Source organism: Gorilla gorilla, chromosome 12 (genome assembly GCF_029281585.2).
Source record: "Gorilla gorilla gorilla isolate KB3781 chromosome 12, NHGRI_mGorGor1-v2.1_pri, whole genome shotgun sequence".
NCBI lineage: Eukaryota > Metazoa > Chordata > Mammalia > Primates > Hominidae > Gorilla > Gorilla gorilla.
The window spans coordinates 40,026,936-40,099,024 of record NC_073236.2 but is presented as its reverse complement, the minus strand read 5'-3'; the positions used below and the strand labels follow the sequence as shown (position 1 = coordinate 40,099,024).

At 42.4% G+C, this 72,089-nt stretch overlaps 1 protein-coding gene across 9 annotated transcripts; it reads right to left on the bottom strand.

Moving 5' to 3' along the window:
* Positions 1-14,121: 14,121 nt before the first annotated feature.
* Positions 14,122-67,142, bottom strand: IL1RL2 (interleukin 1 receptor like 2). Of its 9 annotated transcripts, none has more exons than XM_004031523.5 (12): positions 67,042-67,142; positions 66,203-66,272; positions 64,803-65,037; positions 62,007-62,202; positions 52,432-52,591; positions 42,070-42,144; positions 35,193-35,322; positions 34,258-34,394; positions 28,234-28,377; positions 21,010-21,171; positions 18,859-19,239; positions 14,122-14,933 (listed from the first exon to the last, which is right to left on the bottom strand). In XM_004031523.5, the coding sequence occupies exons 1-12, from the start codon at positions 67,111-67,113 to the stop codon at positions 14,884-14,886; spliced, it is 1,812 nt and encodes a 603-aa protein (XP_004031571.3). In that variant the 5' UTR covers positions 67,114-67,142; the 3' UTR covers positions 14,122-14,883. The 9 variants fall into 9 exon arrangements, with proteins under 9 accessions (XP_004031571.3, XP_004031572.3, XP_063551736.1 ...); XM_004031524.5 differs by having other exon boundaries at positions 66,786-67,117; XM_063695666.1 differs by having other exon boundaries at positions 42,070-42,141; positions 66,786-67,117.
* Between the last annotated feature and the right edge of the window lie 4,947 nt (positions 67,143-72,089).

Here is a 72,089-nt window from a genome sequence, read left to right as displayed (position 1 = left end):
CTTACTCATGTTTGAAACCTTAGACTTCAAACCAGTTTATTGATCTCAACTCAAAAATACTTTTTAAACACAATTTGGATATATTACTAGGGATGTTTACAAGCTTATTCTTCAGTCAGATTTCAATAATCTGTTTGAAAATTGGCATAAAGAAATTTAAAGCCCAGAGATTTTAAAAAGCGTTTATAAGTAGAGCCTCTATTGAGATATGCAGAGCAGAAAGGGTGCCCTCAAGTGGCTTACACTAAATTTTATTGTTCAAAATATTCTAGAATGTTACCCTTTGTGGCCCCTGTCTGTTTTACTTAAGTCTATTATAGCATCAGTGATCTAAATATTTTTCTGAGCTTTTAGACCTTCAACGGTTTCTTTTTGAACTTCCACAATGGGTTCTTATGATTCTTCTTTATCTCCTACGATATTTTCTCATTAGTTTTATTTTCCCCCCTTTTAAAAGGAAGTGTTTATTAGTGAACTCAGCAGTTACAAGCCAAGGGGGTGAAAAAGTCAACTCTCTATTCAAGAGCAACTAGGAGTAAACAAACTTGCCCTTTTACCTGTGAATTCACACCTGGTCATGGTGGTGAGGAGGTGAGCAAATCAGGGCTTCCTGACCATAGAAACAAGTGTGTGTATTATCAGCAGAATTTTTGTGTGTTTCTGCAGCCTGTACTGTATGTCTTATCTTAGGCAGCAATGTCAAACCAAGCAAAAAAGGAAAACTTCATCATACTCTGATAGTTCTAGCACATGGTTCCAGCTAAAAGAAAAGGCAAAATCTTAGAGCTGTCCCAGGTCATTGCCCTAAGCTCCCCTCCTTAGAACAACCAGAGCAAAACTCAGCCCACCAAGTCACACCATGTTCAGAAATTGAGTCATTATGGAAAAGGCATTGTTGCATAATGACTTATCTAATTCATCTATGTTGATTTAAGCAGTCTTTAAATCAGACCTTTTAAAAAGAGAAAAAGAGATCTCTCTTTATTTGGGCATGTCAGGTATGAAAAGGAAATTTTCTAAGCATCGCAAACTCCCCAAATGGAACCAGGGCGGGCTGTGCTCACAATCTGGGCAAACTTCTTCAGGACAGAGAAAGGTGGAGAGGTCTTTGATGACAATATGCCCGCTTAACCCAAAGCATGGCTGTGCTTAGCCCCCATTTGTGTGGTTGCTTGGCTTGTTCTTGTGTTTTGAAGCACCATCGGAACAACCCAAGTGTACCAGTGACAGCCCCAGTCCCTTCCTGGGTGTGCCCTTCCTCTCTAACACCAGCCAATCGCCTGAAGAGACCCACTGATAGCCCATCTGCTCCACACTGCCTCATTAGGGATCAGCCCTCACTCTTTCACTTATTCCTAAAGCTTGCATGTCTAGGAGTGGGGAGATGTGACGGAGGGGTACAGGATTATGACATTTATTGGTTCAAATTTAATTCTGCTTTCATAACTATAGAAAGCATTTGTCTGGCTAGGTTATGCCAAATAGCTACATTAAAAGTTGTTTCTCGGCCAACGAACACATGAAAAAATGCTCAACATCACTCATCATCAGAGATATGCCAATTAAAACCACAATGATATCGTCTTGCACCAGTCAGAATGGCTGTTAATAAAAAGTCAAAAAAACAACGCAAGCACACAGAGAAAAAGGAACGCTTATACACTGTTGGTGGGAATGTAAATTAGTTCAACCTCTATGGAGAACAGTGTGGAGATTTCTCAATTAACTAAAAATAGAACTACCATTTGACCCAGCAATCCTACTATTGGGAATCTACCCAAAGGAAATGAAATCATTACATTAAAAAAGACACTTGTACTCAGATGTTTATTGCAGCACTATTCACAATAGCAAAATCATGGAACCAACCTAAATGTCCAGCCACAGTTGATTGGATAAAGAAAATATGGTAAGGAATACTATATAGCCATAAAAAAGAATGAAATCATGTCCTTTGAAGCAACATCATGGAGCTGGAGGCCATCATACTAAGTAAAATAACTCAGAAACAGAAAGTACAATACTGCATGTTCTCACTTAAAAGTGAGCGCTAAACAATGAGTACATATGAACATAAAGATGGAAGTAACAGACATTGGGGACTCCAAAATGGAGGAGGGTGGGATGGTAGTGAGGGATAAAAAATACCTATTGGGTACAATGTTCATATTTTGGTGATGGGTACACTAGAAGCCAAATCCTCACCATTATGCAATATATCCATGTAACAAACATGCACATGTACCCAGGAATCTAAAATGAAATAAAATAAATAAAGATTTAAAAAAATTATTTTAAAGAGTAAAGCTTCAAACCAAGGAACACGGGGACCAAGGGTAAGCTAGGAAACGCCCAGGTCTGCTCTGACGCGCCCCCTGCAGGACCCCGTCCAGACATGCAGGAGAGGCAAGGCCGCTGGTGCGCGCTTGGGGCATTTTGCCTTCCCTCCTACCTGCCCTCTCCTGACCCAAGTTCTAGCCCCACCTGCTTTGTCACCCACCGCCAGCCTATGGAGGTTCCCTCTCTGGTCCTTCCTGTCCCATGGGTAAAATGGACCTAGCATGTCTAATTGCGCATGTTCCCGCAGTGATGTGAAGGACTGAAGGGCTTTGAACGCTGCGCTGTCTTAAGGGAAGGTGCCTGGGGCACTGACTTCGTCCCCTTTTCCCAGATCCTGCTCAGAGCCGCTCCCCCAGGCCCCCGGCCTCTAACTGTATCCTAGTCCTCTGATCAGCCTTTGCCTACTGAGGGCAAAACTACAGGGTACAAGAATAGGGGTTGCTATGTCCCCCCATTTCCTCTGTCTTCCATTTCCCCGTTCGCTCCTAAACCCTGAGACGGGGCCCTGTGCCAACTCGCGAGGGGCTCCCGGCTTCACGGGGCGCGCAGGTCACAAAGCGCGTTCCGCCCTGGAACGCCCTGAGGAGACAAAAGCCGCGCAGGCGCCGCGCTCGCCGCGCACTCCGACCGTTCCGACGAGGGAGCGCTGCACTCGCTGAAAATGACTCGAAAGCTGCCCCGCCTCTCCGCCTCCCAACCCCGGCGCCTGCTCGGCGCCACCCCGCAGCGCCCTGGCAGTCGGCTCTTCTTTCCTCCCATCCGTCCCCCGTTTCTGGACCCGCAGACTACGCTCCTGTTCCATCCCACCTACTCGTCCCTCTGCCCCATCTGCTACCCGTCTCTGAACCAATTCGTCCCCGTCCACTACCCCGTCGTGGGCATCGCCCTGCCGAGCTCTTCCTGCCTGAATCTTCATAAGCGCTGCATCTGCCGCCCGCATGTCCGTTGGGGCCCCAACTTCCACTACGTCCCTCCCTATCCCCCACGCCCCCGCCCAGCCCCTGCTTTTAGAGCCTGCCTGCAGCCCGCCCCCACCCAGCCACCCACGCGGCCCTGACGATCCACGACCCCACGGAGGGGCCCCTGCGGGTACCGTGCTCGGGCAACGAAGGAGCGGACCCTGGGGTCCCCGCGGCCTGGCTGTGGACACGCGGACGCAGGACCACGGACACCCACCCTCGGCCTCCGCTGCCTGCTCAGCCAGCCGCGCCAGCCTCTGCATTTGGCAATGGCTTCCCCGTGGGCCTTGGTCTGGAACCACCGAGCAAACTGCAGGCCCGAGACAGAGAAGGGAGAGAACGAGGAAGCAGCGCCTCTGCTCGCTGGGAGGGAAACGACTGGCCAAGGTGAGGCCTAACCACATGCCCATGACCTCCGGGTCTGTCCCGTGACAGGAAGCCCTTTCCTGGAGGTGTCCACGGGCAGTTGGGGTAAGGGCGGTTGGTCGCGAGAAGCTGGGGCTGTGGGAGTGCTGTAGCCTGGAGACCGCGTGGGACACCGTTGCCTGGAGAAGGCAGAAGCCCGGGGCCAGGGAGAGAGGCACGAGGGAGCAGAGAGCGCATCGAACCCGATGGAGCAACGCCAAGGCCATGGTGGGACACCCCAGGGAGAAGGTGATCCAGGATGAGGTCCATCAGAACCAGATCTTGCAGGAGCTGTATGTACCTCAAAGGGCTACCAGCCCAGAACGTCTATGCGCGGTATCACGTGAACCCCTCCACGAGGTCCACAGATCACCAGGAAGCCCATGTCTTCGCATGGTAACCTGGAGGAGCCTGGAGAGGCCAGGTTTCGGAATCTCATTCACCACACTGCCCAGGGACCAAGGAAGAGGGACCCAGACGGAAGACGCAGACGGAAAACCAGGAAACTGCATGGGACTCAGGGCCCCCCCTCAACCCAGAATGCCCAGATTGCAGGCTGAACCACTGCAGGGTCTGCAATGACATCGCTCTGTACAAGGCTGAGATGTGGAGCCTGGGAGGAGATGATGGCCACCAGTGGCATCCCAGCAGTGGACTGAGGCCCCGGATTTCATGCCCTAAGTGTGCACTGCCCCAAAAAATAAATTGTTTATGTTACTTTTGAGCCATTGTATAATTTATACCCAAACACACTTATGATAGGAACCCCAAACCTAGTATGGCTTTTTAATCTCTTTTCCAAGGAGAGAAACTTACATGATTTCATAGAAAAAATCATATTGCTACGGTGATATCAATCAGAAAGAAGTCTGTAGGAAAAGACTAACATATTGAGGCTGGTATTTGTTAGGATTATTTCCATTGTGAGAAACAGAAACCAAATTTAAGCAGAAATGAGAAATAGTTAACTCCTAAACTTCAGAGTTCCAAGGAATTCAGGCATGACAGGATCCAGGGACTCAAACAATGTCACAGATCTCTCTTGGTCTCTCTTTCCTTCTCTGATTCTGCTTATCTCTGACTCTTCACTTTTGACATGATTCATTCTTGACGCTAACAAAATCTATCCTTGTGGAAGGAAAGACTGCTACCAGCAAAGCTATAGCCACATTTCAGAGACAGAGTAGGAGAGGGAGCAAGAGAGAGACAATTTTTCCCACCTAATCCAGCTGAAAAGAATCTCCGAGGATTTAGGTTCATCTATCCTGTGTTGCAAAGCTGCCTGCAAACTGTGCAAGCTGTACCATGTTAGGGTTGACCAAGCCTGGGCATGGACTCACAGGAGCCAAATGCACACAAGAAGCTTCCTAGTGGAATCAAAGGACGGGTGAGAAAATGTACTGCTCATACCCAAAGTGTAGTCTATTACAAACTTACACATTCTCCAGGAATAAACTATAGAGTAGGAGGGAAACTGTCACTTAGGGGCACTATGGCTTATTGAATTTCGGAGTCAGCCAGCCCTGGGTTCAAATACTATGGAGTACTAGGGAAAGCGATCAAAACTCTCTGAAGCCTGATATAGGCATGTGCAAAATATACCTCAGAAGGTTCTTGTAAAGGCTTGTACAGCCACTGCCTGGCACATACTAAATGCTCAACAAAACATGAATCCCTACAGTGGTCAGCAGCACCATTTCATGATGCCGAGTGTAGTTTGCTGTGACTTGTTTATATGTTTAGACAAAACACCTGCATTCATTCAACGTTGTCCTTCCTTGTCCTTTTGTCCAAAGAACATTGTAACATCATCCCCAGAGTGGTGCCCACTTATGCCTTCTTCCCACAGCAGCCCACACTAAATGTCAATTCTGTACTCCTTTCCTATAACAAAGCTTCCATTTTGTCTCCTTTCTATCTCAGCCATCAAATTGAAATGCAATCAAATAAATGTACCCTTGCACGTGTGTGAATGAAGCTGTTGGAGACATTAATAAAATATTCTTGCTGATTGCATACATTAACTATTTTAAAATTTTAATTCTAGAAATGTATGTAGTAGTAGACTGGTCTCCCCCAGAGATGTTTTAGAGCAACACAGCTTTCCAGCATCTCTAAAATGTTACTGGGTAGGTAACTGCCTATATAGAAAGCCAGGTCTAACTGAGACACAGTATCAAGCAATAGGCATCAATTTTATTATTTTTGTCAATAATAAAAGTCTGTTATTGTCATTCAAGCCAATAGCAGGCTTTTATTTGGGACATCGAATCAATGGCCTTTGGTGTTTCAGATATAAGCTGTTCCCAAAAGCTTGAGCCCAGAATAAGGTAACAAAAGCATCCTACATTAAAGCTGGAAGTGAATAAGACTATGATAAACTCACAAGTAACCTTGTGCGACAATCTTAGATTCTGTTTTGTATGTTATATTTTGCTATATATAACTAATATAAATATTGTGCATATTATTCTGAAACTTTTTATCAACATGGCTTGAAGTTTACCCATGTTCATACATGTATCTGAAGTTCATTCTTTTTAAACTGCAGATAATAGTGGATTTGGGGGATGTACACAGCTTCTCTGTACTCCTATCCACGGACATATTTAGTCTGCTTCCAAAATTCATGCCCTTATTTGCATGAATAAGAGCTTCTTTAGGCTATGTGCCTAGAACAGCTATGAGCATTATGGCTAAATGCTCTCTCCACAGTGATTCTACCAGTGAGCAGTAAGTTCAACAGAGAAGCATCCCTACTGCCCCATGACCTCACCAACATTGCCAGGCCCTTTAAACTTTGCTAATCTGCAAGATATAAAGCAGTAACTATTGTATAATGACATGTCCCTTATCATTAGTGAGGTTGGGCTCACTAATGGGCTCTCCTATGGGTCTTGATTATTTGGTGTCCTGTGGCTTTGAATTTCCTGTTTATATTGTTTGTCCATTTTTCGATTGTCTTTTTTCTTTGGTTTTCAGAAGTTCGTTTAGAAAATATGGTGTCAGATGCCACACAGTATCTTTCCTCTTGTTCAAGATCTTCAGCAGAGGCTGAGGCTGAAGACAGAACATGCTGAGCACCAGCCACAAGCCCACTGAGAGGGACGTTCCCTAGGAACTGGCCCCACCCACACCCCCACCCCAATGAACAACCACTCCACATATGAGGAGAGCTCACGGGTCGTCTTTGGGCCTTTGTGTTTGGTTCATGAAAAGAGCTTATTTTTTCCTCACTCTACCAGGGTGAGGGGAGATCCCCAAGAGAATTATTCCAAAACTTTGAGTGCCATCAATAAAGTGGGACTGGATTTTGATTCCTGCTGTGCACCTGATTAGCTGGTAGATTCACTGTACTGTCTGTCCCTGAGTCCCTGAACTAGAGAAAAGCAGACTTGAGAAGAGGTGGTGTGGTGAGGCCCTGCCCAATGCAGTGGGCCATGAATGCATGCTCCCCTCAAAGTTGGGCACATGCCACGAGAGGTTCTGATTCCTAAGAAGTAGGGAAATGGAGCCCCAGCACACCTGCAGACCTGAAGGTAGACCGTGGTGGGAAACTGAGCTAGAAGCTCCAGGCACAAAGCAGCACAGGCCCCACAGGTGTGCGTGTGAGGCCACCCACTGCATGGCAGCCTGAAAGCACAGCTGGGTCCCTCCAAAACACACCTTTGCCAGGGTCTCTCCTCAGATGTGAGCCCCTTGTAGGACATGAAGGTGTCACCATCCATCCACTTGATGCCCTTGGGCAATGAGCAGGGATGGCAGTTGTGGTACCCCAGGCAGAGCCATCATATGTAGTCAAAGATGTAGACATGGTTTTTCCCTCATCTCTCACTGCTCCAAATGAGGTGGGAGAGATGGAGGAAGAGGACAGGTGTGTGACAGCAGCCCATCACCACCTTTATTCCACCCACTAGTCTCAGCTCCCATCTCCCATGAGCAGAGTAGAGGAAAAGAAAAGCTTGGAATCAAATGATTAAAGTTTTAACATGAACCAGAGCTGAATCTGATAAACCCCAAATGACTCTTCAAAGCACCAGAAGTGACTGCAAAACTATGAAACCTAGCAGAAATAACTGAAGGGAGCTTCTACCTAATGGAAAAAAAGGGCTTGACTTTGGGGAAAAAAATCATGTTTCTACCATGCTGCTTTGAACTCAATTACCTGGCTACACCTCTCTTCCACCTGCCACAACAGTCTATGGGCCTGTTGTGATTATAAAGTGAGATTTCATTTGACACTCTTCCTACCTTGATGGCACATCTCTAGAAAAGCCTACCCCAAAATGTTCACCCATCCAATCCTGAAGCCTAGGGCTGAGTGTTGTGTCTTTAATTCATTCATTCCTCTGTGTTTCTGAGGCAAGAGGGAGGCATGTAGAATCCGGGCTCCAGTCAGCTCTCTGCATGCATTTTTATTGCTTCCTGACAAATCAAGGTTGCATGTTCTTTTTAGAATCCCTTTAGGAAGCGAAGGAAAAACACCAGGGCGCTCCCTGCGGGACACGTGGGGCAATCGCTGGAGCCCTCACTTGGGTTTGGGACTTAACGCTGCTCATCTGCCTGGGTTGTAAGGTCCCTTCTTTGTCACTGAGGTCAGACTACCAGATACCTCCCTGGAACATCCACAGGGGTCGTGTTGTGGCGGACAGACCCTCAGGGGCAGACAGAGCGAGGCGAGGACGAGCCCTGAGGACAGGCCGTTCTTTCCCAGGCCGCTCTGTCCTCAGCAAAGCAGGACCGACCCTCCCTCCACCCCGCGCCACTGCCACCGCCACCCCTCCCCACGGGCCAGCGGGACCTCCAAGCATGATCTCAGTACTTATTTCAGGCTGGTTTCACCCGATGACAATTTCCCCAAGTACCAAGGGAAAACCACTATAGATTATTTATTCTAAATAAGCCAAAACAACGTCCCAAATGGACACGCCTGGTGGAGGTTTTAGCCATGGGTTTAATTGAAACCAGACAGCTCGGAGGAGAGCACGGCTCTGTTTCAAGCTCCCAGATGGCTCCTGGCCACAACGCTTTCCCACACTCAGGCCTGATATGGTGTGGAGCCGGGCCATCACCTGGCCCCTAGGTCAGAAACAGGTGCCGGAGCTGTTGCCTCTTCCTCAGGTGGGGGCTGGGGGTGTCTCAGTCAGGTCAGCCACAACCCCTTGTGACTAGTGTTGCATTTTTTAAAAAGAAAGAGAAAAAGGGAGTCTCTCATCAAATGGCTTTCTTCCATGATTTTCCTCCTGCTCTCTCTCTGCATCTCCTCACTCCCCTACCCCCAGCCATCTTCCCACCCCTTCCTTGTGGCTGTCTCCTCCATCTATTAGATCATGCATGCCATCAGGGCAGAGACATGCCTCTATGCTCACCTCTGTATCCATATAGGAGGCCCATGTGTTCAATGAGTGGCAGAAGGTGACAACAAAACTACAAAAGGCCAGTTTGGGACTTTTGCAATAGCATGGCTAAATGACTACCTGAGTTCTCCCATTTCCCCCTAAAGTGGCTACCATGCACCTTTGGCTTGGAAGGTAGACAGGTGGCATGGAGGGAAGTACAAGGTTGGTCCTTTGAGATCCCTGAATGCTCTTTCACAGAGGTGAGGTTTCCAGGAAACCAAACAAAGCCCATCTTTTTGTCTCATACCCTAGAGAGGTGGGACAGGCACCCTCCTAACACTAGGTTGCCCACTGGTCTCTTAGGAGCTGCCTTGAAGAAGGCCTGAAGGGACACCCGGCGCTCAACACTGAAACAGAAATCTGCCACTGTTTGATATTTGTCCTTCAAACCCCTAGGTTGGATTATAGATACAAATAAAATTAGGCCAAATGGTCCTTACCTTACTTGGAAGCCATACAACAGATATGCAAATTAACTTGGGCAGGAGAGACCCGAGCAAATCTCACCATTGCTCTTGCATCCAAGTTCCCATCATTCATTCAGTGGGCCAAACTCTGTGGAAGGTCTAGGGTGCCAGCAGTGTTCTGAGGGTCCTCAATTCCAGAGAAGGTCACGGCTGTACCTTCCAAAGCATTTATTTATTGGCCATGGTAAGAGCTGAGAGATAAAGACCCTTAATTTTCACACAGAATAAAATAGAGCCTACCTATTACTCATTCAATCAGAAAAGCTTTGTGGGCATTCTGACACCTGACTGATGTTGCTTGAAACAGAAAAGTTGGAAAACTGGAAAGAGAATTGATTTTCAAGCATGGGGGCTGGGAGTAAATGTCCTACCATTGCCCACCCACCTGCCCCCAATCAAGTACTTGGCTTTCTTACTTCAATGAGCAGATAATTGATTGCCTACAAGAAGACCTACAGGCTTCTCAAGATTCCAAGCATCCCCTTTAGAAATGTCTCTAGAGCCTGGTGTGGTGGCTCATGCCTGTAATCCTAGGACTTTGGGAGGCCGAGGTGGGCAGATCACCTGAGGTCAGGAGTTTGAGACCAGTCTGGCAAACATGGTGAAACCCCTGTCTCTACTAAAAATACAAAAATTAGTCGAGTGTGGTGGCATGCACCTGTAGTCCCAGCTACTTGGGAGGCTGCGGCAGTAGAATCACTTGAACCCAGGAGGTGGAGGTTGCAGTGAGCCGAGATTATGCCACGGCACTCCAGCCTGAGTGACAGAGCGAGACTCCATCTCAAAAAAAAAAAAAAAAAAGTCTCGAGAGTATCTGTGCCCTGTCAACTGTGATATGTGAAATGAAATCAGAGAGAGTGACATGAAAGCAGGGTCGGGAATAGCCCAACATCCCAAGCTTTCTCTTCGTTTTAGGGGACTTCAGCCTCCTCACAGGAAAGCAGCTCTCCACTGCAGCCTGCTGACCTCAAGCCCCTGCCTCCTCCATCCTCTTTCTCTCTGGGACCACACACATGGGAATCATAAACACAAAAGACCCTGAGACTCAGTATGGGCTTTTTTTGTTGTTTTGCCTTGGTTGGGGCTGGGAAAAGAGATAACACCAGTCAGGTCTTATGGTTGCTACTGTTTTTAATTAACCTGCTCTACTAGAGTAGGTACTGGGAAAGGCCAGATGGTTCTCCCCTTTTGTTTGGAGCTCTGAGCTTTCTCCACCCCTGTGTTATGGCCTGTTAAGTTTTTAGGATCCATCCAACTGGATGGAAGCAATGGCACCATCCACCCCTAGGGAGGCCTGCTTGAGAACATGCCCTACTGAGAATCACCAGCAGCAGAGAAGGTACAATGGATAAACATGCAAGACAGGGGACTAGTGGGGCTGGGAATTGCACAGCCACACCTTGAAACAGAGAAGTGTGTTACTAGGTCCTTCAAGACCAAAAACATCCCATCACAGCTTGTTGATCGTTTCTTTTGAAATGCACAAAAAATATATAAAACAAGAAATTCCCCAGTGTCATTACCAAACTAGGAACTCAGGCTTGAGCCTGGAACACCTTAGAATATGTTTTGCTTTCTGACATCTTCAGCCAGCATTGGTGGGAGTCACAACTGGTACAAGCTTTCCGGAGGGAAATTTGGAAGAATGCATCAAATGATCAGATACAAATAGATCTATTTAAAAGATAAATTCTTCTATTTCCAGTAATTTATCTAAGGCAAATGATCAGATGAATGCACTTTGTTTGTAAAAGTAACAAATAGAACAAACCTAAACATCCATGTGATGGTTCACCTTATATGTCAACTTGCCTGGGCTGAAGGATGCCCAGATTAAACATTATTTATGGACGTGTCTGTAAGGGTGTTTCCAGCGGAGATTAGCACAGGAATCAATGGACTCAGTAAGACAGTAAGCCTTCCCCAGAGCAGGTGGGCATCATCCAAATCCCTTGAAGGCCTGAATAGAACAAAAAGCAGAAGAAGGAGGAATTCTTCTCCACCCCTTTTCAAAATCTGCCTCACTCACTGCTTGAGCTGAACCATCTCATCTTCTGCCTTCAGACCGGGATTTATATCGTCAGCGCCACTGGTTCTCAGGGTGTTGGACTCCAACTAAAGAAATATTTCACTGGCCTTCCTGGGTCTCCAGCCCACAGAGAGTGGATTGTAGGTCTTCTCAGCCTCCATGATCATGGGAGACAGTTCTTAATTTTGTATATATATAAAAGTCATATTGATTCTGTTTCTCTAGAAAACCCTGACTAACGCAATTCATAAATCTAAGATTGGTATTGCAAGATCAAATCTATGTGAATATTCATATATACACCAAAAGGATAATGAATATTTTTATAACTTCCTGTTTTCATAAATTTACCCAATGAGCAAATAATCAGGGAGGAAAAAGCTGTTTATATTTTGAAAACAAAACTCCATCCCTAGTTTCATCCGGCTCTTCAGAATAGCCAGGATGTCTTATTTCACAGCAGACTTGCGTAAGTGTCTGAGGGTTGAGAGTTTCTTTGTTTTTGAAACTTTTTTTAACTGCTCTATGTTTTTATGAATGAACTTCACTCGTGGACAGTCTTGTTTCACAAACTCATGTCCTCCACCACTCCCTGCACTGGATTATTTTGAAGTAAATCCGAGACATCATAGAATTTCATTCACAAATGTTTCAGCATGTCACCTCTAACACATAAGATGCTTTTAGAAACATAACAATGCTACCATTATCATGCCTAACAATTTAAAAGGAATGCTGTAACATCGTGAAATACCCAGCCAGTGATACACTTCCCTGGGGCCATGTCTAACAACTGTGTTACCCCTGGGTGGGTTATCTAATCTCTTACACACTTACTTTCTTCATTTTATAATGGAGAGGATATAGGATAATTGACTGTTAATGAGATAATGTACTTAAAGAGCTTAGCTTAGGGTCTGGCACATGGTAAATGCTCCCCTACCTGGCGGCATCAGATCATTTGTGATGTTACACACATTTTCCGTTCACCGGGCTTTTGTACGAATTAATCCTTACTTTGTAAATGTCCTGTTCATATTCTCTGGCCCTTTTTGCATTGGGCAATAAGGATACCAACATTGTATTATCCCTTTTTTACAGAGGAAGAAACTGGGGCACAGGGTTTTTGACTTGCACGAGGGATTTAGCTAGCATACTCCCTCAGCAAGTGGTTGAGTTGTGACTGGAGTCCAGGGACCCGACGCCAGGGCCACCTCTCTGAAATCCCTATGACCGCAGTCCCCTCTTGCGAGCACACAGTAAACAGGGCCTGCTAATCCCCACTCACCACCCTTGGACAGACTGCGGCAGTCTCAGAAGCCCAAGAGTTAGGAACACATTCGAAAATGGCACTATCTCCACCTTCTCAGCAGCCGAAAAAGAAAAAAGATATCTTTGGCCTTAAGTTGGAGAGCCCCGAGAAGGTAATGTGTGCCCCCCGGGATGCCCGCCCACCTGTAAGGCTCCATTCTGGCTGCCTAGGTAGGTTGCGGCAGCCTCAACGGGGCTCTGTGAGCTTCGGGCTGGACAGCGGTTCCTCAGCAGCCACTAGAGGGCGCAATGGCGCCGTAGGCAGGCACCGAAGTCCTCGTTGGCCGAGCTCAGGCGTGACCTTGTTTGTCCTGTGTCTCAAGAGAGGAAATGTTCATCTCTTTCTCAAGGTTCTTCACCCAGTGAGCTGCTTTCTTTTCCTCTTGATGTCATCCTTTTACACAGGCAGGAAATTATGTTCACTTCTACTATCCTGTGGTCATTTAAAACCACAAACAAAGCTGATTGACCAGGAAGTCAGATAATTAAAAGAACCATAAGTTCTTGATAAAGCCTTGTTGATTGAAGAAAGCAAAGTAGCCAAAGTATCGTGATTGACAGGGGGACCAGCAGCCTGAGAGGCTGAGCTCTCCAGATTGCAGTGGAAAGGCATAAGTTGGTTATTAAAACAAGTTGGCGAGCTGTGACCAGCATTTTGAAAAATTGAGCTAGACTTGAACAAAATAGAACAAATAACATAGAACAGAGCTTTTTCCATTCCGTGTGTGCATACTGAGTTGCTTACTAAATTATGTTTCTCATTGTACTTCAAAGTTTTAAAAATATGAAAGCCTTGACCGGGCTCGGTGGCTCATGCTTGTGAATCCCATTCTCGGTGACAAAAGCGAAACTCTGTCTCAAAAAGAAATTTGGAGAAACGAGGCCATCAGAGAGGATGAAAGGACGAAACTATTCATCAGGACATAAAGCTTTGGTGGCTGTCAGACTGAGAAACAGTCCATCTACTAAGTGTGGGGAAAAAAAGCTATTGCGCATGACCCTCATGTTTCTCTATAGCCTCAATCACAGATTGGGTTTTGCCCAGCTTTTCAGTGGACCACACCACGAAGGTAGTGGATTTAAAGTGAAAAATATTTGAATGTTGACAAGCTAATTGTCAGATGATTTTAGCAGAAATCAGTTTTCATTATTTAAACTGATAAGAAAATGTTTGTGATTTTGACAGGCATGGTAAACAAACAAAATTGTGATTTATGTTGCTCAAATGAGAATAAAATTTATTTCACAAATTACTGATATTTTTAACATTTACAGTTTAATTGTTCATTGTGGAAAAACAGAGAAAAGGGCATACGCTGTCCAAGCACAGGCTTCCATGTGGGCTCAGCCCACCATGACATGGGGATGAATCCCAACTCTCACCCACCATGACAGGTGATCCCCCCAGCTCTCACCCACCATGACAGGTGATCCCCCAAGATCTCACCCACCATGACATGGTGATTCCCCCAGCTCTCATCCACCATGACGTGGGGATACCCCCCAGATCTCACCCACCATGACATGGGGATGCTCCCAGCTCTCACCCACCATGATGTAGGGATACCCCCAGCTCTCACCCACTATGACCATGTGGATGACCACCCGCCCTCACCCTCCATGACATGGGGATGACCCCCAGATCTCACCCACCATGACATGGGGATGCTCCGAGCTCTCACCCACCATGACGTGGGGATGCCTCCCCCCACCAGCCCTCACCCTCCATGACCATGGGGATAACCCCCAGCTCTCACCCTCCATGACCACGGGGATGGCCCCAGCTCTCACCCACCATGACATGGGGATGGCCCCAGCTCTTATCCCATCCTCCTCTTCTCTACGCCTGAGCTCAACTGGGTGTCTAGAATGCTAACCCTAGCCTCATCCTGCAGCAGAAAACAGGTGTAGGAATGAGGAGATGTGGAGCAAAACAAGTCATCTTCCAGCCATAGGTGTCAGTCCAGCAAGTCTTAGCCAGTCGTGAGAGTACACTTCTTTCTTCTTGAGCCTAGTTCTGGGCCTGAAATCAGGAAAGATCTATTTACTCCTTTTCTGATGTGGTGGGAGATGGGGGCTGATGAGGAAACCTGCCATGGGAATGCGAAAACCTCTACCTTGCCGTCAGTTCATCTGGTGGTATATCCCTGAGGCTTCCATTTCTCTTGGGTTATCTTTGCAAGGTGGTTATGCCAGAGGATCACAGGTGAGCAGTGGCAACTCTCACCTTTCCTATAAGAGCCCCAGAGGAAAGGTGAATTTGGATGACAAGAGCCAGGGCTCTGAGGTCCTTCTCAAGTGGAGAGCTCCTCTCCAGGGACAGCCTGGGAGATGAGGGTGGAATTGTATTAGTGAACAGCAGCGTTTCTCAGAAGTCCCTGGGTGTATGGGAGGGGACATCCACACACAGAGTTCCCATCTTCCAGAATAATACTACTACTGGAGATGTGTGGCCTCAACATTCAGACCCAGCAGCCACCACTCCTAAAGCCAGCATCACCCTCTGTAGCTCACTCCAGACCTCATCTGGAACAGCCTCTGTTCTTCAAGGAAACCAGGAAGGAATTTTCCACTTTACACAGCCCCAGATCAATACCAAACAAGCATGTGTTGGAGGGAAGTTTATACATAAAAAACAGGACCAAGTGCCGAGGAAAGGTCAACCAACCATGACGTGGCAGGAAGTGGTCTGCGTCACTATGGGGTGCTGATGGGTGTGGGGGGCCCCAGGGACCGAGGCTCCCTGAGCACATTCCATATTTTGGCAGGCCAGCTCCTCACGGCATCCCACGGTTTGCCAAGCACTTTTCACATGTATATCTTCATCTTGCTTGGTCCTCCGGGGAAAGACCACACCTTCCCGGTCCCTTTATTTAATGTGACTGGGTCTTTCCCAGGGCCTCTCTCACGAGCCGACTCAGGGTATTTGAGGGGAGATACCAAAGGTAGTGGGTTTTGTGGCTGACTCAGTCATTATGGGAAGGCGAATGTAAAGGTAACCCAGCGACTCAGCACCTGTATTTCACCTCTCTGGTCCAATCTCTGCTTGCAGCCCTACCTCCAGGTCAGTCCCTGGGGATTCCCAGGGGAGTCTCTAATTCCCTCAAGCCAGGGTCTTGGAAAGGAGTGATGAGGGTTTACAGCTAATTCATAGTATTAAAAAACTTTGTGAATCATTAAATTATAAATTGGCCTGCGATGAAGGCACACTGGCTCCTTGGAAACTGACTTCACTTTGCTTGGAGTAGAATTCTGGAGCCCACCCCCAAGGACTAGGGATAGGACCCCATTGACCTCATATTTGCACCAAGCCCAGCTGGAGAAACGGGAGAGAATTGAGGGTGGCCTTCAGCTTTCCTATAAACTACCTTTTTGTCCCTTAGCTGTTGAACTCTTAAACCTCCTTTCTTATACAAATTTGGACTTGAGACCATGAGCGGAGCTGTTACCTGCCAACCTGCCTACATGTCAGCGGTGATGCCGGGCTACTTCAATTATTTGTATTCTTGCTGCACTGCATCCCTATTGTTTCATTAGGAATTAGTAGAACTTTAAAAAGTTTCTTTGCTTCTCGATTTCTCTCTCCAACATGGGAGTCGTTATTCCTCATGGAGGATTTGCTAGTTTAATTAAAACAGGCTGTTTCTCCTGTTGCACCCAAGAGGAAAATGGGCGTTACTGATCTGTTCTGCACTCTGTCCCCTCACTCGCTGCCATTCTCTTCTCTGGGCTGGTCTCTGAAGGCTGCCTGCAGTGCTGGAGTGGGCAGGGTGGCTGCAGGCTGGCTCAGGACGCTTCGACCTTCCTTCTGTGGAGTGCATGTGAGACCAGGCCACGCCAGGAAACCCCCTGAGGGCAGTGGGCACCACCTCTGGCCACTTGATTAACCCCGGCGCAGTAAGATCTGGACCGCAAAGGGTGAGTGGTCACTGGCTCGTGGTTTGGTGAGGATTTGGGGAATACACCCACCCCATTCAGATTTGAGGGCATCTCAGCACCCTTCCCCCTTCCTTCCCAGCCATTTCCCTCTGCAGGATGGAGGCAGCCAGAGGCAGCCACAGTGCGGGGAGAGTGGGAGAGGTGCAGGGACGTGTCCTCTCTGAAGGGTGTGCCTGTGAATTTTAGAAAATGGATTCTCTAGCAATTAATTATTTATAAATGAATGACCACACTCACAGGACATCAGTCGAGGCTGTCCGCAAAATAGAAAGCTGACCCGTCAGAAGAAAAGGTATTTTCTGGAAACCTCTGACTTCCCGGAGACCAGCACTGTTGGTGAATTCTTTCACTGGAGTTTTATAAGTCAAAAAGCTTCCCTCTTTCCAATATGTGTCACTACTTTCTTTTTATTGAAAAGTATCAAAAACGTAATAGTAGTAATGAATTATAGTAGCCGTTTTTTAATGCTGTTATTCTTAAAATGTATTTTATGTCCTACCTCAGAGCAATGGGGAGGCAATGGGAAGGCAATGGGAAGGCAATAGGGAGGCATAGCTTAATGGGCACAGAATTTCAGCTTGAGAGGATGAAACAATTCTGGAATGGATGGTGGTGAAGGCCGCACAACAGTGTGAATGTACTTAATGCCACTGAACTATACACTTAAAAAGGGTTAAAATGGTGAATTTTATGTTCATATAGTTTACCGAAATAAAAATTTTAAAAAGCAAATGTTAAATAAAGAGTGGACCGATGTCAAGTCGAGGCCTCCATAGGATGCTAAACAAATGTGTAATGTGAGGTCACCTTGGAACATAAATTCTTCAAAGACAGGAGCGGGTTCCTTAGCACCTGAAAGTCCATCCCACACTGGGCACCACCCATGGCCTGTGAACGAGGGCACAGCACCTCCTAACCCACCCTGCTCCCCACGCCATCCTAGGGCCACAGGTCTCCTGACACCCTCTGGCTCCCCCTCTCGCCCCTGCCGGCTGGCTCTCAGGGCTGACTCCCTTCCAGCCCCCACTGACTGCTTACTAAGTCTCAGTGTCAACAACCCACAGCTTCAGAAGGTTGAGCTATGCCTAATTCCCTCAGGCCAGGGTCTTGGAAAAAAGTGATGAGGGTTTACAGCTAATTTTTAGTATTAAAAACCTTTCATCATTAAGTTAAAAATTGGCCTGTGACAAGGGCACACTGGCTTATTGGAAACTGACTTTGCCTTGCTTGGACTATAATTCTATCGTCTGTGTGCTAATTGCGTCTCTCACAGGCTGCTCAGAATTCTGGTTGACATGTGTCTAAAAGAGAGAGAAAAGGAATTCCTGCTTGCTTTAGTTTGACAGATAAAGCCTCTCAAACATGGAAGGGTGACCAAGAGGCAGTCACGGCCACTCCTGTGGGTCCCCACTGGTCTAGGTGACTTTTAACTTGCTTCTGGAAGCAAAGTGCTAAGGCTGTGTTTGCAGCTCTTTGTCTGCACTGACAGAGTGAGAGAGACTCAGACACAGCAAATGACCCCTGAGCATGGAGCCCTGAGGACACTGGACAGGCGTGGACAAATACTGCTGTCCTTCCCAACCCTCTCCTGGCGCTAGACTGCCCTCCTGTGGTCCCCCAACAGCACAGGCTCCCATCTCAGACTCTATGGGTGCCACATCATGGGCAAACTTCTGGGCATGTCCACTGCCATTTCTAAAACCCTCCATGTCCTGTTCTCAAGGGGCCCAAGTGCTGTATCCATCCAGGCCTCAGTGAGTGGGCATGTGTCAATAAGCCCATAGGCTAAAGAGGGCCTTCTGCAGAAGCCGTGTGTTTCCCTGAAGAAGCAGCTCTGATCGAAGCAAACAAATGACAACAAACACAACAGACCCTCTCACTAGTACGCAACTGCCAGCTTCAGAGCAGACGGCCCTGATGAAATGTGTCCTCCTCCAGCTGTGAGCCACCGCGCAATGATAGACCCTCCATCAGTGCGTGACGAACCTCGTGTCCTCCCACCCGCTCACCTGCGGTGCGGTAGCAAGGTGTGTGCTGCGGCAGCTGGACCGGAGGAGATGGCCGACACCTTCTGGGCGGCATGTGGTATCTCACTGTCTTCCAAAACTTGGTCTTCATACACTGTGACTGCTCCGTGAAGTCCCCATGCCACCGGATGGCACCATGCTTCTGTTTGATGTACTGAATTGACTCTGGCATGACTGTGTAGTCCTCGATTTTCTCCAGTTCAATGAGAATAACCTTCATCCCGTCCTGGATCAGGGCATTGTAGACCGCGATTTGTTCTTCTGACAGGTTCTTCAACAGGCCAAAGCCCAGCGGTTCGGGGACCACAATGACAATCAGCCTCCTGCACAGCTTAACGTTTTCGTCGATGACATTGGCCACGGCTGGAAATAAAGAAAGAAGGCTCAGAAGAACTCACAATTAAAACAGTCCGGGTCTTAATGCTAGTGAGAATATTTGAAACAGGCCAGGAGAAAATTGACTTTTTTTTTTTGAAATGAAGTCTCACTGTGTTGCCCAGGTTGGAGTGCAGGGATGCAATCTCAGCTCACTGCAACCTCCACCTCCCAGGTTCAAGCGATTCTCCTGCCTCAGCCTCCTAAGTACCTGGGATTACAGACACGTACCACCACGCCCAGCTAATTTTTGCATTTTTAGTAGAAACGGGGTTTTACCACAAGCTGGTGTCGAACTCCTGACCTCAAGTGATCTGCCCACCTCGGCCTCGCAAGGTGCTGGGGTTACAGGTGTGAGCCACTTTGCCTGGCCAAAAATGGACTTTAAAATAAACATGACTTAGTCAGGAATGGATTAATACAAGTTTTGGGGTTTTTTTCTTTTTTTTAATATTTTTCACCTCTTCTGTGAAGCCTTTGTGGCTTTCCCTGAAGCCTTGGTCCTCTATAGTCATGAATCATGTTTTGCATGTGGTTTCTTTGTATGTCACTTTCCCTGGCCAGCAAGTATCTGATGGTTCCTAACTCTGTATCCTCAGACTAGCTGAAGGTCTGGTGTATATTAGCAGATGAACACGTTTTTAAAAATAGATTTTAAAAGGATAGGAAAATGTAGTTAGCTGAAATGTTGCATTAATCTTGAATCTGTGTTTTCCTTTTGTTCTTTAAAGTTATTTAAATGACCAGGATTTATGTGAGTAATTTAGAAACCAAATAACATGCCCTGATGATTGCTTGGGAAAGGGAGGGTTCTCTAAATACCCAGCTCTGCAGATGCTATTCAGTCTACGGTTGCCTCTCATAGGAAATAATAGACTGGAACCTCCCTGAGGACAGACCCTTCTGCTTGGCTGATTTTCATATTTCTAGTGCCTAGAATACTGTCCATCACATAGAGGTTTTCAGTAAATATTTGTTGAACAAGTGAGTGAATTGGTATTTACTGGTGACTAGAAAAGAATGTTTATTTCAGATTTCAGCCATTTTGCTGTATAGCCTTCCAAGAAGGAGAACAAAGGGACAGGAAGGCACTGTTGTGTGAGTGTCTAAAGTGTGCTGAGCTCCATGCCGGGGGCCCCTTCTCAGGTTTTCTCATTCAGTTCTCTCATCTGAGTCAGGGAACCACCCCATTCCCATTTTTACAGATGAGACAACTGAGGTTGAGAGAAGTTAACTGAACTGTCCAAAGCCACCTTCCTATCAAATGGGAAAAGTACACTAAAACTTCCATTGTATTTAGGGAGGGGAGGGGCAAGTAGGGTCAAGGTTTATAAAATCAGCTTTAAGCATGACCTGATTTACATTGTTCAAACCGATGGAAAACACCCAGCAGTTCATCTCAGGGACGTGAGGGCAAATGACCACTCGCCACCTTTCAGTCCTTTATCCACCACTACATCACTCGCCACCTGTTTCTGTGAATGGCTTAACCATATCCTCACTCAAAGTGAGACACGTGCTGCTGCAAGCAGGAATCTCAGGCACTGCGCGGCAGGGAGGAGCCTAGAGCAGGCAAAGAGCTTGGGCCTAACCTCCTTGGCTGGGGGCTGGGGGCTGACGGGCAGGGGGTGCTGGTCATAGACTTTCTGTGGTTCCGTGGGGAAGGCAGGCAGAGTCACCGCCATTAGTAAAGTGGAGGAACAGAGGGGTCGCTTTCCCTCTTTTATTTGTTATTTTTATACCTCACTTAAAACCCACCTTGTCCAGGGAATTCATCTCTGCCGAATATAAACAACTTATATCCACATTGTCTCTCCAACACTTCGGGCAGGATCTTCAACACAAGGGCATCCACGGCATGCCTCTGGCTTTCCTTGTGGGGCTTGGGGTATAAGACATAGGCATCATACAGCTTCCCATCTGAAAACGAATTGGACAAGCTCGTGGAATTGTTGCTACCAAATTCCCTCATGTTAACAAACCGGAAGCCTGAGCAGCTACCATGGTGTCCTTTGGCCTGGGTTCCATGACTTCTGAGTGCCCAGTTGGCTGACTTGGTGCCAGGGGCTGCCAAGGGACATCATCTCCTCTCACAAATGGACCCCTGAGGGAGGTGGTCTTATCCCCAATGCTCAAGAGTGAAGCTGAGGCTGGGTAGGCTGCATCACATGTGCAATCCCTAACCCTACCCCTACCCCATATCTTTTGATGCTAAGTCCACCACTCCCTGTGATGTGGCCAGAAATGAGAATTAGGCAGGAGACTCGTCCAGCGCAGTGGTGCATGGCTGTAATAAACAATCTGAAGCAGGAGGATAGCTTGAGGCCAGGAATTCAAGACTACCCTTGGCAACATAACAAGACTCTCCAAAGAAAATAATTTTCAAAAAGTTAGCCAGGCATGATAGCTCAGGCCTGAAATCCCAGCTACTCAGGAGGCTGAAATGGGAGCTTAGGAGTTCAAGGATGTGGCCAGGCAAGGTGACTCATGCCTGTAATCCCAGCACCTTGGGAGGCCAAAGCAGGTGGATCACCTGAGGTCAGGAGTTCAAGACCAGCCTGGCCAACATGGTGAAACCCTGTCTCTACTAAAAATACAAAAAATTAGCCAGACATGGTGGTGGGCACCTGCAATCCCAGCTACTCAGGAGGCTGAGGCAGGAGAATCGCTTGAACCTGGGAGGGGAAGGTTTCAGTGAGCCGAGATCACACCATTGCACTCCAGCCTGGGCAACAAGAGCAAAACTGTGTCTCGGAAAAAAAAAAAAAAAAGAGTTCAAGGATGCAGTGAGCTATGATCACGCCACTGCACTCCAGCCTGGATGACAGAATAAGACCACATCTCTAAAACAAACAAAAAAAGGATCTCTAAAATAAACAAACAAAAAAGCAGGAAACTCTAGCCATTTACCCATGTTACCCTCTGTGTGTCCTGTATGACGAAGCACTGTCCTAACCGCACCAGGCAAAACTGGATGACTCCTTCTTGATTCAGGCCCACCAGTAAATTCCATCACTACAAACCCACAGACTCACATCTGTCAAACAAGAGAAAAAGCAATTGAGCAGACTCTAGTAATCTGCAGTGCCGTTGAGAGAAGTCAACCCAATGGCGCATGTCGTCGTCATCAGTATTTATTGAGCAACCTCAAAAGCAGCCCCTGCATTGGCCAATGAAGAGATGAACAAGACCTCACTGGGCAGACCATTCACATGCACAGAAATTAAACAACACAAGACTCTACGAGGCGACGAGAGTCAAACGAACAGAAAAGACAGCAAGAAACAAAAATCCCCATGGTCTGGAGTTCTTGAAAAAAAATTCACAATGAACATGGGACCGCTCCTGGATTTTTTTTTTATTTTATTTTAGTTTTTTATTTTATTTTTAGATGGAGTCTCACTCATGTCTCTCAGGCTGGAGTGCAGTGGCACCATCTTGGCTCACTGCAACCTCCACCTCACAGGTTCAAGCGATTCTCCTGCCTCAGCCTCCTGAGTAGCTGGGATTATAGGCGCCCGCCACCAGGCCCGGCTAATTTTTGTACTTTTAGCAGAGACGGGGTTTCGCCATGTTGGCCAGGCTGGAGCTCCTGGATTTTAAAGGGTGGGAGAGTTTAGGGAAAAAAAGTGAGGGTCTAAGAGTGGATGGTAAACAGGCTTGCAGGGGAGCTGCTTCAGAAGGGCATGGAAGGAGGAATAATTCCCTACTCAGGAATCCTGTGAATGAATAAGGATCTTCAGCAGGGCCAGAGGGCTTGAGTGGAAGAAGAGGTAAGTGTGGGCATCTCACTGGACAACGCGATTTCGAGCTTTGGGCTGTTTAGAAACTCAGACAGCCTAGTAGGTACTAGAAAGGGGTTGTGTCCTTTTCTATTCCCTTTATATGAGAGTTTGTTGGATGAGCAGACTTGCAGAAAGAGGTGATTTTAAGATTAATAAGGGAAAGGAAAACCTTGTATTCTTCTAGCTTTCGTCCAAATAATAGTAATGAAAATGTGCACAGATCCTGACAGTTTACATAACACCGTTTCTCATTCCATCAATTCTCACACCAACCACTGCTGACCTTCGGGTCCCTGCTCACCATTCTTGGCCATCTCTTATGGAGAATGGTAACACAAACACACACGCATGCACATGCATGCACACCCATGCTTGCACATGTAGTCATACACACGCATGCACACACACACGTGCACACTCCTTGTCTGCCTCCCCACCCCATCATGAAAGGAAGCTGTGTAAGAGTGGAGACTTTGTTGGCTCCCTGCCCTGCCCTCAGCCACTGGAGCAGGACCGGGTGCAGAGGAGGCCTTCATCAGTGCTCACCGAATATCCAAATGAAGCTTGATTTTACGGAGGCTCAAAGAGCTTATATCTATGTTGGGGATGAATCTGAGATCAGACTCAGCTTTTTAAAGTGGGATCACAGGGCAGGTACAAAAGGGATAACTAATTTGTGTCTTGAATTGGCAAAAACCCAACATAGCTGAAACTCCTTGTGGAATCATAAAGGTCACCGATCAGGGCCACCGCTCAAATAAGTGGATACTTTTCTGTGTGAAATTTCATAGCACACATTTGACTTTCCAAAGCCAGAGGATTTTTTTTCCGTAGATAGAAAATGGGAAAAGAAACATTTCATAAGTTTCCTGTTTCTGAACTTTTGGAGAAGGAATTCAATTTTCCCATTTAAAAATGTGATCATATTAATCCTTTGGTTTCTGATGAAGGGCTGGGTGAGTTGATGCTCGGTTCACCACAGAGAATAACCTCTCTGGTAAATACAGTATTTCCTGGTCTATTCTAAACTACAGCAGACATGCAGGCTTATTGCCACTTGTCCCAGACCCTGCCACTAGTTATCTCTCTTCTCTCAATCTGTTTCTCTTTTTTCCTACTGTTTCTGATTTTTAAAACAAACAAACCTTGTGTGCTAAGTGTATTCTCTCTTTTGCGAATGTTCCCTGTTCCCTGTTTCTAAACAAAGTGTCTGAGGATATAGGTACTTGTTACTCTCCAACTTCAGGATCAGAAGACATTTGAGTAGGAAGAAAGTCTCACACCTTTGAAAAATTCAAAATGTACAAATGTGCCCAATTTTTTGGTCATCTTTTTTTTCTTTCTGTCTGACTAAGCTTTTGAGTAGAAATAGAATTTGCTGATGTTCTCAAAACGTAGTGACTTTTCGTCACTTTCAAATGACTAATTCATAATTTACTGACCAATACATTAATAGCAAAAGATCAAGTTGTAGTCTTTTGCTTTTTGCATCAGGCCGCTGGTTTTGAAGAGCCTTGCCAGGCAACAGCACCTCAACATTTCCCGGCTTTTTTTCTCATGATCAACCGTGTGGGACATGGTTCTATCCCCAAATTATGAGTAAGGAAGCTGAGACCAGCAAGACTGTGCAATCTCTCCAAAGTCTCCCAGCTGGTGAGTGCATAGCCTTGATGTAAACCTAGGTCCACCGCTCCTTTTGCTGTGACTAAAATGAGAAATGGGAGCAGGAAATTTCACAAAACTTATCCCTGACTAGTCCTGTGCAGCTGTGTCAGTCTGAATTTTCCAAAAGTAGCCCCAGCAATATTTCCAGTCCCACGTGTTCTTCCAGAACTTTGCCACACCCTAGCAAAGAAGCAGAGTCTATTTCCACTCCCTTAAAATTGTTATGTCCTTCTTGATCTTGGCAATAATATATAAAAGCTCATTCACATAAATTCATATCTATGAAATACTGTCTAAAGATTATTCAATTCCCTACTTTCTCTCAATATGATATTGCTAAATTTTAGGCCTGACGAAACCAGAACAGTGAAAAATTCAGATTCAATCTGGCCTCCACGCAAATGCTTTTACTGAACTGCAGGAGGTTTGGTGGGTTTACCCCCAATATGCACAGAAAACACTAGAAGAAAAGCCACACAAAACACGCTATGACATTTACCATGGGAAAGTTGTTGCAGTCAAGCTTCCCTACACCATGCCCTTTTGAAATGAGGACTCCCTATGGGGGAAAAAAAATCTGCCTTTGGAAATTAGTCTCGGAAAAAGCCATGTTCTCTCATGAAAATCTGAAAGGTTGTTGTGAACGGCACACAGTGGATCTTGTCATTGCCTTTGCTTTAGCTTGAAAAGCAAATTCACCTTTAATAATTGTTAAAGGTGTCATTAACTCTACCCCGACTTGTTTTCCCAGTGTCCCCTTGGTTTCCCTTTGATCACTCTAACTGTCTGGCTTGTCTTCGTTTTAACCATTCTATCCTACATGCACATTCTCCAAAGACCTATCTGGAGTAAGGTGAAGCATTTTCAAATCTCTCTAGGAGATCCGTACACAGACCCTTCCATCCTCGTACACACATGCACCCCTGCCAGGAGAATTTGTAAAGCTCCAGTGGCTTGCTAGAGAAGATACAGAACTTGCTGACTTCAGCCAGGGCTGTCAATGGCTCCTCCTAAAATGGTGAGTCATGCACACCTAATTATTAATTGAGTGATACAGCTTAGCTAACCTAGTCAGGGTAAATGACTTACCCTACGAAGGACATTATTTCTCTCTTTCTCATTTTCGTCCATTAATCGGTATTTCCTGACTTAACTCAGAAAATATCCTCAAGGGGAACAAGGACATAAACAGGATCTGGGACTAATCTCAGAATCTCATCAGTAGCTCACTGTTAAAGCCAACACACAGAGATATTACAGGGCAGTTCTCGTAGACAGAGCTGTAGAGAATTTCATCACAAAATGCACACATACTTTTCTGAATTAAGCAAAATAAAAATAAAGAAAAAAAGGACCCCTGGCTGCCTGTTAGCCTCCATCGCCAAATCCTCTGCCCACTGTTGCAGAATCTGGGCTGCGTCCCAGTCTCGGCAGAGGGCGGGGCTGCCTAACTCTCTCATCTGCCCAGCCCCCGCGACTCCGTGTGAGTCACTATTCCTGTTTTCTCTTCCTGCTAAACTCGACCTCACTAGCAGCTTCCCCACACACTCTGCACAACACCCATAAGTCACAGCTATAGTCACGCTCCTGGGAGTCGCAGTGACTCAGTGAGAGAGTCACTGACAGAGTCAGTGAGAGAGAGAGACAGTGAGAGAGACACACCACGGGGCCTGAGCTTCCAGGAAGAATACGTAAAGTGACGCAGGCTTCTGTTAGTCAAAAAGTAGAAAGCAACTGAACCACTCAACTCTGTGTCAGAAAACAATCAGTGGTGGGGGACTGAACTGTCTTCTTCTCAAAGACGCAAGCAGGAGAGAGCAGTCATGGGTGTGCTTAGACGGGGCGGCCTCTGCAGATGCCAGAGCCAAAACCAGAGACCCCCCCCCCCCCCATGCCCATTCGGACTATCCACAGTACTAGCAGCACTTCAGGTTGCACTGGACACTTAAGGTTCAGATGACTTTTGTCATTAAAAAGGAGTTTATCGCTTTCTACATTGCTCAGGGTTGCTAATTCTGAATTCTGAAATTTAATTTGGAAAAAATCCAAGTTAGGATAGCTATGTTTTATCAAACATGTGGGCAACAACTGTGCTGTGTATTTTATGTGCAAAGCAAGCACTTGATGCCAGTGACCTCTTTTATGTTTTAGCTGGCCCATAAAACGTTCTCAGACAACCAGTTTCGCTCCCTTTCCTGCTCTTGTCACTCAGGCCTCTGGACTTAAAAGGTATAAATTCGTGCATCTCCACACAGATCAGCTGCACCAGTCTTCTTTGAGCTTATGTTAATTTTTTCATCTAATTAGGGGACTTTAGAGCAGATTTATTACTTTTGCAAGGCCTTAATAGATTGTATCTGTTCTAAGACAAAACAAAACAAAACAAAAGTAGCATAAAGAGTCACAAGCACCATGGTGGGAAATGCCAGGCTCTCAGAGAGTCAGGATCACACTGAGGCATTTCTGTGCCAAACAGCACTGGCAGGACATAGGCCCACAGACTAAAACCCACAGCTGTGGTGTTGGGGATTTGTTTTGACCTCCAGACAAGCAATAGAGGCCGCCCTGTGGCCCAGGCCCCACTGAATGCTTCCCTGTACTTCAACTCAGTTATTCCCACTGTCAAAAAGCAGGATTTAATCACTTTCCCTTTCTTTGTTTCTTTCTTTTTTCTTTCCTTCCTTCTTTTTTCCCTTCCTCCCTTCTCCTCCCTCTCTCTCCCCTGCTTTCTTTAGTTTCTTTTCTAAGACGAAACTCCCTTCTTCCCTCCGTTTTCCCTCCCTCTCTCCTTTCCTTCCTCCCTTCTCCTCCCTCTCTCTCCCCTGCTTTCTTTAGTTTCTTTTCTAAGACGAAACTCCCTTCTTCCCTCCGTTTTCCCTCCCTCTCTCCTTTCCTTCCTCCCTCTCTCTCTCTTTCTTTCCTCCCTCCCTGTCTCCTTCCTTCCTTCCTCTATTCCTTTCTATAGCTGAGAAATAGAAGAAAGTTAAACATCTTTCTAAGTTTACATAGGGAGTAAGTGGAGAAGTCACATTCAAACTTGGTTTGATCTCTCTCCATATCTGAGAGTTGAAGATTTAAATCCCTTCAGGCACCAAGTACAGGGCCTAGAGAGAGCTCCAACCGCAGGCAGCTCATCCCTCTCCATGACCCAGATTCTGAGAAAGTACCCACTGTGCTGAGCACACATCATGGATGGAGAGCACTTTGGTTTCGGAGAAGCTTTCCCACAGTGGACGGAGGATGGACGTGGAAACTTTTGTAACATGGTTGCAGCAGGACTTAGAAGATGATCTCCTCCTGCCGCTTAGCAAATATTTCCTCAATCACTACGAGCCTGCAAGCCTTATCTGACCAAATGATGCTGGTGATTAGGGACAAATCATTTCTCTAAAGCACAGGCAGTTCCAAGGAGATTCCTTTCCCTAAATTTGCCAACAACATAGTAAAATATGACAAAGTATATTTGAAATCGTTGTATATGTATAAGAGGATACCAATTTTGAGGCATTTTTCAGTGATTACACACACTTACCTACTATGGTCTCTGTAGAATGGAAGGCACTTCGATACCAAAGAACAATGTCGATCTTAAAAATGTTGTATATGTACAGAACAGACACAGCCACAGCCACCAAGGCGATAAGCCCTCCTATCAAGTAAGCTCGAAAATCTGGAGCTACAAATGACAGCAAAAAAAATAATAATTATAATTATAATAATGAAACAAAGAGTCCATTATATACTTTACTAATACAGATCACATTATGAATGCCAAATGGAAAGGTTTGGATGTCAGTGAGGGCACTGCTTAAACATTTCTTTAAAGTCAAAAAAGTGGTATGGGAGCAGAATAATCTGATCTGCACCATGGTTGTTAGGAAACAAGTCAGCTCCTGGGAACTTATAAGAGTAAAAGTCTGCAGAGCCCTAGTTTCCGGTGGTAGACACAGCATGGACCCAACTGGACGAAAACTGCTTTCAAAACACACATGTCCAGGTTCTGCTGAGTCAACATGAGACTGTCCAGAGGTGGTGCCTGAGTTGTTCATGGGGCACCTTCTCCAGCTGGTTCTGCTGCCCGTTCTTGGTTACAATCATATTGTAACTGCTTTCCCAGCCATTCAAAGTTGAACAGCTGGACTCCCATCATCCTTAAAGAGCCAACAGTTGTCCCCTCTGGAAGCCAGCATGGCTGGCTCCACAAGACAGGCCAAGAGCCAAACTCTCACCTCATCCTTTCTGTGCTATTGATTTCCAGGCTGGGTGCCTGTGCGAGAGGCACAGTCTCAGAAAGAATGTTTACACCCTAGCCTGCTTCATGAGTACATTGCAGAGCAATTACGAGCCTAAGTGGTGGGCAGGAGATGGCCAAGGAGCAGAACCAGCTCCTCTGGAACCTCAAGTCCCTGAAAACATGTTCCTACACATCCAAGAAAAGGAACAGCATGGCTTCTGCCTCACCACAGCCCAAACCCATACCACCGAAGAAGACCCTCTAGGTAGGAAAGAATTAGAAAAGGGGAAGAGGGAGACAGGAACAAAAGTCCTCCCCATTCTTAAAACCCACCTCACACACCACTTCCTTCTTCAGCCCTTTCCTCATCCTCCAGTCCTCACTGGATGGTGGGGTGGGCAGAGGAGGGGAGGAAGAGGGTTTTTTTTTCTGAGCCTCTAGAGCACTTTAATTTTTAAAAAATTTTATAGGTACATAATAGTTGCACATATTTATAGGGTATGTGTAATATTTTGACACAGGCATACAATGTGTAATGATCAAATCAGGTTGATTGGGATAACCATCTCCTCAAACATTCATCATTTCTTTGTGCTGGGAATATTCCAAATCCATTCCTCTAGTTATACTGAATTATACAATAAGTTATTGTTATCTATAGTCATTTTGTTGTGCTACCAAACACTGGATCTCATTCCTACTATCAAACTGTATTTTTTTCTTTTAACCATTAACCAACCTCTCTTTATCCCCCCTTCACCACTACCCTTCCCAGCCTCTGGTAACCACCATTCTTCTCTCTACCTTCATGAGATCAATTTTTTTAGTTCTCACGAATGAGTAAAAATATGCAATATGTGTCTTTCTGTGCCTGGCTTATTTCACTTAACATAATGGCCTCCAGTTCCATCCACTTTGCTGCAAATGACAGAATTTCATTCTCTTTTATGGCTGAATAATATTCCATTGTGCATCTATGACAGAATTTCTTTATCCATTCATCCACTGATGGACACTTAGGTTGATTCTACATCTTGGCTATCGTAAACAGTGCTGCAATATACATGGGAGTTCACATATCTCTTTAATATGCTAATGTCCTTTCTTCTGGGTATATAACCAGCAGTAGGATTGCTGGATCATATGGTAGTTATATTTTTAGTTTTTTGAGGAACCACTACAATGTTTTCCACAGTGGCTATAAAATACTCATTAAAGAGCTTATTGCCACCTGCCCTAGGCCACGCCATGTTGTAAACATCTTGAGGCCCAAGATTTCTCATTTACTATTGCACATCTTTAAATACATGGCACAATAACTAAGAACACATTTGGTGCCAAAAAAATTAATTCATTGAGTAAGTCCCAATGCAGCCAGTATAGACGCACTGCACTACACACCGGTGCCCAATCCAATCCTGGGCACTTGTGAGAACCTCTCACTTCAATCATAAGACAGATCCTTCCTGCTTCCTCATCCTCTACTCTTCTTTGCCCTTTGTTATAATTCTTTCTAGGGGTAACATTGCCACCTCTCCCTTTGGGACGACTCATGTCTGGGAATATTTAGTGTCTGTTTCAGAGATCTTGGTTTTGTTAACTGTCCTGATAAGAAGACCATGCCCACAATACTAATGAGGCTCAGAAAGCCTCTGGCACATAGACAGGAGTGATGCTCTAAAATTCTCGGGCTCTTCACTCATTGCCTTCAAGAGTACTCATGCCCTCTGCTCTGTAAACGAGCTAAAAGAGAATGAAATTGGAAACAGGACATCAATGAATACATTCAGAGGGACTCAGGGTTTTGAAACAGAAATAAATGGGGAGCCCACTGTTGATGTACTGGATGTCCTGTTAAAGGTTAATGGTGGTATTCACCATCTGAGTCATTTGACTACTACCAGCCTTCAACTGAGATGGTGAGTGAGCATAAGTAATACACGAATTCACGGAAGAGCACACCCAATTTAAACAACCTTCTAAAGACCCTGCTTCAGAAAAACCAAATAAGATTCAAATCTGGAGGTGTCTTTAACAAACATAAGGAAGTCAAATGGAGAAGCTATAACCTTAGCTCTGTCCCCAAGTAAACCAACAAGAGGTTTGGATTTAAAAGGGTGAAGTTCCTAGAAACTCAGGACAAACAAAACTAAGTCAACAGAACCAAAATACTCTACATTTGAGATAAAATGAGCATTGCCAGGAACTAAGGGATTTAAGAAGCATGAGCTTAAAACAAAGGAGATAAAGGACTCCATCCCTCCACAAGCTTCACAAGTGTTAACTAACTGGTCACAGCATTAGCTCCTCTGAGCTTGGACTTGGCCTCAGAATCCTTTGGAACACAGTGCTTTCAAAAAGTTCAACAAGTCAGTATTGGGATGGAAATCGCCATTGGTCAGCTTCAGTCTATATTATCCAGTAAAGAACTCAAACTTCTAGGTTGGGACAGATTTAAGTTGTAACCACTTCAGGTCTCCTGGACTCTCCAAGGCTTCTTACAACAGCTTCTCTTTTCTCTGGGGTGGACCCTGAGTCTCTGTCTCTGGCCTAAGCGAGGCTGCATTTCTGCTGTAAGCCAATGGAAAGTCAGAAGGGAGGAAACGCCAGCAGGCTCTGCTTGGGTGAAAATAGGTTTTCAACCTGTCCTCACTGACCTACCACACATTTCTGCACTTGTCTCAAAGTCACCTCCTTCATCACAATATGAGCTCACAAAAGACCCACGTTTGTCTCTGATCTGGCTCTCTGTTCTGTGGGGTAGATGAAGGTGACACCTGGGAAATGAGTGGGAACAAGTAGATCAGGAGGCCCTGAATGTCAAGCCGGGAGTTTCCATTTCATCACCTATCAGTAAATATCGGTGAATCACATTGTAGAACAGTATGGCATTATATAGAAATGTTAATGACAGACTCTCACCTGGCAATTCTACTCTTCATGATATATCCTGGAGGGATGCCTCTACATGGGTACACAGACACACAAACAGGAATTTCCATAGCAGTATTCTTTGTTAAGAGTTCCAAACGCAAAACAATGCAAACCACATATTTATAGCCCAGTGGATAAAGTGTGACCTAGTTATTCAATGGACTAGGATACGGCAACGTAAATTAATGAACTAAGCTACATGCTATATCAGTGAAACACTGATAAGCCCCCACACCTAAGAAAATAAAGCATACTATATACTTCTCTTAATATAAAACTCAAAAACAGGCAAAAATAAATTGTATTATTAGGACTATCAGCATAGATAGAAAATCAAAGAAACGACTTTCCTAAAAGTTGGGGGGATGATTATCAGGAGGGGAGGATCGGGGAAGAACATCCAGGGGTTTTTCAGGCAATGCATTTTTCTTAATCCAGGTGGTAGTTTCATGAGTGTTTGCTATACAATGACTTGTTATGTGATGCAGATATTCTGTGTTCCTTTACCATATATGTGCATACGTTATAACATATATATGCATTATATTCCACAATAAAAAAGTATAAAAGAAAATTCCAGCTGATTCTTACGACAGTCGTGGAAGGAAGTCGCTATCCTCCTCATTTCCCAGATGAGGAGACACGGGCACAGAGAGGTTGAGTGACAGTGCTGTCCTCACCCAGCTCCTAAGTGGACAAGATAGGATCTGAGCCTGAAAACCTGACCTTAAATTGTAGGGCAGGAGTCACCCTACCATCCAGCTCGTTAGTGGGAATGGGCAGGAGGGGAGGAATCCACAGAACTTGGCAACTCATTGGGTGTTGGCATGAGGGAGGATAAGGGAAGGCATAAAATGACCCCAGATTTTGAGCCTGAACAACGTGGAAGATACAGGAGTCCCACTAACAAAGGTAAGAAAAAACAGAACCAGGAGGTTGGAGAGTTTAAACATGCTTTCTGACATCAGCCAGTGTATCTGCAGTCCCTTACGCAGCTGGAAACACAGAGCTGTCACGGGGGAAGACAGTATACAGCTCAATATATGGAACCTGTTTGCACCTGCCCAGGAATGACAGTTGATGCCATAAAGAGGAAAGAGATTTGAGGGATGAGGACACAGAAAGAAAAGCAGCACAGATGATGAACCTCTTAGAGGTACCAGAGAGAGAGAGATGGCAAACACAAGACTGACTGGGGGAAAGTGATGGAAAAGGATGCTTTATGACAAGGAAAAGCCAGTGAGAAGAGAAAAAATGGGCAGTGGTGACACATGAACCCAAGGGTCCTTCCACATGTCGCAACCCAAGGATTCCCCATGTGCTCAGGGTGAGGAGAGGGTGCTGTGCTCACTCACAGTTAAGGCAGCTGAGGCCAGAACGACACTGGCCTTCAGGACACAGAAGTGAAGCAGAGAACGTGCACACCCAGAGCTGCAAGCTGCCATGCACAGATCCCTATTCACTGCAATTCTAAGGGAGGTAACGGGCACTTAGGAGGCCAGGAGCTTGGCAGGGGCAAAGGCACAATTGCTAACTCCATACAGCAACCACTGTGTTTTCTGTTAGGTTCTAGAAAAATATTTGGTAGGGCTTTAGCTTGATGTATGCAAGCATAGGTTTAACTGATCATTAAAGGACATCAGCAAATTCAAGTCCTCTCTCTTGCATGTAGCTAGCCACACACGTGCACGTGCAAACACACACACACTCACACACACACACATACACTAATGATATTAATAAAATCAAGAAGAACGACTGTCTTGGTAAACCACACAGCATTTTGCAAGGTATTTGACACACCTCCCCTGATAGGTTACGAATTTAAAGTTGTTCTCCTGATTCTGGCTTCACCCTCCACTATCTATTCACTGACTTTATTACCTCCAATGGATAATCAATTAGTTCTGTACGGTGCTCAGAGTGCAATTTGTATACACACATTGAGTTGGAAGCCCTCCTGCTTAAATATCAGAATTCAGCCTCTACAGATAATTTTACAAAGTTCCATGGTAAAAATATACATAGGCATTTTGGCTTTATATCAAATTATTTATAATAAATCTAAAAGTTGAAAATCAAAAGCAAAACATTTGGCAATCACGCTTAATAAAGAAAAGCTTTTGTTTTCTTTCTGTTTTGATGTATAAAATCTGGATGTATTGAAAATATGGCACTTTCAAAATATACTGCAATAAAATCACAGCCTCACTCCAACAACATTATGAGCTGTTGCATGAGCTTTTCCCTAGATTTCATATTGAGTTTGTCCTTTTAATATCACCCTCATGCCTCACACTGAGCATTTAGAGTCACTGCTCCTTCAGATGTGTTTCCTGGCCATCGTTTTCAACACTCTGAACAGTGTGTAACCCACTGGAGTATTACCTGGGAGCTGTAATATAATGTATGCTGTGGACACTCCAGCGTGGCACACGAAAGGAAGGCCATAATCTTCCATTTTCACTTCCAAGAAGGTGATGTTTACTGTGTACAAATTATGTTCCCGAAAAGAGACATGGGTTCTATAAAAGAAAAGAGTAAGTCATTAATACATGAGTCAGATTTACCCAACATATTTTATAATCTGTTTTCTGGAGATAAACTGTTTTCTTTGAGAACACTTTGGGCCATCATGTTATCCTAAAAATACTTTGCTGACTGGCCCAGTGAGGTTTGTAGATTGTATATTTCCAAATTTGCATTTTCTTCTGCATGGTGACAAGGAAGTATGGTTCTGCTAGCTACAGACACCATTCTCAGCCCAAAAGGCCCTTCCCCTATTCCTCTCCAAGTATCCTAACTTATCCATACTGCAAGGCCCAACACAAGCTCTCCTGCCCTCTGACTTCATTAGTTTTATTTACACCACTCCATTTATACCACCATAACTTGAGTTTATACCCATTCAATTAGCTAATGATTATGCACTGTCTTCCCTAATAGTCCCTATTGGTGCTTGTTTAGTATAGCAAAGAACTATACTACTATTTCTTTCTTCTACTGTTGCAATATACACATTTGTGTCATTTCCAGTGTTTGCTTTGCATGCCCAGGGCATTAAGCTTTGAAGGCTGATGGCTCATGATATAACTGAATGGAAATGGGACTAATTTTGAGTAGTAGCTAAGAGAAATGGATCTTACTGCTCTCAGGGATACCTGGCCTTTTACCATATCTCCCTAACTATGTGATAGGTGGGATTGATAACATGAATCATTGAGAGGCAAAAACAAGAGGAGAAGGCAGTAGTGATACCAGATTCACTTAGATGGAGAAATCCTTGCTAGCGTTTAGAGAAGTCAAAAAAGCAAAACACCTACTCCACCCCTTCTCTGATTCGTTTGGATTCATCATAGTAATCATCCACCAAAGTGTTATTGACTCTCCAGCATCGTAGATTTGTATTATCCTTGGTGTCTGTTATATTGCAGTCCACAATCAGAGTGGTACCTAAAAAAAACCAATATCATCAATATTCAATGAAAATTCTACAAACTTTCAAATTTGTTAACATCTGGATTACAAGTGCATCGTACTCTCGAGCCTCGAATACCTTTTGATTACCAGAAATAGCCCCCTAGGCAAATGTTAATCTACTTTTTTCTTTCCCTGGAGAGAGACCACGGGGGGCAAGTGGCCTTCCAGGACATCCATTGTAAAGGGACACATACATTACCAAACATCATCAGGTACACAAATGCTATTTCTACTCCTAGTAACACTAGCAAAGAACTTGACAGTTCACAAAGTATTTTATGCATTTTATCCTTCGGTCTTTGTATCTTCAAAACAATCTTACAAGGCAGGAAAAGGGGAGGGGCTATTATCCTCATGTTAAGGATGCAAAAACTGAAGTTCAGATAGATGGAGTGACTTGCCCAAATTAATTAGAGGAAGAAATGAAATATGAACTCTAGATTTCTAACACCAAATCCAGTGATATTTCTGCTTCACCAAATGTAACCCCCACCCTTTCCCTCTCTTTCCCTTATCCTGCCTCTACACACATTCACAAATTTCATTAATTTATAGTCTCAGTGGACTTTGTCCCATGAGCCTAGTAAATTCTAACATTCAAGGGGTGCTCTTTATTCTAAATGATATTTTTTTAAAAATGATTGTGAAATATAACACGCGTGTACCAAACAGTATAGAATAGAAATATCAAGTTAGTGAATTATCATAAAACAAATATCTGTAACACTTTCACCTCATCAAGAAAACAGGATATTGTCTGAATCCCAGAAGCAATGTCTTTTGTCCATTTTTTAATCAAATTATTTGTTGTTCTGTTTTTTGTTTTTTGTTTGTTTGTTTGTTATTCAGCTGTTTGAGTTCCTTCTATATTCTGGATATTAACCCCTTGTCAGATGCACAGTTTACAAATATTTTCTCCCATTCTGTAAATTATGTTTTCACTCTGTTGATTGTTTCTTTTACTGTTCAGAAGCTTTTTGGTTTGATGTAATTCCATTTGTCTATTTTAACTTTCGTTGTCTGTGCTTTTGATCTTATCCAAAACATCTTGCCCAGTCCAATGTCATGAGCAATTCCTCTATGTTTTCTTCTAGTAGTTTCATAGTTTCAGGTCTCATATTTAAGTCTTTAATCCACTTCAAGTTGAGTTTTGAATATGTTAAAAGATAGGGGTCTAGTTTCATTCTTCTGCATGTGGATATCCAATTTTCCTATCACCATTTATTGAAGAGACTGTTACTTGTTTAATGTGTGTTCCTGGCACTTTTGTCAAATATCAGTTGGCTGTTGATTTGTGGACTTATTTCTGGACTCTCTATTCTGTTCCATTGATCTATGTGTCTGTTTTCATGCTAATATCATGCTGTTTTGATTACTATAGCTTTTTAGTATATTTTGAAGTCAGGTAGTGTGATACCTCCAGCTTTGTTTTTGGTTTTGGGCCTTTTGGTCTTTTTCTCAAGATTGCTTTGGCTATTCAGGGTGTTTTATGGTCCTATACAAATTTTAGGACTGTTTCTTCTCTTTCTGTCAAAATAATGTCATTGGTATTTTAGTAGGGATTGCATTGAATCTGTAAGTTGCTTTCAGTAGGACGGACATTTGAACAATATTAATTCTTCGGATTCATGAACAAAGGATATTATCTTCAGTGCTGAACAAAAATAAAAACTGCCATCCAAGAATACTATGCCCAGCAAAACTATCTTTCAGAAATGTAGGAAAAATAAAGTCCCTTCCAGACAAGCAAAAACTAAGGGAATTCATTGCTGCTAGACCAGCCTTACAAGAAATCCCTAAGGAAATGCTGCAACTGAAAGTGAAAGGGTGATAATTACCATCATAAAAACATGTGAAAACTAACCAGTAGAGGTAAATTCCAAATCAAATTCAAAATATCTCAATTCTGAAATGGTGCTGTGTAAATCTTTCAAGCCTCTAGTAATAAGTTTAAAGGTCAAAATGGTCAAAAATAACTACAGACACAATTGGTTATTAAAGAACACGCAATGTATAATGATGTGTATTAAGGCAACAAAAGTATAAACTGTTAGGGGGACGATAAAAGTCTAGGGTATTTTATGTGACCAAAGTTAAATTGTAATCAGATTAAAATAGCCTATTATAACCATAAAAGTCTTTATGTTAGCCTCATGGTAGCCACAATGGTAGAAACTGCAGCAGATACACAATAAAAAGAGAAAGGAATCAAAGCTTAGGACTACAGAAAACCACCAAACCACGAAAGTAAACAAGAGAGAAAGAAAGAAGCAAAGGATCGGCAAAACAACCAGAATGCAATTAACAAAATGTCAGGAGTCATGTTCTTACCAATCAATAATAATCTTGAATGTAAATGGATTAAATTCTCTAATTCAAAGACATATAGTGGCAAAATGGATTAAAAGAAAAAAACAAGAACCAACTATGTGCTACCTAAAAGAGACTCACTTTACTCACTGACTCACAGTAGGTCCAGTAAGGATACATATACACGGAAAGTGAAGAGATGAAAAAAAGATATTCCATGCAAATGGAAAACAAAAGCAAGCAGGAGTAGCTACACTTACATCGGATAAAATAGACTTCAAGTTAAAAATTATAAGAAGAGACAAAGAAGGTCATTATATAATGATCACTAGATTGTTGAATTCCGTTGTTGAATTCTCAATTGCATTTATTTCATTCATTTAATTATTAAGCTAGACTTCTCTTTGGTTCTTTTTTTAATATCTATCTGTTGAATTTCTTATTCAGATCATAAATTGTTTTTCTGATTTCATTAAATTATTTGCTTATATTATCTTGTATCTAGCTGGGTTTCCTTAAGATCATTATTTTGGATTCCTTTTCAGGCATTTAGTAAATCTTATTTTCTTTGAGGTTTGTTACTGGAGAATTATTGTGCTCCTTTGTGGTATCATGTTTCCTGTTTTTTCCTGTTTTTTCATGTTTCTTGTGTCCTTATGTTGATAGCTGCACTTCTAGTGCAACAGTCATCTCTTCTAATTTTATGAAGTAGCTTTATTAGAGAAACACTTTTTCTGTAGATGCATCCTAGCATGTCAGTTGGATAAGGTTTGTTGGCTTTGGTTCTAGACAGAGACAGAAGTGTAGTCTTCATGCAGTTTCTTCAGCTACAATCCACATCTGCAGTATCTTTGAGTGTCTCGGTGGCCTGGGCTGCAGGAGTTTGTACTGGCAGTGGCATGGCTTTGCAGGGTGCTGGGCTACCATGTTGGTTCTCAGGCCAAGGGTGTGTGTGCACACACAGTAGGTCCAATGGAAAAGAGGTGTCGTCTTGCCAGGTGCAGGGCTACTGGGCTGTTTCTCAGGATGAGGGTGAGTATGTACACCCTCATGGGTATCAGGGTGAGCAGAGTAGGTCTGCTGGCTAGGGGAAGCTTCCCCAGTTGTGCAGGACTGCCTGTCCATACAGGAAGCAGGGCACCATGTGCGTTTGGGCACCAGGATCACAGTAATTTCATAGGGCCCATACTCTAAGTAACCAGGATTGTGGAGTTGTAGCCACCTGTATGAACATGGTGGAATGACGGGAAAGCATTGGGGATGGAGAGATGCAGTGGCTACTGGCCCCCAGAACAGGACTCACTCTAGCAGTAGCTATGATTCCAAGACAGTGCCATGATGTAGCAGCGTGGGTCATAGGGGATAAGGGTATGCACAAGGTAGTTTCCTGCACTGGAGCAATATAGCCATGAGAACTCCAGGCTGCTCCCCAAAGTGGGCTCAGGACCTGTGAGGACTGCAGGTTTCTTCTGTAGCAAGAACTGCAGGTGTCTGTGGTAGTAATGAAGGTTGCAGAGGCCTTCTGCTTACCTTTTACCTGCAAGGAGAAGTTTCTCTTGGCTCCAAGTCAATCTTGGTGGGGGAAACAGAGTGACAGAGAAAGGATGATTTCCTCCCCTCTCTATGCTGCCATCCTGGGTTTCTGTGCTCCACAGGAATTCCATCATTTCCATGCTGCACTCCAGCGCCCTCCTTCAGACACGCTAGTCAAAATGTAGCTATTTATTTTATATTTTGGCCGTTTTGTAGGGGAATTAGTGCTAGGAACCCCTAGTCAGCAATTTTGTTGACATACTAATAATCTCTATCTTTATAATATATTTTAATACTTACAAGGAAATGGCTCTTTTTTCCTCTATTCAATTTTTTCTTGGCTAACTGTTTCCAGCATTTTTGACAGAAATTTTAGAAATGTTTTGACAAGTTTTAGGATATTCGGTAATTTAATTGGTATTATATTAAACTTGTATATTAATCTAGGATAAATAACATTTTTAATACTGAGGGTTTCTATTTAAGAACATCTTCTGAAATTTCACTAAAACACATATTCTTTTATGTTCCATCTATAAAATGATAAAATGCTGCATTTTTAATCATGTAGGCAAGTCTTCCTAATTTCTTGTTCAATTGTTCCTTACTGTTTTATTTCTTGTATTGCAATTGTGAATGCCATTTTCCCTGATTACATAATATGTGCTATTTCAGGCATGTAAAAATGCTATTAGCTTTGAATGTTTATTTTCTATTAAAATAGTATTAATAAGAAAATGCTAGTGATTATAGTTTTTTACTTAATTTTCTCAAAATTTCTAAGTAGAAACCAGTAGATCATGTTTTAAAAATTATGTTTATCTTCCTCCCTCCAAGACTTCCAAAACTCCTTCTCTTGCCTTTTAATTGTCTAAATACATTGGCTAGAATTTCCAAAGACAGGAGTAGAGGAAGAAAGTCAATTAAGAGAGATAAAACAGCCAAATTTGTCTTTTAAGACTATTCACATAATGAGTAATGTGTAGACAATTATCCTTTATTATAGGTATTATTATTTCCTTGAAAGTTTAAAAGAATTATCCTAAAAACATATGGGCCTAGAGGCATTTAAACAGATTTTATCTCTTACCATTTGTTGTTTTATATAAGCTTTCCCATATTTCTAATTTTTTTATATTTGGGTGTCTCTGCACTTTGGGGATTAGATTTGCTGGAAGTTTAACTTTCTCCCCAACCCCCACCTCAACTCTTCTGTTCTTAACCAACTCTGGGACAGATTCTATTAGTTTATTTTCCTTTAATAAATTCATTATTTTCTACTTTTATTCTTGTTGTTTAGTTGGTCCTTTTATAGAGTCAGATGGTTAGTTGTATATTTTAATTTTTTCCACACTTACTAATAATAATGTTATTTAAAGATATAAACTTGTTTAGATTTGGTCATATGCCATGATATTTGATATGAGGTATTCTCACTATCATTATTTTCTAAATATTCTTTAACTATGGCTTTGGCTCTCTAATCAAAAATGCAAATAATCAAGAGATTTTTTGTTGTTGTTTAAGTTTTTAAATTTTTTTTAGTTTTAATAGACAAATAATAATTACATACATTTATGGGTGCAATGTGATGTTTTGATACATGTTTATGTTGTAGAATAATTAAATCAAGCTAATTAACAAATCCATCACTTCACATACTTATTGAGTGCAATTATTTTATTGTTTTGGTTTAGATACAAATTTTTACATTTACCGTATCATTATTATACCCCATGATCTGTACAATTTCCTCTCTTGGACTCTGGTTTTTCATAGATGTTTCTGAGAGTGATCTATGTATTAGACACATTACTTTTACTATATTCCTCGAACCATGTAGACTCTTACTTTCCTAGTAAATTTCTCAAAGCAAGAGTAAGTTAAAATCTCCCCCTACAACTGAAACAATTGTGTTGTTTTATTGTATTTCTGAGACTTTTAGCATTATATATTTTGATACACTAAGACACATAAAACTTTCTATTTTGTGAGATGTTGAGATTTTTGTCTAATTTGCTTTTTTTTCAGATGTAATACAACATATTTATTTTACTAGTGATTTTTTTTGTTTTGTTTTGTTCTGAGATGGAGTCTCACTCTGTCGCCACTGGAGTGCAGTGGCGCGATCTCGGCTCACTGCAAGCTCCGCCTCCTGGGTTCACGCCATTCTCCTGCCTCAGCCTCCCAAGTAGCTGGGACTACAGGCGCCCGCCACCATGCCCGGCTAATTTTTTGCATTTTTTAGTAAAGACAGGGTTTCACCGTGTTAGCCAGGATGGTCTTGATCTCCTGACCTCATGATCTGCCTGCCTCGGCCTCCTAAAGTGCTGGGATTACAGGCGTGAGCCACCGTGCCTGGCCACTAGTGATTATTTTTTAATTTAAAAAAATAATTTGATGCCTTTTTATCTACTTAGATCACAAATTGAGGCAATGCTTATTGATCCTTTTCCATGTAGATTAAGGAATATAACATCATAATTTTTTTCACTCCTTTAATATACCTTGCATTGTGAGGTAATATAATCCAGAACTCCTGGTCAACATTATTTAATAGTAGTTTTATATTATATTATGTATTGTCTGGAGAATTATTTGCATTTTCATTGCCTTTGCATAAACAGATTTATAATAATCATTTTGGGCCCATAGTCCTCATTGCCAGACTTCTCTGCTACCACAACTTTTCCACTCTTCGGCTCTCTGGTGTTTTATTTTGATTCCTCTCCCCATGAGCTCAGGTATATCCAAAGCTGGAAACTGGGTGTGTATAGGATTTATCTTCATCCTTAACATTCAAAATATTCACCAGAATATGCAAACATAATGAGCTCTTCCCCTGGTGATTTCAATGGCTTCAATGATTTTACTCACCAAGCTGTACTTCAATTGAATGATTTTTTGGATAAATGATTTTAGGGACACTTCCTCCATATCCAGCTCTTTCTGCTAAGAAATCATACCCACAGGAAATTGCATTAGAATCACGTATGATACATTCCCAAGTACTTTGATGTAATAGCATGAAGCCCAACAGAGCAGACCATCAATAAGCTCTGGTCAAAATCTCACTCCATAAATACACATTTTCAACCAGAAGTAACTGAATTGCCAAAAAAGAAAAAAAAATAAGCTAGAAGCTGAGCTATCAACAGAGTTCATTTTGGCCATATTTTGGTATAAACCATAAACTATATTCTTTATAATATAAACTAATAAGCTTTTATAATAAAATCTCAATACTTAATAATCCAAAAACACTTTGCAGGCAGTGGCTATAGGCAAAGGCCTGGCTTAGGTGCTAGCTTGAGAGAAACAGTAACCCTCTTGTTTTACCTTCAAAAAACTCCCTCATGCAGTTCCTGTTCCGTGGCAACCATTAATCTGTTTCCTATTTCTATAGTTTTGTCCTTATAAGAATGTTATATAGATGGAAAAATACATAATATCATGTTTTTGAATTACTTTAAAATAATCTTGGGAACTGGTGGGAGTGGGTAGAGGTAAAGATGAAAAAAGTCTATCCAGAAGTTGATAATTGTCAAAGTTGGATGAGGGATCTGTGAGGGTTCATCAAATCTTTGGTTTTCCTCTTCCTCCTCCAACTCTGCATTTCCATATTCTTTTATATCCCATCCTCTTCTACTATTCTTCTAACTCTTTCATCCTACCATCAAACTTTAGCATTATCTCCCTGTATTGACTCCCTGGACTCCCTGCCCCTCAGTCTTTCTCTACTTCTTCCCTCTCCCATTTGTCTGCCAAAATTTAGCGATCACCTACTTAGTTCCAGCATTCCTCCTACATATTTGGAGTGGGATATGGAAAAGTTGTAAGAGAGGAGCTAAGAAAAATGCAAAAATACATATCTTTTATGATGGCAATAATAATTGTGCATTCCACAAACTATTTAAATGCAGCATGTCCCAAACAAAAGTTATCCCCAGCTAGTTAATGTATCATCACCCACTAGATCACACACATATAAAATCCAGAAGCCATTCTAGGCAACAGCTTTTCTTTCACCTTCTTCAACTTATCAATCACCAAATTCAACTACTTTTACCTCCTCATTTCTCAGTCTGTCTTTTTCTTCACTTCTAAGCCTTCTATTTTCCATTATTTTCCTAAGCAATCTCATTCACACCCACTACTTCAAATACCATTTCAAGGCCAATGACTTTGAAGGTCACGTCTCCAGTCCTTCCTCTAAGCTCCATGCCCATACAGGCCATGACCTACTCTGGACCTCCACCATCCAAAGGCACCTCATACTCAACGTAGCAATGACCAGACTCATGATCTCACTCCTAAATCTGGTTTTCCTCCAGAGCCATTTTCCTTCACTGAATAGCATCACCATCCAGTCAATAGTGCATGTCAAAAAGCCTGGTTAACTTTTTTGACCTTGCCATATTTCTCCCCATATTCAGTCCAACACTAAATCTGTGGGTTTTACCTCTTAAGGTGCCTTGAACCCATCCATATCTCTCCATCTTCAATGACATCATGTTACCTGTGCCTTCATGCCTTACCTGCACTTCTGCACCTGCACTTCTGATCCACCCTGGAATGGATCATTCTGTGCACAGCAGCCAGTCTGCTGTTTCAGAAATGAAAATCAACTCATGCTACTCTCCTGCTTTTGATCTGTCTGGCTGCTTGTCATTATTCTTAGAATAAAATTCATACTACTTACTCTGAATTGCTGGTTCCTACTTGATCTTGGCCCCCGACTACTTACCCAACCTCATCACCTACCATAATTTCTCTCATTCAGGATCACTCTAGCCCTGCTTTCTACTCTTCAGATACTCCAAGTTCCCTCTTGTGCCAGGGTCTTCAAATTTGCTACTTCCTCAGTCTGGAAAAAATCTCCCCAACTCCATCATCCACGTAATGCTTCCTGACCATCAGCATCACTATTATCAGAAAGCTTTCCCTGAGCCACTGCCTTCTCACCAGGCCCTGGTCTGTTTGAGCTCAGATTTTTCCTTTCCTTCACTGCTTTCATCTTCCCTATAATTACACATCTTATTAGTGAATTATCTGATTATTCTCTGCCTTCCTTTCAGCCTTCAAGCTTCATCAGAGCAGTGGGGGTGGCTGTTTTCTTCACCACCATGTTCTCTCTGCCTGGCACAGAACCTAGCTTTGTTCAGTACTCAGCAAGGAGTTCTTAAATGATTGCTTGAAGAAGAGCTCCCCCATGGCCTCTTCCCAAGTTGAGACTATCAGCACTCTTTTGGATATTTTATCAGCCTCCTAAGTGGTCTCCAAGCTGCCAGGCCCTCTTCAACTCTGGCTTCAAACCATCTCAATACTGACGTCTCCCATCACAAATGCAGCCCAATGACTCTGCATTTGCACCGTCCCAGGGCCCTTCAGTGGCTGCATGGTAAAGCCTATGCATAAACAGTCCCCTGGACCTTGCCACTGCTTAACTCCATGACCTCAGCTCCTACCCTCCCCACCCCATACTCACATAGGCTCTAATGAAAGTCGTTTTAGATCCAACATAAACATAATGCTTAACACTTCCATGCTTTGTCCTATACTGTTCCCTCTGTTCTCTCTGCCTAGAGACCCCTCCTCACCCTCCTTTACTTTTGTGAATCGTATTCATTCTTCAAAATTCAGCTGAGAACTCCTTTCCTCTTGGAAGCCTTCCCAGACCATTTGCGCGCCACCCACGGACCCTTCTTACTCTTTTCCTGCTCCGCAAACACTGTCTGTGACCCTACCCTTAGCACATAATGTTAAAATGATCCATTTAACCCCTAGATTCACCATCACCACGTCTGACAGTTTCATAGTAGAAGAAACAATGCTTTTCACTTTTGAATTATCAGGACCTTCCATAATACTGGCATATAACGGATCATAAATAAATGTTTATTGAACATGAAGTAGTGACTACTGAACCCAGTTACTTCTTAAGGGATTCTTCATTTTACCTGAGCAATTTCACCTTACAAAATTTCCCCTCAGTTACCAATGTAACATTAATGCATTATAGTAGTCAATCATTCACTTAATAAATAGATCTGTGCCTAGTCTAGGCCAGGCACTGGGCTCAGGGCCAGGGATTCAACTGTGAACAAGATGAGGCAGGTGCTTTCTTTCAGAGAGATAATGGTCAGCAGAAAACCCAAGAGCAGGAAAATCAAAAAAACCTTGTACAATTAATTTTCTTAATGACTGTGCTTTTAGCATGAACAATTAAAATTGAAAACCACCCCAAAATATTTAAATCAAATGAGCAGTTGCTGCAAAGAACATAGGAGGACTAGAACGGGCTCTCTAGAAGAACAGCTGGAATGCAGGGAGTCACTGGACTGTACAGAGTAAAGGGCCTTGTCATGCATAGGCAGCAGGGAGCCACCCATGCTGACCAGATCCCCGTAGGGATCCACACCACCCAGAAATAGCTCATCTCCCCTAGTACTCTGAAGTGTGATGGAAACTAGTGACAAATAGGAACATCTACATCAAAGAAGTATCCAGCCTTTAGTTCTTCTCATCTAGATGAGTAAATATAGAAAACAACTTTCTACTAAAGAAAGAGCAAAAGCCACCACAGCAGGAACTCCTTGTCCAGTGTGTTTGGAAAAACCAATGCTGGCCTGGGCATTGAATGCCAGAGCTCTGGCTCTGTTTCTGACAATAACCAGCTTTGTGACCTTCAATAAGTTGCTCCCCTCCTGGAACTCTGTAAAATGTATAGCTTGGGGAGAGAATGTGGAACAAGATGGCAGAACAGAAGAATCCGCCAGTTGTCTCCCCTACAAGGACACCAAGTTAACAACAATCTACACAGAAGAAACACCTTCATAAGAACCAAAAATCACTCATAGTATCTGGTTTTAAATCTGTATCACAGAAAAGGACGCCAATGAGATAGAAAAAACAGTCCTCAATCACCAATGCCACTCTCGCCAACCCCTGACAGTGGCGGCATGGTACTGAGAGTGTCCCTGGTTGCTGGAGGAGAAAGGACACCACAATTGTGAGGCACTGAACTCAATGCTGTCTTGTTAGAACAGAAAGGAAAACTGGACCAAACTCAGCTGCCACGGGCTCATGGAGGGAACATTTAAACCAGCCCTAGACAGAGGGAATTGCTAATCCCAGTGATCAGAACTTGAGTTCCTGTAAATCTTACCACCACAAGCTAAAGTGCTCTGGGCCTCTAAGTAAACTTGAGAGGCAATCTGGGCCACAGGGACTGCAACTCTTAGGTGAGTCCTAGTGCTGCCCAGAGACGGTGGACTGGAGTGGGACATGCAATATACCTCAGTATTCCCATCTAGGGCAGCCAAGAGAGTGTGGGCATCACCCCTCTTTATCACCCCAGACTGCACACCTTGCAGCTCTAAAAGAGACGCTTTCCTTCTGCTTAAGGAGAGGAGAGGGAAGAGCGGAGAGGACTTCACTTGCATCTTGGATGCCAGCTCAGCCACAGCAAGAGAGAACAATGATCAGAGTCATGAAGCCCCTGTTCCAGGCTTCCCAGATAACATTTACAGACATACCATGGGCCAGAAGGGGACCCGCTGCCTTGACAGAAAGGATTCAGTCCTTGCAGCATTCATCACCTGCTAACTTAAGAGCCCTTGTGCCATGAATAATCAGTAGCAATTATCCAGGTACTACATTGAATGCCTTGGGTGAGCATCTGAAACTTGCTGGCTTTAGGTGAGACTGAGCACATTACTAGCTGCAGTGATTATAGGGCAAAACTCCTTTTGCTTGAGAAAAGCAGAAGGAAAAGTTTGTCTTGCACTTCAGGTACTAGCATAGCCACAGGGGAGGGTAGGTCATGAAGCAGGCTCTTGAGGTCCCTGATTCTGGGACTTGAATCTTGGATGGCACTTCTGCACATGCCCTGGGCCAGAAGGGAGCCCAATGCCCTGAAGAGTGAGTCCCAGGAAGGCAGCATTTGCCACAAGCTGACTTAAGAGCTCTTGGACCTTAAGGGAAAATGTGCGGTAGTCTGGCAGTACTCCTTGTGGCCGGCTGTGGCACTGGCTATGGATGCTGAGGCTCCTCTGCCTTTGGAAAGGGGAGGGAAGAGTGGGAAGGACTACGTCTTGTGGTTTGACTCCAGCTCAGCTGCAGTACAAAAAAACACTTGGTAGACTTCTAAGGTTTGTTTACTCTAATCCCTCACTCCTAGACGGCACCTCTGGATCCACCCAGGGCCTGAGAGACCTTGCCAGTGGCAATCAGCCATGATGGGAGGGACACAGGCCTGGCTGGCTTTGCCACCGGCTGATTGTAGAGCACCAGGGCCTAAAGCAAACATAAGCAGTAGCCAGGGAGTGGGTAAAGCAGGCCTTGGGCAAGACCCAGCGCTGTGCTGGCTTCAGGTCTGACCCAGCAGTCCTAGTGGTCATGGCCAAAGCGGTGCCTGTGTCACTCCACCATCAGCTTTAGGTGGCTCAGAACAGACAGACAGACTCTGTTTGTTTGGGAGAAAGTAAGGGAAGAGAACAAGTCTCTGCCTGATATCCAGAGAATTCTCCCAGATATTGTCCAAGATCATCAAGGTGGTACCTCTACAGGTCTGCAAGAACCACAGCATTACTGGGCTTAGGGTGCCCCCTAAAGCAGATACAGCTTTGACCAAAACACTCAAATCCTTTGGAAGGCCTTCCCAAGAAGGACAAGTACAAATAAGTCCAGAGAATGAAGACTACAATAAATACCTAACTTTTAAATGCCCAGACACTGAAGAACATCTACTAGCATCAACACCATCCAGGAAAACATGACCTCCTCAAATGAATTAAATAAGGCACCAGGGGCCAATCCTGGAGGAACAGAGATATGTGATGTTTCAGTCAGAGAATTCAAAATAGCTGTGTTGAGGAAACGCAAAGAAATTCAAGATAACATAGAAAAGGAATTCAGAATTCTATCAGATAAATTTAACAAGGAGATTGAAATAAGGTTTTTTAAATCAAGCAGAAATTCTGGAAATGAAAAAATGCAATTGGCATATTGAAGAATGCATCAGAGTCCTTTAATAGAGGAATGTATCAAACAGAAGAAAGAATTAGCAGGCTGGAAGACAGGCTATCTGAAAATACACAGTCAAAGGAGACAAAAGAAAAAAGAATAAAAAACAATGAAGCATTGCATACAGAATCTAGAAGATAGCCTCAAAAGGGCAAATCTAAAAGTTATTGGCTTTACAGAGGAGGTAGAGAAACAGAAAAGAGTAGAAAGTTTATTCAAAGGGATAACAGAGAACTTCCCAAACCTAGAGAAAGATATCAGTCCCCAAATACAAGGTTATAGAACACCCAGCAGATTTAATCCAAAGGAGACTATGTCAAGACATTTAATAATCATACTCCCAAAGGTCAAGGATAAAGAAAGGGTTCTAAAAGCAGCAAGAGAAAAGGAACAAATAACATACAATAGAGCTCTAACACATCTAGCAGCAGACTTTTCAGTGGAAACCTTATAGGCCAGGAGTGGCATGACACATTTTAAAAACGTTTACTCTAGAATAGCATATCCACAAAAATAACCTTCAAACATGAAGAAGAAATAGACTTTCCCAGACAAACGAAAGCTGAAGGATTTCATCTACTAACCTGTCCTACAAGAAATGTTAAAGGGAGTACTTCAATCAGAAAGAAAAGGACATTAATGAGCAATAAGTAATCACCCAAAGGCACAAAACTCACTGGTTATAATAAGTACACAGAAAAACACAGAATATTTTAACACTGTAACTGTGTTGTGAAACTGTTCTTATCCTAGAAAGACTGAATGATGAACCAATCAAAAATAATAACTACAACAACTTTTCAAGGTGTAGTGAGTACAAGATATAAATAGAAGCAACAAAAAGTTAAAAAGCAGGGGAATAAAGTTAAGGTGTAAAATTTTTATTAGTTTTCTTTTTGCTTGTTTGTTTATGCAAACAATATTAAGTTGTTATCAGGTTAAAATAATGGTTTATAAAATAGTATTTTCAAGCCTCGTGGAAACCTCAAACCAGAAAAAATGCAATAGAGTCACAAAAAAATAAAAAGCAAGAAACCAAGTAATATCACCAGACAAAATCACCTTCACTAAAAGAAGACAGGAAGGAAAGAAAGGAGGAAGAGAAGACCACAAAACAAGAAGAAAACAAATAACAAAATGACAGGAGTAAGTTCTACCTATCAATAATAACATTAAATGTAAATGGACTAAACTCTCCAATAAAGAGACGTAGAATGGCTGAATGAATGAAAAAACAAGACACATTGATTGTTTCCACACTTCACCTATAAAGACACACATAGACTGAAAATAAAGGCATGAAAAAAGATATTCCATGACAATCAAAAATAAAAAAAAGAGCAGGAGTAGCTATGCTTAGAGAAAATAGATTTCAAGACAAAAACTATAAAAAAAGACAAAGCCAGTCACTATGTAATGATAAAAAGGTCAATTCAGCAAGAGGATATAACACCCAACACTGAAGCACCCAGATACAAAAACAAATATTATTGGAGCTAAAGAGAAAGATAGGCTCCAATACAATAATAGCTGGAGACTTCAATGTCCCACTTTCAGCATTGGACAGATCTTCCAGACAGAAAATCAACAAAGAAACATCTGACTTAATCTGCACTATAGACCAAATGGATCTAATAGATCCATTTACAGAACATTTCATCCAATGGCTGTAGAATACATATTCTTTTCCTTAGCACATGGATCATTCTCAAGGACAGACCATATGTTAGGTCACAAAACAAGTCTTAAGACACTGAAAAAATTGGAATAATATCAAGCATCTTCTCTGACCACAATGGAATAAAACTAGAAATCAATAACGAGAGGAATTTTGGAAACTATACAAATACATGGAAATTAAACAGTATGCTTCTGAATGACCAGTGGGTCAATGAAGAAATTAAGAAGGAAATTGAAAAATTTCTTGAAACAAATAATGGAAACACAACATACTAAAACATATGGGATACAGCAAAAGCAGTACTCAGAGAAAAGTTTATAGCTATAAGAAGAAATAGTAGAAGAAATAAATGAAATTGAAATGAAAAAACCACAGAAGATCAATGAAACAAAAAGTTGGTTCTTTGAAAAGGGAAACAAAATTGACAAACCTTTAGCCAGACTAAGAAAAAAAGAGAGGAGATACAAATAAATAAAATCAGAAATGAATAAGGAGACATTACAACTGATACTGCAGAAATCCAAAAGATTATTAATGGCTACTATGAGCAACTATATGCCAATGAATTGGAAATCCCTCTAGAAGAAATGGGCAAATTCCTAGACAAATACAACCTACCAAGATTGAACCAGGAAGAAATCCAAAACCTAAACAGACCAATAACAAGTAACAATATAGAAATTTTAATAAAGTATATTTATTAAAGAGAAAGAAGTCTCTTTATTAAAGAAAAGTCTAGGACTCGATGGCTTCACCACTGAATTCTAACAAACATTTAAAGAAGAACTAATACCAATCCTGCTCAAACTATTCAAAAAAATAGAGGATGAGAAGATACTACCAAATTCATTTTATGAGGCCAGTTATTACCCTGATATCAAAACCAGACAAAGATACATCCAAAAAAAAAAAAGAGAGAGAGAGAAAACTATAGGCAAGTATCTCTGATGAATATTGATGCAAAAATCCTCAACAAAGTACTAGCAAACAGAATTCAACAATACATTAGAAAGATCATTCATCATGACCAAATGGGATTTATCCCTAGGATGCAAGGATGGTTTAACATTTGCAAATCAATCAGTGTAATACATCGTATCAACAGAATAAAGGCTAAAAACCATATGATCATTGCAATTGATGCTGAAAAAGCATTTGATAAAATTCAGCAGGTCATGATAAAAACCCTCAAAAAACTGGAAGTAGAAAGAACATGTCTCAATGTAATAAAAGCCATATGTGACAGACCCACAGCTAGTATCATACTGAATGGGGAAAAACTGAAAGCCTTTCCTCTAAGTTCTGGAACACGAGGAGGATGCCCACTGTCACCACTGTTATTCAACATAGTACTGGAAGTCCTAGCTAGAGAAATCAGACAAGAGAAAGATATAAACGGCATCCAAATTAGAAAAGAAGAATTCAAATTATCATTGTTGGCAAATGATATGATCTTATATTTGGGAAAACCTAAAGACTCCACAAGAAAACTGTTAGAACTAATAAATTCAGTGAAGTTGCTGGATACGAAATCAGCATACAAAAATCAGTAGCATTTCTATATGCCAACAGTGAACAATGTGAAAAGATATTTTACAAGTAATCCCATTTACAATAGCCACAAATAAAACCATATCATCATTTCAAAAATATTAAAATACATAGGAATTAACCAAAATTAAATACCTAGGAATTAACCAAAGAAGTGAAAGATCTCTATAATGAAAACTATAAAACACTGATGAAAGAAATTGAAGAGGACACCAAAAAATGAAAAAATATTCTATGCTCATGGATTATAAATATACACATATTACATAATATATACACCTATTATGTGTTTAATATATAATATACCCATTATTATATATATAATACACCTATTATTATGTAATATATGCACATACTATATATAAATATATATACCTATTATGTACCCACAAAAAATTAAATTAAATTAGTGGCTTGAGCTAATTTACTTTTAGGGTTTCTTCTTCCCCTAAGGTTCTACTTTCAAACCTCCAGGCATATGTTCAAGAGAGCTGGCTGCTCTGGGCTGAGAACACAGGTCCATGAGCAGCAGGATATCCCAGGACCATGTCCAGAACTCTGAGCTCTGCGGCACTTGAGGCAGGGGAGGCCTCAGCTGGAAGGCCCACAGGAATATTCACGACAATGAAGGCTGAGGTGAATGACAGTCATGTTCATCACATCTACCATTGTCTAGATACTTGTGTTTCATCAGGTACCCCAGCAGCTAGTCTATGTCCATGATCTCATTTAATTTTCACAAATCAACCAAGAGTTTTGAGTGTTCTGTTGTTCAGAAGAGGAAACTAAGCTGCTCATGCCCTTCTGCCTCACTCTTCCCACCTTCTGATTCTAACAGTGGCAGGTCTGAGAGCCTACTAGCCTTCAGGGAAACCAAGACCTAGAACCACTCCTGCTCAAAGCCCAAAACCCAAAGCCAGAAGCCAGTTCACACAAAGCCAAGAGAATACAAGGCGACAGGCATACGTGAGCATACTTACTGATGCTCACAGTGATGCCATTTAAAACCTCGTACTGCTTCCCTGAGTGTGTCAGTATGGCTTGACATGCGTAGTTCCCTCTGTCCTCTGCCGAGACATTGCTCACTGAAAGCCTGGTTTCCAAAACAGTGAACCGCTCCCCTTTAATCTCGTTACAGTCCTAATACAAATAAAAACAAAATTCAATTCAATGAATACTTAGAAACCTGTGTGATCCCTAGAATTTAGGTAATTTACAGTCTAACTGGAAGACAACAGATAGCTAGCTAGCTAGGTAAATAGAAAAATAGGTAGATGATAGATTGATAATAGATGGATAGATAGGCAGCAGAATTCCCTGCCCAGTCTGTATATAATGTGTATATATGTGTGTGTGTGTACATATATATGTGCATGTTTGTGTATATAGATATACACAGATTTGACAAAGGATATTTTACAGGCTGAAGTGAATGATACAAACACTAAGTCTAGTAGGACTTGAGAGGAGAGTGGCCTACATGAGTTGGAAGGAAGACTTCATGGAGGAACACTGAGCCTGGGTCAGTTTTTCGCAGGAGGACATGAACAGGCAGGAATGTCCTCCACCTTCAGGGGCCCATGTCTGCCAGTGGACTCCCGCTTAATGGCCAAAGACCCTCTGCCAAGACTGGAAACCCAGGTGAATAACAACTGCTCCCACTGCCTTGCGGGCCCAATTACACTTTCTGCACTTATCAAGCGTTGGACTTTATGGAAGTCCAAAATAATTCTTCACTAACATCCAATTTGAAGGTCTGAACAGTGATCAAAGGAAGCTGGCCAGGTTTATGGTGGGCAGATGTCACATCACTTCTCCCGCTTCCCATGCCTCCTCCATGGACAAGGCAACAACCTCACACCCAACCAACCAGAAGACCAGTGAGTCTCAGGAATGCTTTCTCTCCCAGCAACCACCCAGAGCACAAGCCTCACTGTTCCTCTGTCCTGTCCTAGGCTCACATTCTCATGCTAATCACCAGTTCTTTCATCCCTTGGGCCAACTTCTGAATTCTCCCAAACCTGCTCCCTGTCCTCCAAGAAGCTGCAGTCCACAGAGTGACTGCTTAGCTAATTGAGTCCATTTGTTCATTCAAACATTTGAATTCCTGCAGTTTGCCTGCACTGTGACAGGCCTGGCCATGCAGGACTAAGATGCAATCCCTCTCCTCAGGAAGTGCACAATCTAAAAGATAAAATCAACATGCAAACTCCTAATTACATAAATATTTACCTGCCCAAGTGTTAAGCTCTCTCCTCACTTAGGCATGGTTCAGAGTCACACTTCATTCTCCACCCCTGGAACAGCATGAATAGAGCCGCCCAGCAGGATGCAGTAAATAATTAATGCCAAACAAGCATTGGTTTATTTATAATGTGAAATGCTACTTCTTAGAAGGCTTACATTATTTCCCTATAAATACCTGATATGGGAAACCAACTCATAATCTGACAACTGCTTATCAAACAAAATGGGAATTACTAATCAGAGTTAGATGTATAAAGGGATCAGACTCTGATATTGTGATGTCTCCTTTAGGATACAGACAAGCACTTTTTTTTTTTTTTTTTTTTTTTTTTTTTGCTGGAACAAGGTCTTAGCTCTGTCGCCCACTTCCTGAGCTTGGGGGATCCTCCCACTCCAGCCTCCCGAGTAGCTGGGACTACAGGTACGTGCCACCACACCCCAATTTTTTGTTTTTTTAGTACAGATGGGGTTTCACCATGAAGCCCAGGCTGGTCTCGAACACCTGGGCTCAAAGAGTCTGCCCACCTCAGCCTCTCAAAGTGCTAGGATTACAGGCATAAGCCACTGAACTCAGCCCAAACAAAGCACAATGTCTAGTCCTCACACTTCATAAACCTCTTCCCTGGACAGGCTGTCCTGGATAGTCTCTGGCTAGGCACAGTCTCTGGGCCTCCCTTGCTGTGCTTCCATGGCTGAGCAGCCCTCTTTCTGATGGGTTCATTCTTTCTTTCAAGATATACATATCTTAATCATCTTAAAGTTCAGCCTTGCAGCTGAGGGCCATTCTGTCGCTTTGCTATAAGTTGGACTGTCTCTATTCTGATCCACTGGAACATTATTTCAAAGTTTAAACTCTCAATGAGCTTGGATTTAAATTTAAAATCTTTAGGGTAATGTCTCACTAACAAGATTTAAAATTAAAATGTTAAGAACAATAGCGTCCACTTTTGAATGCCTTATATATTCCAGGCATCATGAAGAAAACTCCTGACCCAGCATGTACAATATTTCAGAAACACAAAATAGCCTTGAGAATTCTTACTAAGTTGCAGTGGGTACAGAATAGTGATGGAGATAAAACTGGTGAGGCAGTCAGGAGACCTGTCACAGAAAACCATGAAGAGGAGACGAGCATCAGAAGCTTTCTGAGCAAGAGAAGAAGACAATCAGATTTTCTTTTGAGAAAGATCCTTTAGTTGCTGTGTAGTTTAAAGGATTAAAATAGTGCAATGCTAAAGACCATTTAGATTTTATTTCCACAAACTGAGACCAAATGGAACCTAAACTAAGGCAGGGAAGTAGGGATAGCAAGTAAAAAACAAAAAACAATTATTTTAAGCAGTTCCAATCCACAGAATTTAGTGACAAATTTGGAATATGCAGAGGGAGCCAGACTTCTACAGTCTTAGGTAAGCAAAGGTGTTACTAGGAAGAAGAAGGAATGCAAAGAAATGAAGAAAATGATCCTACTTAGGGTAAGATTAAAAAATAGATCTAACCATGGTGCATGGGGTGAGTGGTGGGGATGGGAGGGTCTAAGGAGACTGTACATTAGACGGTTGGACAAAGAAATCTGGAGGTTGGAAGAAAGGTCCAAGTGGAAGAGAACTGGGAGCCATACAGAGAATATAGAGCCAAACGGATGGTTCTATAAATCACCCACTTGAATGTAAGCAAAAGCGAGCACAGAAGATGACCACGGCTGAAACCATGGAGAACCTCAAATCCTAAGACCCAAATATAGAGGAAAAGAACTCAGTGATGATTACAAAGGAAGCACCAGAAAAAAATAAAAATAAAAAAGATAAACAGAGACAAAGAATACGTCTTAGAAGAAAATGGGAAAGGAGTTCCTAGCTGATGGGAGTGCCCAGCAATGTTGAATGCCACAATCAGGTTGAAAATGAATGTCAATTTAGCAACTGGAGAGCACGAAGTAACTTCAGCAAGTTCAGATTGAGCACAGTGATGGGGACCCAAAACCACTGTGCTGAGGAGTAATTTGGGATTGAAACAAAAACAAAATTGGGGACATTACCACTTTTCCAGGTGTAGACAGATGTCTTAATACCCAAACCTTGTCCTCTGCAAGCTCTTCAATTTCAAAGACTTCCTGGGGACTTCTCTCAGTTTTCAATTCTCCCAGACACAAGCCAGGATTTTCGTAGGGATTTGCCATTATCCAGAACCTCTATCTCCAAATTCTTAAAATTAAATATATTACTTTCTGACTGATTCCCTATTCCAGCTCATTCATTCCTTTATTGTAACTAAATAATAATCTCTAATATTTATTTATTAGGTACTTATTATGTACTCATGCTGAACTAAATGCTTCGTGGATAGATTAGATCATTTAATCTTTGAAACAGGGCCATGAAGCCACATATCTCTGTCTGGATTTAGCAAACAAAAATCATTCTATATTTTATGCAGAAAAGGATTCAAGACAAGATACTAGGTGCTTTGCTAAATCTGTGAAAGTACTCAGGAAGTGGCATCGAGGCCAGAACCACACTGCAGAAGTAGCTTGCCCTGAGAGCCGCTACCTCTACCACAATCTGGAAAGTGGGGAATCAACTCTGAAATACACCACCTGCAATTCAGAGACCAGGAGTTGCCACTTATGCAACTCCAATGTGTCAAGTAATGCCACATCAGGAAGAGCCACCCCAACAAATAAAGTGGAATACTCAGCTCCCACAGAACTGGAGACTGGACGCTTCAATACTGCTGGAGAAATTTCCGTGTCTCCAGGGCTTTGCTTTCCAGCAGAAAGAGCAGGAAGATCCTCCATCCTCACCTTTACCTTTCAGCAAAGCCAGCTGGAGACATGGAATTCCATCCAGAGCCTTAGCAGTAGGTGACTCAGCAAAATGTAAGGTGGTAAGGTCATTTTGTTCTTGTGACTTTTTAGTTTTATGGCCTCTACAGGATAAAAAGACTCACCATGGGCATTACACTTTTCCACCTGAACTTTCTATCCATTCAACTCACTTTTCTATCTTAACTGGAATTAGCCCACCTGACCTCTCTACTTTTGTCTAATTTCCAAGCTCTTTCAGGTATCATTTCCTTTCCTGTCCATCCTGGATTCACGTGTCCATCACTTCAACCACTTCCCTTCCAGTACCTCAACTCTGCAGCCCTCCGTCCTTCCAGCATCTTCACCTGCAAAGACCCCATTCTGATGGATCCCTTCATCCCTCTCCTACAAGGCTTCAACCAGAGAGCAGAGCACTATAGGAGATAATCACATAAACAGGCGTCTTGGTACCACTACAAATTCATTACATCTCCATCTATTTACTTACATTACTCTTTCAAATTTTCCCCATAACATCTCCTTACAATTAGAAAAATTAGGGGCCCTCAGACATGAGTTCCTCCTTTTCCCTAATTTTTCAGTTCCACTTTATAACTTTCTGAAATGAACCACACTTCTTAACTTGATTTCTAGGATAGTCCAAATGATCAGCATGCCACCATTCTCAAGGCCTTCCAATGTATTCACTATAGCCCCACAGAAGGACTTTTCTCAAATGTGAATTTGCTCATGCCATTCTCCTGATGGTAGGATTCACTGTTGAAATGCTTTAGGTTGGCATAAATGGTGTTTATTTTCTAGCACCATCTTTCTACATGTGCCCTAAACTCTAACCAAGGCCCCCAAACACCATTCTCTTTCTCACCCAACGCCTTTGCACCTGCTGCTTCCCTCTAATTACTGACCTTCCTTGCCGTACCCACCAGGCTAACTGTGTTCACTCTTCAAGCACAGTTCAAAGTCACCTTTTCCAGGAAGCATAGCCATGGACATTCCCAGGGTCTGCTCTAGTTTTGCTTTCTTTATGTTCACCTCATGCTGTAATAAAATTCTTAGTTTACTTGTCTGCTTCCTCTGATAAATTGTAACTTCTTTGAAGACATATGACATCCCTTGGCACAGCACCAAGAAGATCACAGACTCCAGATATTGCAGAATTGATTCCAACCCTCTGGTTTTACAGATGACAACACTGAGGCCCAAAGAGTGATTCCAGGTCTGAGCACATGTTAGTGGCAAAAACAGCCATACCTGGATCACCAAATCTGAGCAGGTGGTATAGTATCAGGTGACCCCTCCTGCTTACACTGCTGACCCTCAGCTTTTGCCTACATTTGCAAGCCCAGGGGTTGTTTTTAAAATAAAGGCATCTAAGCGCCACCCATGGGTGACCTGCTTCAGTTAGCAGAGGGTGAGGCTGAACATCAGAATTTTTAAAAGATCCAGAGGATCAAATCTGATGCTCACTTAGGATTGCTAGTCATAACCCTGAGTCCATCTCCAAGTGCTGCAGAAACAGAAGTTAGAATAGCCAAGGCAACATTTCAGAAAAAGGAAAAGCAGAGGACTTATACAAAACTTAAGACTTATCTAATGCCATAATAATTAACAAGGATAAGGGCCCGATGCGCTGGCTCACACCTGTAATCCCAGTACTTTGGGAGACTGAGACAAGTGGATCATCTGAGGTCAGTAGTTTGAGACAGCCTGGCCAACACGGTGAAATCCTGTCTCTAGTAAAAATACCAAAAATTAGCCAGTCATAGTGGTGTGCACCTGTAATCCCAACTACTCTGGAGGCTGAGGCAGGAGAATGGCTTGAACCCAGGAGGCAGAGGTTGCAATGAGTCAAGACGGCACCACTGCCCTCTAGCCTAGGAGAGAGACTGAGACTCCATCTGAAAAAAGAAAAAAAAAGAAAGAAAGAAGGAAGGAAGGAAAGAAGGAAGAAAGAAAGAAAAAAGAAAGAAAGAAAAAAGAAAGAAAGAAAGAAAGAAAGAAAGAAAGAAAGAAAGAAAGAAAGAAAGAAAGAAAGAAAGAAAGAGAAAGAAAGAAATAAAATAAGGGAACGCTACAGAGGGTTCTGAAACAGATCTACACACAAAGACCAATATGATTTACGTTGCATGCAAAGCAATGTGAAAAGAACAGGTAAACTATAAGTCCACAGAGAAAAAAATTACATTTGACCCTACCAACACTACACACTTAAAAATCAGTGGAAAAAGAAAAACAATGAAACTTCAAGAAGAAAATATAGAACAAAAGGTCTTTTTACTTAGGGGTAGGAAAAAGATTCTTAAACAAGTCACAGAAAGTACTAATCACAAAGGAAAATCAATACATCAGACTGCATTAAAACTAGGAAGTCTGAGACCTCATTACCAGAGTAGAAAGGCTAGCCATTGCTTAGAAGGACACATTGTAACAATTACTGATATCCAGATCTATAAAGAACTACTACAAATCAATGAGAAATAGACAAGAGGCTAGCAAACCACACAACGGGCCAAATGTGGCTAACCACCTGTTTTTGTAAATAAAATGTTATTGAAACACAACCACATTCCTTTATTTCTACATTGTCTACAACTGTTTTTGTGCTTCCAAAACAGAGTTGAGTGGGTGAAACAGAGACCATCCGGCCTACAATGCCTAAAATATTTATTATTTGGCTTTTCACAGAAAAAAAAATGATACCTCCTGGACAAGGTAACCCGCAGCCACTCAGGAGGCTGAGGCAGAAGGGTCACTTGAGCCCAGGGGTTCAAGGTTACAGTGAACTATGATTGCACTACCGCACTCCAGCCGGGGCAACAGAGCAAGAGCTTGTCTCAAAAAAATTTTTCACAAGCAAGCACTCAAAGAAAAAAATTACACACACACACACAGACATCCAAGTGCCAATAAGAAAATTTAAAGAAGATCAACATTATCAGTTATCAGGGAAGTGTTAATTAAAGCTGAAATGAGACACAATTACTCATTTATCCAAATAGCAAAAATTAAAAAGACTAATAGTACCATGTGTTGTCAGGTATAGGGGCATAAATAACTCTTATACACTGCTGCTGGAACTGTAAATTGGCACCAATTTGGAAAATGGTTTGGCATTTTCTACATACCCTTATGACCCAACTATTTCACTCTCATGTAATATGTCCCACAAAATTGCATTCATAAGTGAGGAAAGTGTTCATACCAGCTTTGATTCTAAGACCCAGAAGTTGGAAATGACTCAAGAGTCTAACAATAATAATAATGAAATAGTACACAGCAATGAAAATGGATGAAATATAGCCACATGAAACAGCACAGATGATTCCCACTGGTTTGCTCTTGAGCCAAGGAAGCTAGACATAAATACTACATATGATTTTATTCAAATTAAATAAAATTCAAAAACTGGTAAATCCAATCTATGACAGCATAAATCAGGGAAGTGGTTATTTGGGGGACTAGGGAGGCATAGTTTTTGCAAGATGGAAGAGGTGGGCCTTCGGAGGTGCTAGTAATGTTTTCTTTCTTAACTTTCATGGGAAATGGTAATTAAAAGATATGTTCACTTTCTGATAATCCAACAAGTTTGTCCACTTATGATTTCTGCATTTTATATGTATATGCTATACTTCAATGAAAAGGGTTTTTTTAATGCATTGCAAACAATCATACCCAGGATATATAAATATATAAAATCTCCTATAAGTCACAAGAAAATGGCATGAAAAGTAAAATAAGAAATATACCAAAAGATATGAGTGGGCAGTTCAGAAGAGGATCCAGAAATGGCCAATAAACTGAAAAAAGTGGTCAATCTCACTAATAATTAAGGAAAAGCAAAATAAAATAAAAAGGTACATTTTATACCTACCAAATTGATTTTAAAAATTAAAGGCTTATAATACAAAGTTCAACACAAGGTTGTAGGAAATCTAGAATACTCCTGGTGAGCCATGCATGGTGGTTCATGCCTATAATCCCACCACTTTGGGAGGCCAAGGCCTGAGGACCACTTGAGGCCAGGAGTTCGAGACCAGTCTGGGCATCATAGCAAGATTCTGTCACCACAAAAAATTTAAAAAATTACCTGGGCTTCCACTTGAGCCCAGGAGTTAGGCTGCAGTGAGCCATGATCACACCACTGCACTCCAGCCTGGACAACAGAGTGAGACTCTGTCATAAAATAAAGTAAAATAAAATACTCCTGGCAAAAGTATAAACTGATACAAAATTCTGTGAAGCAATTTGTGTAACATCAACAAAGCTGAATACTTTGTTCATCTGCATGCCCTACAAATGAGCAATTCTAGGGCTAGTAATCTTAAAGAAATGCATTCACTGGCAAACGTGCCTTAAAAGACAGGTATAAGGACACTCGCTTCCACATTTCTTGTAAAAGAGGGAAACTAAACAACCTAAATGAACATGAAACATATAACAGAAAGGATCAACAAAGTCAAAAGTTAGCTTTTGAAAAGAGTACTAGAACTGACAAGTCTCTGATGAAACTAATCATGTAAGTGTGTGTGTGTGTGTGCATGTGTGTGTGTGTGTGTAAGAGAGAATGAATAATGACTGAAGGTGAACCTTACTTTGAAGGTTTTGATGTCTGCAGACATTAAAAGAGAAGAGCTGCTAAACAATTTTCCAGAATATATGAAACCTTTAATGAAATGAGAAACTTCCTAAGACACAAAATCTTACCAAACTCACACAAGAGAAAGTAAGACATTTGTGTAATTCTTTCACCATTAAAGAAATTGAATCAATAGATGAAAATCTTCCCATAAAGAAAACTCATGACCCAGAGGGGTGTGCTGGCAAGGGTTAACAAGCAGGAAAAACTAATTCCAATCTCAAATAACTAGCCTGTGCTCCTCCATGCCAAGAGTTACCTTCTATGTCAACATATGCCAGGATCATCAAGAAAAGAGAACTTTTGAAGATGAAAACACAAAGTGCAGAAAGATGAGCACAAAAAAGGAAGGGCTAGAAAGAGCTAGACTATATATTTTTATTTGCTAGTATAGCATTATACAAGAATAATCACAGGGCACTAATCATGGTAGCCACAGTTGAGGAAGGTGTGATGAGCCCAGAGCAAATATGGAATGGTAGCAGGAAAGAGGTTTTCCAGGGGGTGACCTCTTAGAATTTGTGATTATTGAACCATGTGCACATAGTATGCATTTAAACAAATATAATTAATGTTAGAAAAATAAAGAATAGCCTGAAAAATAAGAATAACTGGAGGAAGGTGGTGAATCCAAATAATAAAATCTTACAAAGCTATAATAACCAAAAATGTTTAAAAACAGTAATTAGGAAGGTAACGTTATCAATGACTGCTAGCTAACTAATCTATCTTAGGCACACAACTTTCTTTACCAATTCTGCCTTAAAAAATACAACTTAACCTATAAAAAACAGTGGGTTTTAAAGAAAAGGAGGAAAAATATCAATAAGAAAATTCTTTTTTACCTTATACCACTTTATTGGACCCAAAACACAACTCTTCGGGAAGTGCAGATGACATGTGAGACTATCATCTTTTCCAAGATGTAATATTTGCTTGTACTCATCTGATAAATTTGGTAAACCACTTATGGAAGTGTCACACCAATGTTTTTCAAAAACAGTTAGGTTTACATGTATTCTATGACAGCTGTCTCTACCCCTGTAAGACAGATTGAGACCTCATAAACTCTTTAAAACAAATCACAAAATCAAATAATTCTACTCATTTTCAAATGTTTTCAAATCATTTTCACAGCACTGTGCAAACCCTCTGCCTCTAACAAAGCACTAAGCATCCACAAATGATTCATCACAAAAGGACAAATGGTATTCATACAGTGGAGGAACTGGACAACACCTTAACTGAGTGATCAAAATGGACATCACCAACTAGGGGCAAGTGGACGCCATGTGCCTCTGAGTAATATTCTCAAGAGGACACAAAGCACTCACCTAGCATTCCAGCCAAAATAGCTGAACCTACTCATGAAGAAATACCTGACAAACCCCAATGAAGGAGATAATACAAAATAATTGCTTATAGTTCTTAAAAATGTCAGTACCATGAAAAACAAAGACTGAGGAACTGTTCCAGATTAAAAGAAATTAAATATTCATGGCAACCAAATGCAATGCATGATCCCAGATTGGTAACTGTACTGGAAAAGAAAGAAAAACATTATAAAAGTTCTTCAATGAGACCATTGATAAGATTAGAATATAGATTATAGATTAAGGTATTATATGATGGTTAAGTTTCCTGAATTTGATAACTATACTATGATTATGTAAGAAATAAATAAATATACGTTGAAAGGAAATATACACTGTTGATAGGAAATATACATTGAAATATTAAGGGCTAAGAGGGTATGATGATTAAGGGCTAAGACAGTATTCAGTTTTTTAAACTGAAATGGTTTAAAAAATGGTTTAGGAGAAAAATATTGTTTATAATTTATATCATATATATTGTGAAAGAGAAAATTATAAGATAAATGTAAAAATATATTCTTAAAAATGAGGAATCTAGATAAAGGGTAGAAGGAAGTTCTTGATACTATTCCTGCAAAATTTATTTAAATTTAAAATTATTTCAAAGCAAAAAGTAAAAATATACAGTTTCCTAAACACGTATCCTATCTGGATGTTAATAATAAAAGTCTTGGAGAATTCATGTTCATTTTCTTTCATGGCAGATAATATCTTCGTCAATTTCTATCAAAGATTATTTTTTCCTCATTTCACAGCTCCCAGATTTAAATAGTTTAAATCTAGCTTCGACATCCAGATTCATTTATGTGATGTATGATCTTCAAGTCTAGTTAACAATTCACAGCCTAGGCTACTAGTTAATAATTCACAGCCTAGGCTAAAATAGGACAGCAGACCTCCACGTGCCCTGAGCGGTTTATTAGCAACTAAATCTGTGGAAAGGAGCCAGGCAGAGCTAACGACCACTTCCACTTGTGAACCACTCAATTTTGTGCATTTAGTCTGTCTGGTGTTTAGAAATGAGGAATCTAGCAGCAATCAGAGTGGGACAGGGGCCTTGCTGGGACACAGAAAGGGGCTGGCAAATATCGCGGAATCAAAACAAGAGCAAGAGAATGGAGTACCTACTTCACACCTGATCTCAGTTAATTTGCACCTCAAGCCTATCAGGCCAGCATTACTTCCATTTTACAGAAAAAACCAAGGCTCAGAGAGATCAAGTAATTTGTTAAGGTCATGCAAGCCAGTGTGGGAAAGTCACGAAATTAGGCCCTCAGGCTAGATTTGTTCTACAGATGTGTTTTATTCAGGCCCCACAAAGCTTTACAAATTATAAAACGTTGCACACACAAATTCCGATTTCCATATTCCCTTGAAAAGTGAGAAGATAGCTTGACCTGAATAGACAGCTACCTTTGAGGGGCATGTGTTTCCAGTTGACCACAGTCACCAGCAGGCCTGTGTTATTCATATTTCTTAGCACAGGTTCTCCGGCGAGGTCTGGAACATACTCGATGCTTACTCCCTGCCTTAAGCAGATTCCTTGTGAAAAGGGCTCATAGGAGGCTCATTCCTATCTGGATGTGCCATTTCCCACAAAAACTTTTGGCATTTCAAGAAAGATGGCAGCGGCCGGGCTAGGTGGCTCAGGCCTGTAATCCCAGCACTTTGGGAGGCCAAGAGGGGCGGATCACGAGTTCAGTAGCTCGAGATCATCCTAGCTAACACGGTGAAACCCCATCTCTACTAAAAATACAAAAAATTAGCCAAGCATGGTGGCTTGCGCCTATAATCCCAGCTACTTCGGATATAGCCAAGCGCCTATAATCCCAGCTACTTCGGAAGCTGAGGCAGGAGAATCACTTGAACCAGGGAGGCGGAGGTTGCAGTGAGCCGAGATCGCCGCCACTGCACTCCAGCCTGGTGACGGAGCGAGACTCCATCTCAAAAAATAAAAAAAAAAATAAAAAAATAAAGGAAAAGAAAACAAGAAAGAAAGATGGCAGCAATAATACTGGGACAAACACACTTTGTGAGTGGGTCTGGTCTGAGGTGCCATTTCCATAGGGAAAGATGCATATCAGGTTCCAAAAATGATTTACAAATCTGTTCTGTTTAAAAATGTGTTCACTGGAAATTGTAACAATTATAAAAACATACAACAACATAATTCTTCTCGAGTTTTCTATGTTCGTTAAGAGTTTTCCTAAAATAATTTATACATACACACACATGAGTTAGTTCTATTTTAAATTAGGAACTTACTTTATAACACATTGGTAGACTCCAGAGTCCCCCCATTCCATGGGGAGAAACAAAATCCAAGTCTCGTCCTGGTGAATTCTAGACTGTATGATTTTGGACACTGGGATTTTGCTAGAATTTTTATACCATGTTACACTGACTTCCCCAGATGTTATGGGAGGGAATGTACAATTAAAAGCAAAAGGCTGGCTTGCTGAAAGCATCTCATTTTTCATAAAAATGTCCTTGCATCCATCTAGGGAAAGGAAAACAAAACAAAACAATTATCCATGAAAGAAAACTTCAGTTTTATTTACTGTTAGTTGTTTTAAATGCCTCTTCAATTTTCCAGCCAATTTGAAATTTTATTTGGGAGTTTCTTGAGTCTGGAAGTTTCCTAAAAATAGCCTGCTGATTCTAAAGTATAATTCCAAGTTCTTTAAATGTATCCATAAAACAGAATTTACTCCGTTCCCTCCTCACAAACCTCTTCCCCATCGGGAGTGATTTCCCTCTTTCTCTTCCGTTCTACGACCTTTAGTTCTTTTCATCCACAGAGTTCTTTACTCTGTACTCATCTACAGAGTAAAGCAACCCTTCTTGTCTTTTCTGTTTCTGCTCTGCCACCCAGTTATTTTACTCTGTCTTGAGTAAAAGGTATTTCATCCCAAAACGATTGTTTAAGAAAAAAAATTTGGTTCACTTTTAAAGTTCATTTCTACCAAATTTCCTTTTTTTTTTTTTTTTTTTTTTTTTTTTTGAGACGGAGTCTCTCTCTGTCGCCCAGGCTGGAGTGCAGAGGCTCAATCTCCGCTCACTGCAAGCTCCGCCTCCCGGGTTCACGCCATTCTCCTGCCTCAGCCTCTTGAGTAGCTGGGACTACAGGAGCCCGCCACCATGCCCAGCTAATTTTTTTTTGTATTTTTAGTAGAGACGGGGTTTCACCGTGTTAGCCAGGATTGTCTCGATCTCCTGACCTCGTAATCCGCCCGCCTTGGCCTTCCAAAGTACTGGGATTACAGGCATGAGCCACTGCGCCCGGCCATACCAAATTTCTTGGAAGAAATTTGTTCTATTGACGGTTTCCTTGCTTTCACCTTGTGTCATAAAATAACGCTTTATCTTATAAAAATAGCCTGTAGTAATTCCATTTGAGCATTTTTACTCAAGTCTTCACTTGGAATTTGCCTAACTCCTTCCCCTCCCCGAAGTCACCTCCAAGCTCAAAGGCGACATTCAGGGCTGAGCATCTGAGCACGTGGAGCTGGTTCGCTGTTTCCTCTTCCGCGGAACTCCGCCTGGCGGTCTGGGGAGCATAAGGAGCCGCGCTCGGGCTGACGCGATCCCCGGGGGCTCCCAATGACAGGCCAGGAGCCTGTGAACTAGGGCAGCCTCTGGGAACGGAGGACACACGAACGTACCTGCTGTGACAGACAGTGGAAGGGCGATGGACAACCCGCAGAGCAGCAAGGACCACATCCCCAAACCGGGCTGCAAGGAAGGGAGAAGAGGGTGGGAGGGGAGGACGCAGTAGGGCGGGCCCGAGGCGCCGGCGTGGGCGACCTCGGAATCTCAAAGACAACCGCCCAGGCCGCTGACCTTCCCTTTTTCCTGGGGAGCCCTCCGACTTTGGCCCCACGTTTCCCCAAAGACTGCCCTTCCCCTGTCTCCTTCGTCTGGGCGCCCGACCAGGATCCTAGGGCAGGGAGCTCGCCCCGCCGCAGAGGAGGATGGGCGAGGAGTAGGCGGCGGCGGCGGTGGGGACCGCGTGGGAGCTGCTTCTGCCACCTGACAGCGAAGCAGGCTGGTGTCCAGAGCCCCCGTGAGGGCCAGGGCGCCCCCAGCGCAGCCTGCGGCCTGGGTTCCAGACGTGGGACCCCAACCCCGCTCGCGGCGCACGGAGCCTCCCCTGTGCGCCTGTGTCCTTGGGATCCACCCGAGCCTGGCGGTCTAAACAGAAACCCCAAACACCCGCTCACTGGGGAGCAGCCAGGGCAGGCCTACCTGGCAAGGGCCAGTGGGAAAGGAGAAAGGAAGGCAGGGAGCCGCTGGAGCTGAAAATAGCCGCGAGCTCCACTTCTCGACCCAGAGACGGAGTCGGCTCCCCCATGGTCACCTAGCCGGTCGGGGGCCCGCCTGGGGGGCCTGATACCTGGCCTGCGGTGGCACACATTGTTGCCACGTCTTTTCCTGCACACCTCTCCTACTGTCAGGGCCCCACCCATGCCTGGCTCAGCCAGACTCCCGGCCCGGTGTCTACCTGCCTGCAGGATTGAAGCGTGCAGGACCTCGTGGAGAGTGGAAAATATGACAGGGACACGAGCCCTGTCATGCCACTTCCATGCCTAGGTATTTCCCCGCCACCGTGGGCGGGGCAAACCTGCCTTCCCCAGTGGAGCGTAGGAAGGAATGTGACATCACACTAGGAAGTGGCTTGAAAGTCTTTGAGCCTGATTTTGTGGCATCTAAGTCCTTGATCACCAGGAGTGTCTGCTTAAGTCTATTCCAAGTTGAACGTCTAAATGAATTATTATTCCTTTCCAAATCCCATTTGAGCAGTTACTGCATGCTCTGCATTGGCCTATGTGGAATGACCCCAAAGTGGAAGCCATCCCAAATGGCTTCTAAGGAGAATTATGAATCTGCCTGAGTCCTGCTCATTAACTTCTGTAAGGCAGGAATCCCATGGTGTGCAAGTACTTCAGAGCCTGAAGACTGTTCCTGTCTAAAACTTCCCGATAAGGTGATGTCAACAGGGACTTGTTGCCCTAGCCATCAGGAGACTCCCCAGAGTCATCCCACAGGGCACTGAGATGTAGGAAAAGGTTCAAAATGTAATCTCCATTCAATAGATTACTGGTCAAGCTCTTCCCAATGGTCTTTGAAAGATCAGAGACAGTGAGACAAAAGCAACCATAGGAGCAGAGATGCAATAATTGTGCTAATAGCAAAGCTTCCTGTGATAGGCTGAAGGTCAGTAGTTTGTAGATTTCTACACTCTTAAAAAGTATTGAGGATTCCAAAGTGCTTTTGCCTATGTAGGTTATGCCTGTCAATATTACTACATTAGAAGTTAAAGGGAGAATTTTTAAACGTTTACTTTCTTATTTAAGTGACAATAAACCCATTACATGTTAACGCAAATATCATACAATTTATGAAAAATAACTCTACTTTCTAAAACAGGCTTATTGAGAAAAGTGGCATTGTTCTACACAGATGCAGATCTCTTTGATGTCTGGCTTACTAGAAGATGACTGGATTCTCATATTTGCTTCTGCAATCAGTGTCATGATATAATATGTCATATAGCTTCTGAAAAGGTCCACCATACGCTAATGAGAGAATGAGAATAAAAAAGGAATATAAGGTCTTAATATTATGATGAACATAGTTTTGATTTCACAGATCTTTTTGAAGGGTCTCTCAGGGACCCATAGGGCTCCCACTCTTTGAGAACCTCTTTCTTAAGCTATAAATAGAGATTATTATTTATTTCCCCTACTATCAGCAGTAAACGAGGTTCCTCTGTATATGTATATTCTTCAGCGTTTATGTCCTCATCCAAAACAAAACAAAAGTGTTACTGTTTTTATAAAAGTCATATGATTTGCATTCAGAATTATTTCTATGAACAGTGTTGAAAGGTATTTCTAAATCTTTACGCTATCTTTTTTCATTTTCACTTTATGAATAGATGCATTTGTGTCCTATCTTATTTCTTAGCCTGAGGACTAGTATATATGCCAAGTTTAATGGGTATGGTTGCCCCAAAATGTATGAAGTTAAGACAGGACATCCCAGTCCCCTGCAGTGCCTCTCACTGGACACTTCTGACATTGCACTTTGCTACTAATTCTGAGAATCTGAAATTTAACTTCCTGGGATGGTCTCTATGCCAAATGTGTTTCCTGATACGTGGAAAATGAACACTTGGCTTTGAAGGCAGAACTGATTCCGGGCATTGTAAACTTAGCAATTAAAAATAACAGGAAACCATAATATTTACTGCAGGTTCTCAATTACCTTGAAAAAAAAAACTTAAATGTATTCCTCTCCTTTGAACATTTAAGTTTTTCCAAATTTATATTTTGCTCTTATAAACGGTGCCGCTGCAAAGATTCTGGTAATGTCCTTTTGTGCGAGTATTTCAGAGGCCATTTAGTGAACGGAATTGCAGAATCATTGGGTAGGTACATCCTCAATTGTATTAGAAAAGCCCTAATTTTTTTCCATAACTATGTCCTTTAGAGGAAAAGAATTTCATTGCTTCATGTTCTTACCAATATTTGGTAATGTCAGACTTTTAAATTTTGCCAGTTTTGCTGCTCTGATGTAAAAGCTATCCTGTGATTTTATTTTATATACATTTAGATTGAGAGGTTATGCCCAGTTTTCAGAGGTGGCAGTTGTAAAGCCTCCATAACAGGGTGTATAACATGTAATAGATGCTTATCACCATCCCCCTACCAACCCCTCCTTGTCTAATTCTCTCCCACTTGCAGATATTTTTGCAATGGGAATATTCTTAATGTTTTCTAGCGTTAGTCAGTGGCCATAGGAAATAATTTTCAGTTGGTTTTTTTTATGAAGTAAATCAACTTCCTCTAGAGATTCATTACTTCATTCTGAGAGCAGGCAAAAAGCAACAAATCTGTGTGTGATGAAAGCATTACAGAATTCTGCTTGGTTGAATTTTACCTTCAGTCTATTTGACCCTCAGACTAGGATATGACAGCTATTCAGAAGGGTAGCAGGGCAACAATTTGGATTAAAGATTTCATATACAAATTTATATTTTACATGGTGCATACTACCTTTTATTTGTTCTAGCTAAATATCTGATTATTTCCCATTGGCCATATCCCACAGATGTTTCCCAATGAGAATGAAACAGAAATATATTCACATGCAACAATTAAACTTTCCAAAACCCAGTATTAGGTTGGGGTGGGGGTTTGGGGCTCCACCAAGATCTTTATACCTTTAAGGCCCTTAAGTTCTCATATTTCTCCTCTGTGAGGCTTGGGAATATATAGCAGCATTTCTGTAGCAGACTGCTATTGTTGGGATGAAATGGACTTCTAGAAATGGAAGAAGTAGCCAGGGAGACTAGAAGGAGGTCCTTAAAGCACTTGGTTTCCTGCAGTCCTGGGCTTAATCACTCACTCCCTCGAGCTCCATCCATTAGTTCACTCAGTCCCTCATCAAATATTTATACAGTTCCCACTGTGTTCCAGGTGATATTCTGAGTGCCAGAAATACAGCTGTACAGAAGACAGGCCCTCTTAAAGTTTACAGTCATTCTAGTGTCAAGTAAATAAGAAAATTTTGAAGGATGATTTCAGGCTGGTGAGAACCCTGAAAGCAATTATGATGAAGTGATGGAGAGGGTATTGGGGAAGTCCTCCCTTCAGAAGGGACTATGGTGCAGCAGAGGCCCTTGTCAAGGCAAGGAGTCCAGCATGTGGAGGTCTGGGAGAAGGGCTTTCCTCAAAGTAGGAAACAGCTAGTGCAAAATCACAAAGGAGGAAACAGTTTGTAAATTCCAAAATAAAATAACACAGATGAAGCCAATAGCCTCAGCTGCCTCAGCCTCCCGAGTAGCTGGGATTACAGGCGTGCACCACCAAGCCCAGGTAATTTTTGTTTTTTGCTTTTTGTGTGTTTTTGGTAGACATGGGGTTTCATTTCACCATGTTGACCAGGCTGGTCTCAAACTCCTGGCTTCAAGTGATCCACCCGCCTCCAACTGTAATTGTTAAGTGAAACATTCAACCATGTTAATAATTAACTGGCAAAGGATAACCTTTTTTGTCTATCAAATTAGCAATGATTTAATAATGAGTATTCTCAGCACCACACACTGCTTGTGTAAGAGGAGCGAATGTCTCTATGGAACATCAAGAACCTGAAAAGGAATCTTGCCCTCTGAATATATGCTAAGCAAATGATTAGGGAAGTAAAAATATTTGAGAAAGGATAACTATTGCGCTTTGACTACTGATAGCTAAAACTAGAAATAATCTGGGTATCCAATGAAGGCGGCAAAGCTATCAGATTATGGACCATCCATTTGATAGACTTAGTGACTACTTATAGATTGTATTTCATATAATAGTAATGTGGGCAAATATTTATGCTAAGTTTTAAAAAGAGTGTTAAACTCCATGTATTATATGGTCTTAGTTATATCCATAGAAAGGTTATAAAATATCAATAATTATCTTTAGGTTGTGAAGTTATGGGTGACATTTTTCTTCCTTATATGTTTTAGAAATTTCCACATTCTCTCAAACCGTTATTGCTTTCATGATAAAAAGAGGTTTCTCCTAATTTATTTTATAAAATGTCTTAAATATAATTGACTCCCAAGGGGATTACTATACCATCTTCCTAACAACCTCCCTATGTAACCTTTTACCTCCTCCCAATCTGCTGCACAATAGTGCCCTATCAATGTGTTCCTTTATGTCTAAAGTTCTTCCAACCTGTTGCCTCCAATATCTCCCATATACCTACTCCTCGTGGTAAAGTCCAAATATTTCAGTCATGGGTTTAAGACCTTCTGTCATATGAGATTGTTTCCTGAACAACTTTCTCTTCACACTCTTCTTCTCTGGCTAGATTTCTGTTTTTTCTTACTTTGTAATTTTCTCAGTGTCAAGCATAATGTTAACCACATGGTTAGCACTTTTTAAAAATCTAAAAGTACGCTTGAGAACACAAATATTTCCCCTGTGTTTTTGAATTTGAGAGAGGACATGGGTCCAGTTTTAGGGAAGACAGGAATTCAGAAGCAATCAAGTACAGTGTGGAAGGCAGGACTACGGAATAGCATCTGACGATAAAAAGTGTTGAAACAGATGGCCGCTGTCTACAGCCTTGAAAGCAAATGAGAAGCTGCAGTCTGTCCCTGGCTAAGCAGGGTAAGTGACGTAACATGGCTGAGGAGGGAAAATGCAGTGTTAGCCAGGGAAGGATTAACTACATGAACCAAAGCAGGAGTGAGTCCCCACACAGGCTGTGAAACATGCAATACCCTTTCACTAAAGAAGCCTAAGGAATCTCATCCTCAGGACGTGTAGATTGACAGGAAAACCAATGAACACTGTAGAATGGTATCATTGTAGCCCTTCCCAGACCCGGAAGCAGAAACCAAATGACACTTGGGATCACTTCCAGGTCAAAGGTTCTAAGAAAAACAAGCTTCATCAACTTCACCCTGTAGGTAAATTAATCTCCCAACTGGTTGAACACAGCTTTAGAGATGTCAACAGCCTCCTATGAGTCTAGAGTCAGGTGGTA

Excerpts from the sequence above, each read along its gene's own strand:
- IL1RL2 (XM_004031523.5), bottom strand. The coding sequence starts at position 67,113 with ATGACAGGGCTCGTGTCCCTGTCATATTTTCCACTCTCCACGAGGTCC. Across the intron at positions 34,395-35,192 it reads CGAATCAGAGAAGGGGTGGA|AACCCATGTCTCTTTTCGGG; the intron begins GTAGGTGTTTTG and ends TTTCTTTTATAG. Across the intron at positions 21,172-28,233 it reads TTCTACAGAGACCATAGTAG|ATGGGAAGCTGTATGATGCC; the intron begins GTAAGTGTGTGT and ends ATTCGTTTTCAG.